This window comes from Panicum virgatum, chromosome 8N (assembly GCF_016808335.1).
Source record: "Panicum virgatum strain AP13 chromosome 8N, P.virgatum_v5, whole genome shotgun sequence".
In the NCBI taxonomy this organism is placed as follows: domain Eukaryota; kingdom Viridiplantae; phylum Streptophyta; class Magnoliopsida; order Poales; family Poaceae; genus Panicum; species Panicum virgatum.
Genome location: NC_053152.1, coordinates 33,695,809 through 33,767,897, shown reverse-complemented (window position 1 = coordinate 33,767,897; position 72,089 = coordinate 33,695,809). Strand labels below are relative to the sequence as shown.

The window sequence follows — 72,089 nt, the reverse complement described above, 5'->3', positions numbered from 1 at the left end:
AAGCACACAAATAACTAACGGGAGTGGCTCACCCATGAACGATCAACACCAAAAGATGAGCCCCGCACATATGGTTCCATTGAACTAGTTATAAGTACAAGAGCATTCATCATAATATCAGCAATCTCAGACACAACATCAACCATAACAAAAGATGGTCAATTCATGGGCAGGCAATAGCACCCAGACTTCGAGATTTGTTTCTCAAGCATTTGGTCTCTCAAAACAAATATCATGTCATATGCCAATATCCTAAATGAATTATAGATATTTATTAGTTCCAATGTTATCTTGTTATATGATGCCACATAAATTTTGGTGGTGTTTTGAATTACTATGTACAATGGAAATTATTATATATATAGTTAGTACATTTGTATTTGATTTGAATTGAGGTAAACACCTCTGTTCTAATTATTTTATTGTTTCCCACAAACTTTCTTGCACTGTCGGGCACTTGTCCTACAATCATCTGATTCTCATAAATTTTCTTCACCAATGTGTAGATTTAGTAGAGTTATCTTGTTATCTGTTTCATATAATGAAGTACCTATCACCTGCAATGACCTAATTTTCCATCACAACTAGCCAAGAGATACTTACTCACTAACAAGGCCACCATACCCCCTCAAGTGTATTTACCTAGTTCATCATCACTCCCTATGCCAATCCCCTCTCCGCTTTGCACACAACTCTCTTAACCATTGTGCCCACCAACTTTAAAGTGGCATCGCCCCCATGCGCCTTAGCTTACACAAGTACTTCCTTTCATAGGACAACTTGCTTGATTGAAAGATAGCGTCCGATGTCTTGCCTTAAGGTGTGTACACCTAGGTCGTGATCACTACTTATGCGTAGACTTTCAATGGAGCATTTACACATGAGTGTAAACATTGCTACATCACACGTCTTGTTTTCGTTGCTTTCTAACTCTAATCTATGCTGATTTTTGCACTAATAATAATACTTAAGTGAGTAATGACATGGGTATTTGTATCGACTAAATAAGCAGCAACCCTGTGGTCACCCGTAATTTACACACACACACACGTAAGCGCACGCGTGCACACACGCAGGGTTGCTATCCACATCGGTTGCTTGATAATGAAAGATGGTTGTGAACATGTTTGTGGTCCACTTTAGTATATTGATCGATAATAAAAATATGTTGTGCCTGTGTGGTCCACATTTACTATAGCAATATGTTAGGGGGTCAATTTATTTTGACAATACGGCTCGAGGCTTAATTTCAAGGAGGTATGCTATATCTATAATCTCTTAATGTATACTCATAATTAATTCCATGTTTCATCCGTGATTGTGGTGCCATTTTTCTCCTTCATTAATGTGACTCTAATTGTTTTGCATGCAGACTTGAGTGAAACACTCCAAGCTCAGGTCCAAGCACTGAACTATATCAAGCTCAATGCAGTGCAAATGAACTCCAAAAATATTGATGAAACCAATGTTTGGGATGCTCATGGTTTACTCCAACAAAAAAGCACACAAATAACTAACGGGAGTGGCTCACCCATGAACGATCAACACCAAAAGATGAGCCCCGCACATATGGTTCCATTGAACTAGTTATAAGTACAAGAGCATTCATCATAATATCAGCAATCTCAGACACAACATCAACCATAACAAAAGATGGTCAATTCATGGGCAGGCAATAGCACCCAGACTTCGAGATTTGTTTCTCAAGCATTTGGTCTCTCAAAACAAATATCATGTCATATGCCAATATCCTAAATGAATTATAGATATTTATTAGTTCCAATGTTATCTTGTTATATGATGCCACATAAATTTTGGTGGTGTTTTGAATTACTATGTACAATGGAAATTATTATATATATAGTTAGTACATTTGTATTTGATTTGAATTGAGGTAAACACCTCTGTTCTAATTATTTTATTGTTTCCCACAAACTTTCTTGCACTGTCGGGCACTTGTCCTACAATCATCTGATTCTCATAAATTTTCTTCACCAATGTGTAGATTTAGTAGAGTTATCTTGTTATCTGTTTCATATAATGAAGTACCTATCACCTGCAATGACCTAATTTTCCATCACAACTAGCCAAGAGATACTTACTCACTAACAAGGCCACCATACCCCCTCAAGTGTATTTACCTAGTTCATCATCACTCCCTATGCCAATCCCCTCTCCGCTTTGCACACAACTCTCTTAACCATTGTGCCCACCAACTTTAAAGTGGCATCGCCCCCATGCGCCTTAGCTTACACAAGTACTTCCTTTCATAGGACAACTTGCTTGATTGAAAGATAGCGTCCGATGTCTTGCCTTAAGGTGTGTACACCTAGGTCGTGATCACTACTTATGCGTAGACTTTCAATGGAGCATTTACACATGAGTGTAAACATTGCTACATCACACGTCTTGTTTTCGTTGCTTTCTAACTCTAATCTATGCTGATTTTTGCACTAATAATAATACTTAAGTGAGTAATGACATGGGTATTTGTATCGACTAAATAAGCAGCAACCCTGTGGTCACCCGTAATTTACACACACACACACGTAAGCGCACGCGTGCACACACGCAGGGTTGCTATCCACATCGGTTGCTTGATAATGAAAGATGGTTGTGAACATGTTTGTGGTCCACTTTAGTATATTGATCGATAATAAAAATATGTTGTGCCTGTGTAGTCCACATTTACTATAGCAATATGTTAGGGGGTCAATTTATTTTGACAATACGGCTCGAGGCTTAATTTCAAGGAGGTATGCTATATCTATAATCTCTTAATGTATACTCATAATTAATTCCATGTTTCATCCGTGATTGTGGTGCCATTTTTCTCCATTAATGTGACTCTAATTGTTTTGCATGCAGACTTGAGTGAAACACTCCAAGCTCAGGTCCAAGCACTGAACTATATCAAGCTCAATGCAGTGCAAATGAACTCCAAAAATATTGATGAAACCAATGTTTGGGATGATCATGGTTTACTCCAACAAAAAAGCACACAAATAACTAACGGGAGTGGCTCACCCATGAACGATCAACACCAAAAGATGAGCCCCGCACATATGGTTCCGTTGAACTAGTTATAAGTACAAGATTATTCATCATAATATCAACAATCTCAGACACAACATCAACCATAACAAAAGATGGTCAATTCATGGGCAGGCAATAGCACCCAGACTTCGAGATTTGTTTCTCAAGCATTTGGTCTCTCAAAACAAATATCATGTCATATGCCAATATCCTAAATGAATTATAGATATTTATTAGTTCCAATGTTATCTTGTTATATGATGCCACATAAATTTTGGTGGTGTTTTGAATTACTATGTACAATGGAAATTATTATATATATAGTTAGTACATTTGTATTTGATTTGAATTGAGGTAAACACCCCGTGTTCTAATTATTTTAATATTTCCCACAAGCTTTCTTGCAATGTCTGGCACTTGTCCTGCAATCATCTGATCCTCATAGATTTTCGTCACCAATGTCTAGAATTAGTAGAGTTATCTTGTTATCTGTTTCATAATGGAGTACCTATCACCTGCAATGACCTAATTTTCCACCACAACTAGCCAAGAGATACTTACTAACTAACAAGGCCACCATACTCCCTCAAGTGTATTTACCAAGTTCATCATCACGCCGTATGCCAATCCCCTCACCGCTTTGCACACAACTCTCTTAACCATTGTGCCCACCAAATTTAAAGTGGCATCGCCCTCATGTGCCTTAGCTTACACAAGTACTTCCTTTCATAGGACAACTTGCTTGATTGAAAGATAGCGTCCGATCTGCAAGGGAGCAATCCCTATGCTAAAATGGCCTGCCTTAAGGTGTGTAAACCTAGGTCTTGATCACTACTCATGCGTATACTTTCAATGGAGCATTTACACGCGAGTGTAAACATTGCTACATCACACGTCTTGTTTTCATTGCTTTCTAACTCTAATCTTAGCTGATTTTTGCACTAATAATAAAACTTAAATGAGTAATGACATGGGTATTTGTATCGACTAAATAAGCAGCATCCCTGTAGTCACCCGTAATTTACACACACACACACGTAAGCGCACGCGCGCACATACACAGGGATGCTATCCACATCGGTTGCTTGACAATGAAAGATGGTTGTGAACATGTTTCTGGTCCACTTTAGTATATAGATCGATAATGAAAATACGTGGTGCCTGTGTCGTCCACATTTACTATAACAATATGTTAGGGAGGTCAATTTGTTTTGACAATACGGCTCGAGGCTTAATTTCAAGGAGGTATACTATATCTATAGTCTCTTGATGTATACCCATAATTTATTCCATGTTTCATCCGTGATTGTAGTGCCATTTTTCTCCTTTATTAATGTGTCTCTAATTGTTTTGCATGCAGGTTTGAGTGAAACACTGCAAGCTCAGATCCAAGCACTGAACTATATCAAGCTCAATGCTATGCCAACGAACTCCAAAAATATTGATGAAACCAATGTCTGGGATGCTCATGGTTTACTCCAACAAAAAAGTACACAAATAACGAACGGGAGTGGCTCACCCATGAACGATTAACACCAATAGATGAGCCCCGCGCATATGGTTCTGTTGCACTAGAGACAAGTACAAGAGCAACTATCAGAATATCATCATTCTCAGACACAACATCAGCCATAACAGAAGATGGTCAATTCATGGGTAAGCAATAGCACCCAGACTTCTAGATTTGTTTCTCAAACATTAGGTCTCTGAAAACAAATATCATGTCATATACCAATATCCTAAATGAATTATAGATATTTATTAGTTCCAATTTTATATTTTTATATGATGCCTTTTAGTGGAGTTTTGAACTACTATGTACAATGGCAATTATTATATATATATAGTTAGTACATTTGTATTTGATTTGAAATGAGGTAAACATCCCATGTTTTAATTATTTTATTGTTTCCCACAAGCTTTCTTCAAATGTTTGGCACTTGTCCTGCAATCATCCGATTCTCATAGTTTTTCATCACCAATGTCTAGATTTAGTAGAGTTATCTTATTATCTATTTCATATAATGGAGTACCTATCACCTGTAATGACCTAATTTCCCACCACAACTAGCCAAGAGATACTTACTCACAAACAAGGCCACCATACCCCCTCAAGTGTATTTACCTAGTTCATCATCATGCCTATGCCAATCCCCTCTATACTTTGCACACAACTCTCTTAACCGTTGTGCCCACCAACTTTAAAGTGGCATCGCCCCCATGCGCCTTAGCTTACACAAGTACTTCCTTTCATAGGACAACTTGCTTGATTGAAAGACAGCTGTGCAGATCGGTCTGACCAGTATGCATAAACCGGTCAGACTGGTTTGGGTGACTTTGTCAAAATGCCCATTTAACTTCACTATTGCGTAGCTCTCATCGAGATGATCAAAATGCATTGATAGAACGTCCAATTTGGGTTTTGGATGAGAGAGTTATGACCTCGGAAAGACTTGACCCAGACTGGACTGGTCAGACCAGTTGGCTAGGGTGGTCAGATCGGTCTAGACAACCCAGCCCAAGTTAGGAATTGTATTTCAATAAGAAATGATTTAGGGTTTCGACTTCTAATGGGGCAAGACGTCCCCTCCCTATAAATATAAAGAGACACAGCCAATTGAGGACATCCAATCGATCAAACAACTTATCTTTACACCATTTTTACCTCTCAAACCCTAACTTTTCCAACCCTCATATTCTATTCTTCTTATGTCTCGATAGTGCTCGAATACGTTCTTAGTGGCCTGCCGATCTCAGAGTAACCCTAACTCCATTAGCTCCAACGATCCCTCCCGAGCTCGTGGTTTTAGGTTTTCACAATCTTCCTGAAGAATTGGTTTGACCGGTCTGTTCAACCTGTCTAACCGGTCAGTGCAGAGGAGCTGCAGGTGAGGATCGTTGTGATCCGCGTGTTCTAGCGCATTCAAGTGTGTTGGCCATATTCTGCGTCAACAGGTGAGAATTTCTTTTTTTTAAATGGAACGCTACGAGGGAGGCCCCTGCAGCAATCTTATTAGAAAAAACAAACAAAATAGCAGTCGAGAGGAAACTTACAGAGCTCGAGATGAGCGAAAGGAACAAGAGAGCAAAGGAACTATACAATCCTAGCTGAACAAAATCTTATGTACAGAGCTAAGTAACGCTATCTACCCAGGTAAGGAAGGGGGTCTTCAGGTCTTCTTTCATTCTATGTGCTTGGAGGAAAGACTCATCTCTGAAAGCTCTTTTCCATCTCTGCAAACTCGGCTGTTGCTGCTCAAAAAAAATTCATTTCTAGTCTTCCAGATTATCCATGCTGACTGCCTCCTTAAGAAGGGATGTGCAAAGTTTATTTTGGCTTCTTCCATCATTTGAAAGAAGGGCAGACTGTTATTCCAATGGATGCCCAGACGGTGCCAGCATTGCCTGGAGAAGATACAGTCAAAGAAAAGATGAAAAGTTGTTTCCTCTTGCTGTTGAGTGCAGATAGCGCAGCTGTAATTATTTCCCTGTATATTGTGCTTTTTCCTTCTTAGGATGTTTCTAATATTTAGTCTATCAACTAGCATTAACCAGGAGAAGACTTTCAATTTGTTAGCACACTTTGAGTCCCAGATCCAAATGAAAGGCTTATGGGGCTGAATAAATTTGTATGGGAGGTTGTACATCTTCTTTAAAGTGTATTTTGAAGAGCCCCAGATGTATGTCCATTGATCTGTTTGCTCATCATGAACTTGCAGTGAATGTATGATTTCCCTGAGCTGTTGGTATTCTTCATTAGCTTGTTGAGACAAAGGAAGATAGAAATTATTGTCCATATTTTCTTCACTTAGGAATTGGGCCACCGATATTTTCTGATTTTTCGTGAATGAAAACAGCCTTGGTAAGGAGTCTTTGAGGCAGTGGTCATTCCAGACATCCAGCCAAAAGAGTACTGAAGTTCCATTGCCGAGTGTGCACTTAGCTATTCCTCTAAACTTGTCACAAAGATGCAATAAATCTCTCCGCCAAAAGGGTCCTTTATCAGTTTCAGCATGAGGCACCAAATTGTGTTGATAATGAGAGTTCCAGATCAGATCCACTCATGGGATCTCTTTCCTGTTGTAGAATTTGTCAAGATACTTGAGGAGTAGGGCTTCATTCTGTGCCTCTAGGTCCACTACACCTAGGCCTCCTTTTCTTTTTGGTTTGACAACTTTTCTCCATGCAACCACCAATTTTGTTTTCCCACTCACTTCTGACTTTCTCCAAAGACAGTGTTTCCTGGCTCTATCAATCTGATCTAAGATTCCCTTAGGGACTTGATGCTGCACATGGTATATGTTGGTAGGGATGAGAGTACTGAATTTACCAATTGGAGCCTTGAAGCTTGATTTAGCATTGAAGATATAGAGGTTAGTCTTCTTTCTGTTTTGTCCACTAAAGGCATGAGACCAATGATTTTAGGCTTAGTGGTGCCTAAGGGTAAACCCAAATAGGTAAAAGGTAATCACCCCAATTTACATCCAAAGGTGCTTGCAAGATTTTGTGCTTGATCCTCACTTAGGTTCAGGGGTATCATGTTTGACTTGTTGTAATTAACTTTAAGGCCAGTGGACTTTGCAAAGGATTGCAGGATGCCTTTGAGACAGAACAGCTCTCTTTGGGAAGCTCTCATTACCAGAATTGTGTCATCAACATATTGTATGATTGGAAATTTGTTGCTGGGGTCAGCCTCTATAGGCAAGGTGAAAATGCCATTTTGAAGTCCTCTATTCATAATGCATTGCAGCAACTCAGCAGCTAAGACAAAGAGTAAGGGGATAAGGGATCTCCCTGTCTGACCACTCTTTTGCAGTAAAAGTTTTTCCCTAGAACCCCATTTGGTAGGATAGAGGCTGAGCCAGAACTGAAAATGTTTTTAACCCATCGTGTCCAAATATCTGGGAAACCCATAGCTTCCATCACCTCTATAATTGCAGAGTGTTCGACAGTGTCAAAAGCCTTCTCAAAGTCCAATTTCAGGATGACAAGTTCCCTTTTAGAGTGTTGACATTGGTGTATGTACTCAAAACTCCATGCTAGGCAGTCCTGTATTGTTCTGTCCTTTATAAATCCATATTGGTTCAGATGAAGTAAAGGGATGATTTTTTTTTGGAGTCTATTTTCCATTAGCTTTGTTAACAATTTGACAATGAGATTCAGCAATGAAATTGGCCTAAAATCACTCACAGTTGCTGGGTTATTTGATTTGGGCACTAGGGTTATGAATGAACTGTTGATGGCCTGAATGCTGACTCTTTCTTCAAAGAAATCATCACAGAGTTGGTAGATGTCCTCCTTTATTATGTGCCAGCATTTTTTTAGGAATATTCCATTAAACCCATCTGGGCCTGGTGCCTTGTCATTTGCCATTTTATTGATAACATTGTCTATTTCTTCTTTTGAGAAGGGCTACACAAATTCATCTAAGTCATTATGTCTGTTTACCAAATCTTCAAGATTAAAGAGCATTTGAGGATTTTCAGTGACTCCCATTCTATTTTTGTAGGTGTTCCAAAGGAGGGTAGCCTTTTCAAAGTGTTCAACTACAGCCCTGCCATCTTCATCTTTCAGACTTGTTATTGTGTTGAGCCTATACCTCTCAGTAGCAGCTGCACGAAGGAATTTTGTGCTTTCATCTCCAAACATAGTCCATCTGACATTTCCAATATTCTTTTCTATAGTGCAAGAGTTTGTTGATGTGTTCCTTTAGTATCTTCCTGAAGTTGTATTCCTGAATGAAAAGCTCTCTTAGATCCTCCAGTTTATCTAAGACAAGCAGAATGTCATCACAAGATTTTATAAGATTGTTAATCTTTGAGATGCTTTTACTCCACTTTTTCAGATTTATTCTCAGGATTTTGAATTTGGCTACCAGTTTTGTAGCACTGTTTGTAGCTGAAACTTCAGTTTGCCAAGATTCTTGAACTATCTCTAGGAAGCCAGGCTGCTCTACCCAAAAGTTTTCAAACCTAAATAAGTGTGCTTTTGGTATTGAGGTGCTGATTTGAGCAACACATGGTGTGTGATCAGATGTGGGTTTTGAGAGGGGCATTAAGAGGGTGTTTGGATAGGCAGAAATCCAATTTGCAGATGTGAAGCACCAATCCAGTTGCTCTAGTAGTGGATCATCCTGCATATTGCTCCAAGTGTATTTTCTCCTTTTTAGAGGAATTTCTTGTAAGCCCACATTGCTAATCACTTTATTAAATATGAAGATATCATTGATATTGCCTCCAGCTCTATTTCTATTTTCCAGAGACCTATAAAAATTGAAATCACCCATGATCATCCAGTTTTCTTCTTCTTCTATTTGGAGCTCATTTAGCCAATCCACAAACATTTGCCTTTCTTCCCCATCACAAGGTCCATAAACAGAGGAAAGCTTCCAAGGTTCATTGTTGTGTCTGGCTGTGAAAAGTATGGTTACTACAAAATTATTAATTTCCAAGACTTGTCCTGAGAAAATGGAGGAATTCCACCCTACCAATATGCCCCCTGAGGCACCTTGCGAGGGCGAGAAAGCAAACTTATCAAATCTCTTGGGAGCAAATTTCTTTATGTATGAGTGTTCAAAATGCTCCCTTTTGGTTTTTTGCAAGCAAAAGATAGAACAAGCACTTTCTTCTATTTTTGCTCTAACTGTGTTGTGTTTGCCTGGGTCATTAATTCTTCTAATGTTCCAATTCCTTGTGTTTGTTGTACCCATTGGAAACAGATTCATAAGCTTAGCAACCACAGCAAGCCAGCAAAGCAAAATCTAGAGAGGCCCAATAACTTTAAATACCATCAAACAAATATTGGCATTCAGAAAACCAGAAGCATCATCAATCAGTAGAAAGCCAAGCAAATTTAGATTTTCAATCTTGACCAGGCAATTCAGATAAAGTTGGACCAGCACAGGGCAGTTCAATAAGTTGATCAGAGTTATCAATATACCCAAAAGCAAAGGTTTAGGGTGGTCGCAGATCATTATCCCATTACAGCAAACTATTGGGCATTCCCCAGCCAGAATATATTTTGCGTAATTATCCATTGATCACAGTCTGCAGAGCCTTCTTGCTGCTCCTCTTCCCATTCTCAGTGCTTCCATCTTTACTTGTTCTTGCGAGGAGTAGCTCGGCTGTGACCTCCAAAGGAGACAAGCCGCACTTTTGCACAGCCACTTCTTGGAGCTGAATTATAGGTATTGCATGGAAGTCATCAACATTCTCAAGTTGCTTCAACCCAGGGAAATCAATGTGAGAAATAGATTGTGGTAAGAAGAGATTATCAGCTAGTTCTTTCTGGGCAGGAACTTTTTTCTTGGCACTTCTGGTGTTCTTGCTAACAGGGCCATCAATGACAGTTCTGTTTTTGAAACCCTGTGATTTGGCTTTTAGCCTTTCACTCCTTTTGATACTACTCTCCACATCAGGTTGGCCATCCTGAGTCCTTCTGCGCTTGGTGCCAACTTTGCTGCTAGTAGGTGGGGCCTGAAACACATTAATATGATTTGGTTGCTCCTGTTTCTTCTTCAATTTTCTGACATAGGTGTGCTTGATGGCAGGCCTGATAATAGCAGGGGCCTCAGCATTGGAGACAATCCTTGGTTGAGATTCTGTAGTACCTTGGTTGAGCAAAAAGGGACCAATCTAACTTGTGCCTTGATTTCCAGTTTCTCCCACTGTCTCTCTATCCATGTCAAAGGGTAAATTGTAGCCAATCAGCACGTTATGACCCCTAGAGTTGTTGCCTTCTTCATTAAGTCTGATTTGGACAGTCTGAATGTTGTTACCCTGCATCTGAACTCTGAAGGCAGGGAAGTTGAGCATTATGTTTTGGTTGTGCCCCATTCCACCTAGATTACCAGAGAGCCTAGTGAGGACACCCATTAATTCTCTTGCTATCTCTTGTAGAAGTTGAGCTCTGCTGCTCTGTCCATTATTAGTCATTACCTGAAGATTATTTTCTGGTTCATCCATGTGCAACTCAGCTACAGCCTGAGGAGCTTGGCCAAGAATGAAGCTAGCTTTAGAAGCAGATGGCTGGTTCACAGAGCTGGCATTGCTAACCTCATCTTGCTGCTGCTGTTGCTGCTGCACATTGCTACCCTAGTTGCCTTGTCCTGCTCCATTCCCTGCAACTTGTACTTGATCTACAAATTGCTTAGCAATTTGTGTCACTAACTCTTGCCGAGGATCGATGGCGAAATTCGCCATCTCTTGCGGAGCTCTCTCAGTCAACGCGCACTCAAGCGTCGTGCTCACAAGATGGGACTGTGAGTGAGGCTTTGTATGCGAGGGGGCTGAGAGCGCATTGCTAATAAGATGTGGGATGATCTCCAAGGGAGACTGAGGCGCTGACTGCTGGGCTGCATCAGCTACTGGGTCTGAGGGTGGAGTGGTTTCCTGGGCTGGTTCGGTTTCCTGGGCTGGTTCCTTGGGAGGCCCATCTTCAATTCGATGCTTCACAGCCCATTGCAATTTACCAGCGACCCTTTTTTTGAAGCAGAACTTTGCTTTATGGCCATAGTTAAAGCAGAACCAGCATCTAATAGAATTACTGCAGGTACTTAGCCCATGCCCATTACCGAGGCACTTGGAGCAAAAAAGCCTTGAGCCGCCTATGCATTGATTCGCTTGCTCATTGCCCGAAGCGCTGTGGGCTAGCTGCCTATGGTTATTCTTCTTTCTCTGTTGCACTTCTCGAAAAGACTGTTTCAGATTTTGAAACGCCTTTTAAATTCGAATTTCAGACTGACCTATGAAATGGCCGTTGTGCTTCTCTCTTCGATCTTCAGCACGATGAAACTCTTGATCTACTTGATGCATGGCTGTTGGATCGACGACTTCATGAGCAGGAATGGAGCTTGAGGAAGCAGAGTTTGTGTGTGGAGCTTGAGGAATGGAGCAAATTAATTCGTATAAAAATTGATATCTAGTTACAAAAGTTGATGTTAAGCTTGTCGTAGTCAGGCCCATATATTGTTGTAGACATAAAATCATTGCCACAACAATGTATTCTGCCACCCTTAGGGAATTAATTATTGTTTTTTGAAAATGAATAAAGAGCCAAAATAGCTTGAAATAAATAATAATTATTCTACTAAAATATTCTACTCATAATTGACTACAGATACACAATATTAAGACAACCTTAATGAACTATCTGATTTCGTTTACTTATTGAACTATAAATTGTAAAGTACAAAATCTAAATCAAACATGGTAGAATTCTTAGACCAAAGGTATATTTTAAATTAAGTAAAAAAACACTTTGTTTATACTTAAATTTATTGTATGAATAGGGATAAACGAGTCTTCTGATGTTCCCTAGAAATTATTTGTTATGTTAGATTTAGAAAAAACTAATTATATACAAAGAAACAAAATATCTCTCATTTTTTGCAGGTATTTTTTTGAACTTTGAAATAAAGGTTCTCATATCGACCAATTCTATCACCGTTGCGACACAAATATCAACATTCAAATAATGCTCGATTATTTGTTTTGCCGATAATATACCCTCCCCTTGCCATTCGGCATGTCCAAATACATCGCCGATGAAATGCTTGGACTGGAGATGCACCGATTTTATTAGAGAAAAATTACAATGATTGAAAAAAATAAGAGTCATCCATCTGATAAAATTCTACGATGATGAAGGTAGAAAGTACCTAGGATAAACTACCTGCTACTTTCAAAATGTGGGACCAAGTACCAAAAGTGGGATCAAATACTAATTTAATTTAGTTTTTATAAATACTTTTCTTAGATCAACGGCTAGAAAAAAGTTTAAGGTAAAAGTACCTGAAAGTACCCATTGGTACTTTACAATCATTGTAAAAGACCTCATTTTATTAAATTGTCATACTAAAGAGAGTATTTTACAAGTTGTTGGATCGATATGCACCCACCCGCGAAGTTATTGTTTTGTCGGCGTGATTTACTCTTAAATCTTTGCAGTGACAAACAATAATAGTAGAGTTGAAAAGTTCCTTTTATTTCTGAAATTAATCGTGGGGATATCTCGAATTTCTCATAACATGAAATTATATCACAAGATATTAATTCATTGCCAATGGATTTATTCATTTATTTCTAGCAAGTGCAAAGTCAATAACAAAGTCTTATTCAACTCAGGTTGCAGTCTTGAGCTTATCCTCGATAATCGTACTCAATGTTACCAAAAAAAAAAAAGCCATTTCCACCTCATACCCAACCAGCTCGATGAAATGCACCAACACTGCAGCCAGCCATGACAGGGCACCAAATTGACCTCTTCGCCGTCTCGGCCGGGTAGCATTTTTCTTGTCTAACTGTACAGCTGCAAACTGAGAAATCCTTCGCCGAATTCTGCTGTCCGAAAGCTACTGGTGGTTTAGTGAACTGAACAATCTGGGCATACTTTTATTGAGCCAGACCATTCAGTCTTCCTGATGTGCTTAAGCTTTTTGTCTTGTACTCAATGTATATTTTTGCTATACGATGCTGGGCACGGAATACAGGCGAATTGATGTACACTGAAGATGTAAATGTCTAGAGAAATGCCATCCCTTGTACTGGATTGAGTTGTTGTATAGTCAATGCTCATCTACACACTATAGACCACACCTTTACTTCTATTCGCTTAGTAAAATAAGAAGGTGAGGTTCGGATCACACGCAATAATTTTCTGGTGTGCAAAAGTCCAGAAAAAGAAAAGTTTTCCACAGAAGCTTCCAACCACACGTGCGGGCGTCTTCTTTGAGTCAAAATTTTTGAATGGTTGGAAGCAACTATTTGTTTGCTTTTCTTATTATTGCAGTGGTTAGTGGAACTTCTCTAGCCATTCATGACTTATAAGGAAGTAAAAGTAAAAGTGAAAGTTTGTTTATAAGGATTTAATTAAGCCCAGTTGTTTTGAATTCTCTTTCTGGCTTTATTTCCTCAGCTAGAATGCAAGATACACTGGAAATACCTTGCCAGATGTTTCTCTCATAAACTTAAGGACCTCTACAGTAGAAACCTTAAGAAGTGGGTTTTCCCAGAAATTAGGAGTACATGAACCATTCCATTGCTAGCATAATAGAAAAAAGTGTGGTTCTGTCAAAAATTTGACTTATATAGTTTTTAGAAATGCATTTGTTTATTTAAAGTGTCAAGTTATATCTGATCTATCTTAACATGGCATTGCACATACATATCTCTTAATGTGGGACGATGTATGTCGTAGCCAAATTCTTGGCTACGACAACGACCCTCCAACAGCAAAGTGAAGTATCCTTTTATCTAGCATTAGGGGAAGTTGTGTTTCTTTTTCAGTAAGATCAGTTTCTTTTAGAAAACTAGAGATTTCCCATCTCATCTCATTCATTCATTTTTTATAGATTATGGATAGTTCTGGCCTCAGCATTCACAAATTGCTCTCATTAATTCATGATGCTACAAGGGATAAAACCCCTGGCGAATAACAATTTATTCAGCAGAAGAATCCTACTACAAGATATTTTGATTAATCCAAGTCACTGGATTTATTTTTTTATTTCCAATGCACGCATGAAGAAAAACAATGTAATGACCCAGGGACACTCATCATGCAGTCTTCAGCTTGTCCTGGATAATCGCCGTCACTGTGATAATGCCAGTGTGTAATTCTTGTAAGCATCACTATGCATATTACATATGCATGTACAAAGGACAAACCAAAAGGTAAATTTATCAAAACTGCAGTTTACATTCACACATTAGTACCTCTGAATCCTGTTGATCTGACTGTACCAGCCAAGTCGTTCCTTGCAATATTTCTGAACGAAGATGAGTTTTCTCAATGAGTTCACGTAACGTAACATAGCAAGTAGAAGTGATGAAGATGTATTAATGTTAGTACTCACAGCTCAGTCAAATTCCCAGAAATGATAAGAGAGAGGATTTCCAATGGAACTGTACCGGACAGCAGGTTCTCGTTCAACTTCCTGTGCAAAGAAGAGTCAGAAGTCAAAACCATCCTCGAGAATTCTAGACCACACTCACATGCATTTTTTGACTGCCCAGAACATCATCTGTGAATTTGGGAAGTAGGATATACAGGAACTGCAACGTTTTGATGTTGCCAAAAGAGGATGGAATAGAGCCACTGAGTGCATTCTTCTGAAGTTTCAGTTCCCGAAGGTTCAATAGATTGCCTAAAGACGTTGGTATAGCCCCGGTCAGGTTGTTCTCATACAACCTCCTGAGAACAGCAGCACAATTAGCAGTTTAGCAAATTGCCAGGATTCACGAGAGCCTAATGAAAGGCGTATGATATTATTGTGAAATTGAATACAGATATGAAATTGCATACAGATATCTCAGGGTGCCGATGGCGCCAAGTGTAGCCGGTATCGGTCCCGTAAGCTGGTTTCCATAAAGATCCAAGCTGACAAGTTTACTCAGGTTACCCAGTGTTGCTGGTATTATACCGCTCAGGTTGTTGTTATACAACTCGCTGCAAAAATTGGTAAACCAAATTTCAGAAAACCATTCTGACGTCTGAGTGTAATCCTTGATGCTTGCAGTGGTTGCATCAAGTTATTCAATTCTTACAGGTACTGGAGGTTCTGCAGTCCTCCCAGATCTGGAATCAGAGGCCCTGAGATGCCTGCGTTCCCCAAATCCCTGCAAAAAGCAAGAAGAGGCATTTGCACTTCACTATAAACATTGTTTGCAGATAAGTTTACACCATCAGATACACTGTTGATGAATCATAAGAGATTCTGATTTCTTGAACAAAATGTACAAATAGAAGTCATTCAGATTCCATAAGAGCATGCACGACTTGGGAACAAATGACTGATACTTTCCAAGAAGAAAACTGATATTATCCAGATCTTGAACAGAGGTGCATAGTATCTAATTCGTTGGCCTATACTAAATGTTCTTCACAATATCGGTAAGGGAGAGAGAGTGACATACACACGGATGACAGCGTTATCATTGTTGCAGGTGACATGAAACCAGGTGCAAGGGTTGACAAGGGTTGGATCCCAGCTCTGCAGCACATTGTTTGTGTCCTTCCAAACCTGCCTTTGCTTGTACAGTATGTCACCTTCAAGTCTCAACAGCATGTTTCAGAAAAAAGACCAAACTTGACAACGATGCATGCAAAATGATAATTTCATATGCAATATACCTTCAGAGTTGCAGCTTGCAAGTGTTGCAAGAGCAATGAAGCAACTGATCAAGACCGCTGCTGCCGCTGCAAACTGAGTTGCCATTGCTGATCGAGAACCTAAGAACTTCTTGACACACTGAAATGTTGCGGGAGGCTCTTATAGGCACTTATTTGAATAAATAATGGGGTGGCTTTTGAATCTTCCATGGTATGGTCTGATTAGTCTACTCCCTATATTGACTGGATATTGTACTCATTTTATGAATGATATGCCAAACAAGTCCTGGACTAGATTTAATCTAGTATTATTCTGACCAAGTAAACTTTGACCTTGTAACCGTGTTCTATTCCTTACAATGGTGTGATACCAATAGCCTACATGGTGTCTGGATTGTAGTAATTGTCATGGAAAATGAGAATTTTTTCCTGCAATCATTAATGTGGATTTAGTACACTAGAAAAAATTTGTTGCATCAATTCCAAGTTATTAAATACAATTATTTTTTTAACCTAGATTCAAGATTCATTGATTCTCACAAATTGTAGGAGCGACAAGGCTCAACTTTGGGATCCCAAAAGAATTTCATTGAAAAATGTATACCTGTTAACTGAATTACCGCTTGTTTGTAAGTTGTAACTTTTCAATCTTAGAGTCTGAATGCGAGTAAGAACATTTGAATGGAGATCTTTATGATTTTGTTGTAATCCACCATCACCATGGAACGTCAAGGGGTACTATCATCTTAATTAGGGGCAAAACTGGAACTACATATGCAATGTTAATGTGGTCTCTTCGAAAGAGGCTGAGGCAGCAGGGGTCACCCGAGCGCTGGAACCAAGGCCTGGACTGTCTGTCATGTCGCTTGTGTGTGTTGGCAAGCTACGCCTGTAAAGTCTCGGTTGCATCGCTGACCACCTTGTTCCTACCGAAGGATGCGACTTCATAGGCGTTTTGTGTCTTTGTGATGTAAATGAGTTTATCAGATTTAGAAACAACTGAAATATGTGCCCATATTCATAAGCAAGATGAGCTTGATTTCACTATTCCATTTGGCAAAGTTATTGCCTACTCCACGCCATTAACGTAAGCTATGATGTTGGCAGGAGTGAGATCTGATCATAAATAAAACAAAGAGAGTTTAATCAGTAATAACAATAAAATAAATAAATTTAATCAGCGTTGGCCAGATTAAAAACATAAATAAAACAAGGCAGAAACAAATTAAGACAATTAAATTACTCAAGAATAAACTTTGCATCACCGTTGGGCAAAAGCAAAAATAACTTAGCATAATGAACGCAGCGAAAAACTTAATTTTCCATTACCATTGGGTAGAAGTAAAAAATAACTTAATTTAAACTAAGCATCTCACGGCAAGTAATTAAAATGAACATTGTTAGAAATTAATTAAATGCCTAAAATAAACTTAAACTATTCAGAATAAGATTCAAGTTGGTTTCATTTACTCAGAATAACAACTCATAATTTTCAGTACAGTTATGCTCAAAATAAATTCACTTAGTGAGTAAAAGAAGGAAATAATAGAGGGCCCAAAGCCCACTGAAAATCAACTCAGAAATGAGTAAAAGAAGGAAATAATAGAGGGCCCAAAGCTTAATGGGCACAAGGCCCAAAAACCAATGGACGGGCCGACCAATTGGCTCGACCGCACCCACCTCCTCCTCCCACTTGCATGGGCTTGGGGCCCAACAGCCGAGGGCTGGGCCGCCGATTCAGCCCAACCGGCATCCCCCTCCCCCGTCCGATTGCCCCGGCCAGATTTGAGCCGTTGAATCGAATCTGGTTGGGAGTGGATTTCGGTGTTATAAAGGGTTGCCCAGCAGCCAAGACCTAACCCTAATTCATCTTCTCCTCCTCTTGCCCAGCAGCCAAGGGCGCCGGCGGCACCTCTTATACGCATCGGTTGGATGGCTGGCCTCCAGCCGCCGCCCGCCACCTCAAGCCGCCAGGCGTGCCTCCACTAGCGTGCGCCGCTCCAGCCGAAGCGCCTCCTCCGCCGCGGCTGTGGAGCCGCGCGCGCGTATGGTGCATCCGGTCTGAGCTATGTCTTTGTCGTTTCTTATGCATGCGTGTAGGGTCGAGATGGCGGACTAGAGGGGGGTGAATAGTCCTTTCTAAAACTAATTGCGCCGGCTAACCGAAACTTATGCGGAATTGAAACTATTCGCTTAGCCAAGACTTCACCCCTCTAACAAAGACTCTAAGGCACCTCCAAAAAGATCCTACACAAAGCAAATGGAGTGCCAAGCTAGTAAGAGCTCTCCTAACAATTCTAATGCCAAGTCATACAAGCCTAAGCACTAGTACTTCACAAACCGGGGGAGCTCCTACACAATTCTAATGAGCAAAAGCACAAAGCCAAACCTAAGCTCACTAGATGCTCAAGGACAAGGATACACAATCCAAATCCAAGAGCTCAACTTGATTAGCTACACAATCTAAGCTAGAGCAACTAATTAAGCTACACAAGCTAACTAGTTACACTAGGATCTCTACTTCTAGCTACACAAGCAAGAAGATGATTAGCAAGCTACACAAGCTAACTAATTACTTAGAGAGCAACTACACAAGCACAAGATATATATGAAAGTAAATACAATGCTTGTGATTTGGAGAATGCAAACCACCGAGAAGAGTAGACAAGATTGACACGGTGATTTTTATCCCGAGGTTCACTTGGTTGCCACCAAGCTAATCCCCGTTGAGACAAGCTACAAGGTTGCCGCCGATCCTCTTGCTAGTGGTGACTCTCAAGTCACACTCTCCCACGTGGAGTGCTCACACCGAGCTCTAGCACATGATCCGGCCGGACCACTTGTTGCTCTTCACGTCTCGCTCAACTAGAGTTACTCTTCGCGGCACCCGCGGGGTGAGCACAATACCCCTCACAATCTCTTCTCCGGAGCACCGCACAATCTTCTTGCGGGCTTCAACGGAGCCTCTTGCCACCAAGCCGTCTAGGAGGTGGCAACCTCCAAGAGTAACAAGCACACTGGCTTGCAACACGATCACCTAGTGCCACTCGATGCAATCTCTCAAAGCAATCACACTAGAATCGCTCTCTCACTTGATCGGATGATTACTATCAAGTTAGAGTGAGTAGAGGGCTCTCAAGCACTCTCACACATGGACACCAAGTCCCCAAGGTGCTCAGCCACCTCAAATGGCCGGCCACACCCTCTATTTATAGAGGGAGGCCCCAAACTAGCCGTTACACTCCAATCTCGTAAAAACAGAGTTTTCGCGGACTGTCCACCTCACAAAAACCGGACTGTCCGCCTCACAAAAACCGGACTGTCCGCCATTCAAAACCAACGGCTAGAACTGCAATGATTATGTGTCAGAGTCGACCGTTAGAGCCTTCGCGGACTGTCCGCGTCCTATTGGCGGACCGTCCGCCCTTCATTCTTAAAACCCATCAGAGACCCAACACGTCTCTGGTCAATTTGTTAAGTGACCTGCAGACCGTCCGCACCCCTTGGTCGGACCGTCCGCAGTCCAACCTTTCAGCCCAAGCCAGAGAAACAACCTCTCTGGACGAAAAAGAATCAAACTGGCGGACCGTCCGCCCAACATGGCTGGACCGTCCGCCCGTCACTTCTTTTTCCCACAAGTTGATCAACATCGACTCCAACTTTTTCTCCTTTGCAAATGTGCCAACACAACCACGTGAACAACACCATGTGCATGTGTGTTAGCATTTCACAATCATTTTCAAAGGATTTCCACTTGAACTCACCACGCCACTCGATCCTAGCAATATCGCAATGTTAGATCGCTCAAGTGGCACTAGATGACCGATATGCAAACAAGTTTGCCCCTCTTGATAGAACGGCCATCTATCCTAAATCCGGTCATGCACTTCTCTGCACAACCTTTGACCGGTAAAATGAAATGCCCTACAAGTCATACCTTTGCCTTGCGCATTCCTTTTCATCTTCCCAAATGTTGATGCCACACAAGCACCAAACTCCATCAAGCCTTTTGATCATCATCATGAGTCAACACTTGGCTTGGTCTTTCTTAAATGATATGATCCACTCCATATCATTACATGACCTCTTTGGTCCATCGATCTTGACCTTGCTCGCTCTTCACCGTTGCCTTGGTCTATCGGCGCCAAATCTTGCCCAAGCTTCACCGCCTCGCGGTCCCTCGCTTCAAAGCCTTGACTTGCCCTTCTCCATTGCAACCAGTCCATCAAGCCAAGCCTTGTCTTGATCTTCTCCTTTTTGGTCACATAACTCCATGTCATGTCTCATATGCAATGAGCTCCTCGATCACACTATATGAGCACAGCTTCAACCCTTAGCCATTTCTCCTCCATGGCACATGTTGCTCATACTAGTGTCTTTGTGTGGACTAATCTCCTGTGTATCTCAATATAAACACTTATTAGTCCACCTAAGTTCTCACTCAATTACCAAAACCAAACAAGGGCTTTCAATGCGCCATGGCATGCTCCTCTGCAGTTACCGGGCAACAAGCTAACTGATGCGCGCGGTTGTCGAGGGCTGTAGCGGAGATGCCGTTTTCAGTGCCTTGATGACGGCCATGGAGCTGGCACGCCTCTGCAGCTCCCCTGGTCCGTCATGATCCCGTCAGTATGTTTTCCATTAGCGGAAAATTAGGCACCGCCATGGCCTTAGGGTGTCGCCTTTGGGTCACTTATCCCACGCAGCTCTTTCCATTTTTCATTCTAAATACCGGGGTTCCATAGCTGATGGGGTTTTGGCATTTCTCATGAGTGGGATTTATGGATCTGAGGCTTTCTACTCATTCCTCTTACTTTCTTCCTGATATGATTTTGTTCATGAGAGATCTACACTTTGAACTAATAGATCTACTCTAAATATGAAAGAAACTGAGAAATAAATAAGTTCAACCTAGAACTAAAACACTTAAAACCAACCAAGATCTAAAATTTGATATAGATATGGGGGTTCTAATGGTTCTTGAAGTAGGTGATTAGGCGAATGATACCAAATGTAGGGATAAAAACGTCATTTGGTTTTAATTTATCCACGATCTAGCATCTAAGGAACATGAGCACATGAAGTGCATCTAGGCCAATAGATGTAAATGGTAAGTTTCGGTGATTAATGACAACCATATGTGACTAACGTATGTTTTGAAGGAAAAATTATTGTTTAATTTAGTCTCATATGAAATGTGAAAAGAGACCCCTCAATTCGGAACAATCATGCGTGCCAAGGACTCAATTTCAAAGATTAAGGACCTTTCTAGTCTCAAGTGTCACAAGGAGATGAAGGACACTTGATTTAGATAGGGTTTATAGTCTTTAGTTCTTGATCGTACTATTAAGAGGGGCTCATGAGTTAGTAGCTTGATCAAAATTGAGTTGTCCTTAGAAATCTTGCACACTCGCTCAAAAACAGCTTAAGATGGTCAATAGAAGTTAACACAACACTTGGAAGAAGAAACAATCAAAGTTACATTGAAATCCAAGTCAATTCAGCTGAAAACCAGAAAAAACAGCAGCACCAGTTGAACCGGTGCCCTAGTGTCGGAGCATCCGATGCTTGGCGGAAGGACCGATGCCCTGTCGGTCTATCTTCTCTGGATGAAGGCAGAAATCAAGTCTAGCACCGGTTGAACCGATGGTCAAAAAAGTAAGCACCGGTGCAATGGAAGTTCTTTGTTCCAGAGAGCATGTTTTGGTGGACTTCAACTTCTCTTCAGCACCGGTTGAACTGACGCTTCGGAATCAAAGCACCGGTGCATTGAACGTCCTATGTTCCAGAGAGCTTGTTTAATTGATCAGTGAACCTCTTTCAGCACCGGTTGAACCGATGCCCCTACGGAGCATGCACCGGTGCATTGAAGCAAGCCTGGACACTGTGTCAGAACCCCAACGGCTACAATTTGGACACAGAGAGACCGGTTGAACCGACGCCTCAAAACTGACACCCATCGGTTCTTCCGGTGCTCACGGATTTTCTGCAGTGGACTTCCAACGGCTATGTAACTCCTTCCACTCTATATAAGGGCACCCCATGGCTCATTTCAGTTGCCTTTGACACCCTGAATACTTGAGGCCACCTAAGAGAAGAAGAGAAAGTGCTTTGGGCAAACAAGAGAAGATCTAGCACTTTGTTTGTGCTCCAACCTTGAAGAATCCATCCTTTGCAAGTGTAGCAAGTGTGCTTGAGCTAGGGCCAACTGAGTGTAGGTCAAGTGAAGGCTTAGGAGCTTGTTACTCTTGGTGTTTGACGGCACCTAGCCGGTCTTGGTGATCGGGAGGTTCTTGGTGAGCTCTTGGTGTTTGTGGGAGCCCCAAGACAAGAAGATTGTACACGGTGTGAAGCTCTCCATTCCAGAGATGGAGAAAGAGCATTCTTAGTGATCACTTGCTCCTTGGTGAAGCAAGGGAGCAATACCCTTGTGTGGGTGCTCCAACGTGGATTAGGGGGGAGCGTCAACTCCTCGATACCACGGGAAAAAATCCGGTTGTCTCGTGTCTCTTACTTTTATTTCAAGCAATTAAATCCTTTTGTTGTTACTCTTGTCTTTGATTGCTTGTAGTTTGACTAGGACAACTTGCATGGTAGTGTGATCTTTTTCATAGGTTTTGATCTTGCTAGTGTGATATCTTTTAGGAAATATGATCATGATAGTGTGTTTACCTACCTAAGGACTTTGTGCTAGCATGCTCTAGTGACTAGGTTTCAATTTTATAGTTTGGGCAATACTAGTCTAGGCTAAGGACTTGATAGAAATTTGAAAAAGTCACAATTCAACCCCCCCCCCTTCTTGGGCCACGATCCTTACAATTGGTATCAGAGCAAGGGCTCTCTTTTTAGGCTTAAAATCCTAGAGTATGGCCGGGGGAAGTGGTGGTCCACCCAAGCTCGATGGGAGAAACTATGCTTATTGGAAAGCTCGCATGGCGGGTTACCTTGAGGCTATTAATCCCATCGCTTGGGCGGTCACGGAGAAACCTATAGTTGGTCCTTGGAATGAAGACCAAGTTAAATATGGTGCTAGAGCAAAGAATGCTTTATTTGATGCTCTTAGTGAGGAGATCTTTGCTCGTGTTCATAGCAAAAAGACCTCTCATGAAATTTGGGAAGCACTTGAAGCTATTTATGTTGGTTCTAAAAAGCTTCGTGAAGAAAAATATCAAGTGCTTAAAGAAAAACTTAATGAATTCAAAATGCTTCCAAATGAGTTGGTTGAACAAATGTTTGCTCGTTTGAATGTGCTTATTGAGGACATTAACGCTCTTGAAATTTCTCCTTTGTCTAATAGTGACATCATCCGTAAGATCCTACATTGTCTACACAAGCCCAAGTACAACATCGTCACCTCATTGCTCTATGAGAAGGATCTTGAAATGCTTGAAGTGAGTGATGTTGTTGGGAAAATTCGGTCTCATGAGATGTTCCTCTTGGGAGAAGTTGATCCACCGCAAGACAAGAGAGATATTGCACTCAAAACTAAGAGTGATCATAAGTCCAAGAAAAAGAACAAGTGCAAAGTTCCATCACCAAGCTCAAGCGAAGATGAAGCTAATGAAGATTCAAGTGATGAAGATGGTGATGTTGAGCTAGCACTTCTCATAAGGAAGACCTCCAAAATGATGTCAAGTTTGAACAAGAAAGGGTACAACTATGACCCCAAGAAAAACAAGTTTCGTACCCGAAAGAGCAAGGACAATGTCAAGAAAGTTTGTTACAATTGTGACAAATATGGTCACCTCTCATATGATTGTCCGGAGCCTTCAAAGCTCAACAAGAAACAAGAAGATGGTGAAAATCAATACAAGACTTCAAAGAAAAATTATGAGAAGAAGGACCACAAGAAGAAAGGATTTTTCACAAGAAAAGAGAAGGTCAAGGCTTTCCTTGGAGAATGGATCACGGATGGTGAATCCTCAAATGATGACTCAAGTGATGAAGAATCCAAGAAAAAGATTGTGGGGATTGCCATGCATGATGATGAAGATGATGGTGATGAGGCACCTCTACCTCCACCACCCATGTGCTTCATGGCAAGAGGTAACTCCAAGGTGAGCGATAATGATGACTCCTCTAGTGATGAAAGTGAACATTGCTTATCTCCTATTGAAGTACAAAACATCCTAGATGAGTACCAACAAGTGATCAAGAAGTACAAATCAAAATGTAAAGTTCTTGAAATTGAATATGCCAAGCTTAAGGCCTCAAATAATGAGTTGATTGTTAGGCATAATGAGGTAGTAGAAACTCATGATTCAAGAATTGTTCCTAGCAACCAACTTAAAGAGGAGCATGACAAGCTACTTATTAAGCATGATGAATTAAATGTTAAATATGAGGAAGTAGTTGTGCTTAACAAGTCACTTACTTCATGCAACAAGAAGCTCAAGCTTGATTATGCTAACTTAAATATGAAATATCAAGAACTTGAACTTGCCTTTGATGCTTCGGATGAAGAACTAAAAGAATCTCAAAAGAAAGTCATCAAAGTCAATATAGCTACTTCTTGTGATGATCTTGTGGAGTTGCCTCACCCTATTACTTGTCATCATGCTTCTCCTTCTTGTTCAAAGACTAACCATGATAGGGAGAAACAACTTGAGAAGGAACTTGAAAGCATGACTAAATGCATGTTCAATGTGACAAGAGGAGAATACTTGCACAAGGAGATTCTCTTCCACAATGCAAGGCACTTTGGGACAAATGGACTTGGATCATTTCCCAACCCTCCAGAAAATTGTCCCAAGTCGCCGGAGCTCATGGCATGCTTCAACAAGGAAGTTGGCTCATATTGTCAACATTGTCAAGTCACCGGGCATCACACAAGGGAGTGTCCACCTCCTACCTTGCCTCCTAATTACAAGTCTCAATTCAATGAAAATCATTTCTTGTTAAGCAAGCTTAAAAGTGGCAAGGTTAAGGTAAAGTTTATTGGCACTCAAATTAAGGGAAAGCTACCATGCCAACTTTGGGTTCCTAAAGCTTTAGTAACTCATGTCAAAAGACCCAAACTTGCATGAGTTCCCAAACCTCAAAAGTGATTCATTTGTGTGTAGGTGAACTACAAAACCGGTGGCAAGCATTGGGTGCTTGATAGCGGATGTACACAATAAATGACCGGCTATGTAAAGATGTTCACCTCACTAGATGAAGATGTGGGCGATTATGAACATGTCACCTTTGGTGACAACTCAAAAGGAAAAGTGGTAGGTTTGGGTAAGGTAGCCATAACCAAGGATCTTTCTATCTCTAATGTGTTGCTTGTTGAGTCGGTTAGTTTCAATTTGTTATCTATTGCTCAACTTTGTGATTTAGGACTAATATGCACCTTTAGTGATAGTGAGGTTATAGTGACAAACAAGGAGGACAAGAGCTTAATATTCAAAGGATTTCGACATGGTAACATTTACCTTGTTGATTTCTCATCTAATGATGCAAGCTTGGCGACATGTCTCTTCTCCAAGAACTCCATGGGTTGGCTTTGGCATCGCCGAATTGCTCATATTGGCATGAGCCAACTCAAGAAGGCCTTCAAACGAGGTATGGTGGTTGGTGTTAAAGATGTTACATTTGACAAAAACAAATTGTGTAGTGCTTGTCAAGCCGGGAAGCAATTTGCATCATCACATCCCATGAAAGCTTATTTATCAACATCAAGAAGCTTGGAGCTACTACACATGGATCTCTTTGGGCCAACCACCTACAAAAGTCTTGGCGGTAATCTCTATTGTCTTGTAATTGTTGATGATTATTCTAGATATACTTGGACTTTCTTTTTAGAGGACAAGAGCAAGACTATGGGGATCTTCAAGATTTTTGTCAAGCAAGCTCAAAATGAATTTGAGTCAAGTGTTGTGAAGGTCCGGAGTGACAATGGCACAGAGTTTAGAAACACTCAAGTAGAAGAGCTTTGCAACGACTTGGGGATCAAGCATGAATTTTCATCAACATACACACCCCAACAAAATAGAGTGGTGGAGAGGAAGAACAAGACATTGATCACTCTTGCAAGAGCAATGTTAGATGACTATGGCATCTCACAAAGATTTTGGGCGGAAGCCATCAACACCGCATGCCATGCATCCAACCGAGTTTATCTTCACCGCTTCTTGGGAAAGACACCCTATGAGCTTCTCATTGGGAGGAAGCCCAACATCTCCTACTTCCGGGTGTTTGGTTGCAAATGCTACATCTTCAAGAAAAGGAAGCACCTAGGCAAGTTTGAAAGTAGATGTGATGTTGGTTTTCTTATAGGTTATTCATCAAACTCCAAAGCATATCGAGTATTCAATAGTGCTACAAGCAAGATTGAAGAAACTTGTGATGTGGAGTTTGATGAGACTAATGGCTCCCAAGGGGAAGTTTTCTCTTGTGATGATGTAGGTGATGAACCACTTCGAGAAGTCATGAAGAACATCATTATTGGGCAAGTCAAGCCAAAGGAGGAGGTAGAAGAGCTACAAGCCTCATCCACTCAAGTTGAAGTCACTTCCAAGGATGACTCAAAGGATGAAGACAAGTCTACATCATCACATCACCATGATGAGTCATCCGATGAAGAAGATGATGCCTCACCTCCTTTCCATGATGTCCAAGATGAACAAGTGGTTGAAGAACAACTTCCATTTGATGACACACACATCACAAGTGAACAAGCCCAAGCTCAAGATCAAGATGACGAATCACTAGAAGAATCAACGTCTCAAGCACAAGAGAGGCTTACAAGAACTTCAAGAAATCATCCCATTGACTTGGTCATGGGTAACCCCTCTAGTGGAGTAAGAACTCGAAGATGTCAGTATGCCTCTTTTTGTGAACACTACTCGTTTGTTTCTTGCTTGGAACCCACAAATATAGATGAAGCTCTTGAGGACCCGGATTGGGTGACAGCCATGCAAGAAGAGCTCAACAACTTCACCCGCAATGAAGTTTGGGTTCTTGAAGAACGTCCTCAAGACAAGAATATCATTGGTACCAAGTGGGTCTTCCGCAACAAACAAGATGAGCATGGTGTAGTGATTCGCAACAAGGCAAGACTTGTGGCAAAGGGCTTCGCACAAGTTGAAGGGTTGGATTTTGGTGAAACATTTGCCACCGTTGCAAGACTTGAAGCCATTCGTATCCTTTTAGCGTACGCTTCACATCATAACATGAAACTCTTTCAAATGGATGTGAAGAGTGCGTTCTTAAATGGCTTTATTAATGAGTTGGTGTTTGTTGAACAACCTCCCGGGTTTGAGGACCCTAGATATCCTAACCATGTTTATAGGTTGCACAAGGCACTCTACGGGCTCAAGCAAGCGCCAAGGGCTTGGTATGAACGCCTTCGTGACTTCCTTCTCAACAAGGGCTTCAAGATCGGGAGGGTGGATACAACTCTATTCACAAGAATCATTAATGAAGAGCTATTTGTATGTCAAATTTATGTTGATGATATCATTTTTGGTTCAACTAACCCCACTCTTTGCAAAGAATTTGGAGAAATAATGGCTAGGGAATTTGAGATGTCCATGATCGGTGAGCTCAATTTCTTCCTTGGGTTTCAAATCAAGCAATTGAAGGAAGGGACTTTCATCCATCAAGAAAAGTATACAAAGGATATTCTCAAGAAATTCAAGATGGATGATTGCAAGCCGATCAAAACTCCAATGCCAACTAATGGACATCTTGACTTGGATGAGGGAGGTAAATCGGTTGACCAAACTCTCTATCGTTCTATGATTGGGTCACTCCTTTATCTAACCGCATCTAGGCCCGATATCATGTTTAGCGTATGCATGTGTGCCCGTTTTCAAGCTAATCCTAAGGAATCACACATTAGTGCCGTTAAGAGGATCCTTAGATATCTCAAGCATACGCCTAGCATAGGCTTGTGGTACCCCAAAGGCGCTAGTTTTACACTTTTGGGATAGTCGAATTCGGACTTTGCCGGATGTCGTGTTGATCGCAAGAGTACATCGGGTGGGTGCCACTTGCTAGGGCGTTCCTTAGTCTCTTGGTCGTCAAAGAAACAAAATTCCGTGGCCTTGTCAACCGCGGAGGCGGAATATATTGCCGTCAGGGCTTGTTGTGCTCAAATCCTCTACATGAAGCAAAGCCTCTTAGACTATGGTGTAGTATTAGATAGGATCCCGCTCCTTTGTGATAACGAGAGTGCCGTTAAAATTGCAAATAACCCGGTTCAACACTCTCGTACCAAGCACATAGATATTCGCCATCACTTTCTAAGAGATCATGTGGCAAGGAATGATATACTACTTTGTGGTGTTCGTTCCGAAGATCAATTGGCGGATATCTTCACCAAACCTCTAGATGAGAGCACCTTTTGTAGGTTGCGAAGTGAGCTTAATGTTTTAGATGCTTCTAACGTCATATAATTGTCTTGTCATATAGATGCATTTCATATGTACATTTGCTAGGGGCTTGTCTAACCTTGTCAAGATAGTGATGAACATGGGTCTTGCATGAGCCGGTGGTCTTGGTTTTGCTCATGGCATGAAGAATGGTTCATCATGAAGAAGCTTGCCAAGGGTTCAAACTTGACAAGATAGATTTAAAATTTTTGCAATGCATGTGCTTGTCATATAGAATGCATCCATGTTTAATTTCTAGCTTTGCATTGGCATTGCATCACGTTAGTAGCATCACAAGGGAGCAAATCACACTTCGAGAAAGATATTCATGCTAAATATGATATATCCTCTCCACAAGAGTGATAAGATCAATTTTGCGCTTTCATGCCTATTGAGTCACGTCCTATCGAACTTAAAGTTTCTATCTCTAAGTTCATAGGCAAAGTGGCTCATACATTTGGTTTTTGTGTTTAAACCTCGCTTGATTCTTAATTTGTCTATGTTTATTTAAAAGCTTGCGAGCACTTAGTATGAGTGTTTGAGGGGTGAGGTTGTCTCTCGAAAATGGTCCAAATTGAGTGTTTATGGCTTTGGTTTTGCAAATTTGGATCAGAAGTAGAGTTTGTAGTTCAGCAGAAATTTTCCTTAAACACCGGTTAAACCGACGCCTGGTTTTTATCTGCATCGGTTCAACCGGTGCTTAAAGTCTTCGTGGCTCGGTTTCTGCATCGCCTCTAGAACAAACTCCGACCATTACACCGATGGCCACCGGTGCATCCGATGTTTGGCGGATGAACCGACGCCCTTGCATCGGTTCAACCGGTGCTACTGCGTGGAGTTTTGGCCATTGCAGCGTCTCTAGATCTTACTCCTGCCAATGCACCGACGCCCGTCGGATGTTCCGGTGCCTCAGTGGCGGATCTTCCGGTGCCTCTGTTGACCACGTTTTCATCTATATCAGATCTGGTCAAAGTTACACCGGTGGTTACACCGATGCTTTTTCTCTGAACCATCGGATCTTCCGGTGCTTAGGGTTGGCGGGCCCGCCCGTTTGTTTTCACTTAACCCTTCTGCGGGCCCCACGCGTCAGCTTCACACTATTTTTCTTCCTCCTCGCGAAACCGCCGCCCCTGTACCCGTGCCCGTAGGCCGCGCCGCCGCCGCCACTCCTGCGCCGCCCCTCCGCCTCAGCGCCCGAGCTCTTCACTGCGCCGCCGCCCGTGCTCGCCCACACTCCTCGCGCACGCTGCTCCTGTGCCGCTGCTCCGCAGCCGCTCGCGCGCCCAAGCCGCGCCTGTGCCACCCACGCGCCGCCGCTCATCGCCGCCGTCGGCCTCTCTCCAAGCGCCAGCAAGCCTCCTCCACTGTGCTGCTCCACTCCTTCCCCCTCGCACGAGTTTTCAAGCCCAATTTGAAGTTCTCTCCACCCTTGATTCGGTGCACACAAGGTGTTCGAGGAATTGCCTCTTAGGTTTTTCTTCGATTTCTTCCCTGATCTGCAAGGGTATGGCCTTTACACTCCTTGGCAAAGTGAAACTCCATTAATACATCATCCTTTGCACACATGTTTACATATATCCTTGCCTTGATCACTCACATAAGAATCTTGTCTCTTATCTTTGCACATGCTCACATAAATATTTGTTAAATCTTTTAGCATGTCATCGATATCAAGGCTGCTATCCACTAGTTTTCACGTCATAGGCTCAAATCAAATCTTTGTTTTGATTCTCTATGACAGATGGCCGGTGAGAAGAAGGGCAAGGGTAAGATGGTAGCGTAGAAGAAGAAGAAGCGCACCCGTGAGGACCGCGAGCGAGAGCAAGCAGAGACAGTTGCAGATGCAGCAGATAGGCAGGGATCGCTCAGGATCAGGGATCCTCAGATTTAGAGGGAGCCACAGTAGCAGTTACGTCGCTCAGGACGTACTCAGACAGCTCAGACCACACCTGAGTCCCGCTCACGTCCACGGACTGGAGGTGGTGGCACTCAGAGGGGAGCAGGTCATGCACAGCAGCACACCGACAGTCAGACTCAGACAGGAGGTCAGGACAGTGAGGAGCTGCCCGAGGTTGAGCTTTTTTATCTCAGGGGTATTTCGGGACCTAGGGTCAAGAGACTGAGATATGTCACCCCGGAGCAGTGGTTTCCCAAGCAGAGAGACGTTGGAGTTGATCGTCGCTTTTACACTCTGCTCCAGGAGTCTTTTTACCACACCTACTGCCAGTTGGATATCAAGATCAGTGAGCACAAGATGCTCCACTGGGTGGCTATGCGTGTAGCAGCATGTGGGACTCCAGTGCTTCCTCTCTTTGAGAGATATGTTGGATTGCCTGCTCTACTCAGTGAGAGGTCCAGGTACATTCGAGAGTGGGTTCGAGTCTTCTATGCCACTCTGTTTATTGAGGAGGACCGGCAGTTTATTGACTTCATGTTCCAGGAGAGGCACTATCGTTTGACCCGAGCACGACTGGCTACCTTTCTTGGAGTTCAGATTGCCGAGGAGCCACACTTCGTACACTATCAGGCTTATGGCAGCACGGTACCTCCTCGTCGTCCTCATGAGTCACACGTACCATCTGACGAGGAGATCAGTGTTCTCTTCCAGCAGCCCTTCCTGCCTGGCACACCGAGGACTCCGAACAGGCTGACTCACGTGGCACACTCTATCCACCTAGCTCTGAGGAAGAGTCTGCTGTTCCGGATTGGATACAACGAGGGGATTACAGCTCTGCAGCAGTGGCTCTTACTATATATCATGACAGGTCGTGACTTTGATCTAGTCGACTTCTTTATCTGCGAGCTGGAGGATGTGATTCTGGATGGGATGACAGTTCACCGTCGCCATCCGTTTGCTCATTGGATCTGCTGGATTCTGGCTCAGCTAAGTCAGAATGAGCATATGGATGAGCTGGACCACTCGAGGACACACTTCAGTTTTTACTCACCTGCTACTCCTCGAGACGGTCGTCGTGGCTCGAGAGGCCAGCGCAGGGCACAGCAAATTCTTGGTGAGCGTGTCTTGGCTGAGGGTAGAGTTGCAGACGATCCGACAGCAGCCGAGGACGCTTCACTAGCTGCAGCAGAGGTCCAGCTCCCACACTACCTGATCACATACTCGGAGAACTCGGAGGATGACGAGGATTTCATTCCTACTGTTACCGTCCCTCGAGGAGCTCATGATGATGAGGCAGGATCCTCTGGTGCAGCCCGCACCCCTGCTCCTCCGGTTACCACTGCTCAGGTCACTCAGCCCGATGCACTTGCTGCCATTTTTACTCGGCTATCAGACCAGCAGGACAGATTTGCTGCAGCTCAGCTAAGCATGCAAGCCGAGCAGGCTCGCCAGCAGGAGGCCCAGACACTTGTTCTTGAGGGCATTCGGCAGCAGCAGGAGGCCATGAGGCTACAGCTACAGCAGCAGTCCCAGATACAGCAGCAAATGTTCACATTCTTCTCGGGATGCTTCGGTCAGCTGTACCGTCACACTGGACTGCCTGAGCCTCAGCTCCCTACACCCCAGCAGGTCCAGTTCGACCCTACTGCTCCCGCTCCTCCTTTTGGCGGTTTTGTGCAGACACCCTTGTCATCCTTCCCGATGTCACCATTTCTTCAGACCGGGTTGTTTGCCAGTCCTGTACCTACTGCTGCTCCGGCTCCTGCTCCACAGCCTAGTGTTTGGACTGCCGAGCAGCGTGCAGAGTTTCTTAGACAGCAGTAGATCCTACACCAGCTCCAGCACCCCTCGGCTCAGTCACTCACATTCGAGTCACCTTCACAGCCTGAGGTGCTCCGTACGTCCGTCATGCGCCCCACTCAGCCAGACCTGACTCCCATCACGTCTGCTCCTCCGACGGACTCCACGATTGTCGCCGCGCTAGCTTCTACCGCTACTCCAGCTACTTCTGCTGCTCCGACGACTCCGGTCGAGCAGAAGTCTTCTTCGGTCGATGACGACTGGACGGACGACGACGCCGACAACTCCGCCGCTCAGTTTTCCACCGGACCCAGCAGGAAGACCCCGCCTTCTCCAGCTCAGGATTAGATCGCCTTCCTTTTTGGTGCTTTATTGCCAAAGGGGGAGATAGATAGGGGGAGTAGAGATAGGGGGAGCTTGGTGGTTTGTGGCGTGATTGGATCTTCATGGATTTTGTGTATGGACATGTTATTTGGATATTGTGTATGCTCTGTGTTGACATGTCCCTACATGTGCTTTATTTCGAGTAATGCATGCTTGTTTATCGCTTTCATTTTCATATCTTGTGTATCTCTACTTTGTGTTGTCATCAATCACCAAAAAGGGGGAGATTGAAGTGCATCTAGGCCAATAGATGTAAATGGTAAGTTTCGGTGATTAATGACAACCATATGTGACTAACGTATGTTTTGAAGGAAAAATTATTGTTTAATTTAGTCTCATATGAAATGTGAAAAGAGACCCCTCAATTCGGAACAATCATGCGTGCCAATGACTCAATTTCAAAGATTAAGGACCTTTCTAGTCTCAAGTGTCACAAGGAGATGAAGGACACTTGATTTAGATAGGGTTTATAGTTTTTAGTTCTTGATCGTACTATTAAGAGGGGCTCATGAGTTAGTAGCTTGATCAAAATTGAGTTGGCCTTAGAAATCTTGCACACTCGCTCAAAAACAGCTCAAGATGGTTAATAGAAGTTAACACAACACTTGGAAGAAGAAACAATCAAAGTTACATTGAAATCCAAGTCAATTCAGCTGAAAACCAGAAAAAACAGCAGCACCGGTTGAACCGGTGACCTAGTGTCGGAGCATCCGATGCTTGGCGGAAGGACCGATGCCCTGTCGGTCTATCTTCTCTGGATGAAGGCAGAAATCAAGTCTAGCACCGGTTGAACCGATGGTCAAAAAAGTAAGCACCGGTGCAATGGAAGTTCTTTGTTCCAGAGAGCATGTTTTGGTGGACTTCAACTTCTCTTCAGTACCGGTTGAACCGACGCTTCGGAATCAAAGCACCGGTGCATTGAACGTCCTATGTTCCAGAGAGCTTGTTTAATTGATCAGTGAACCTCTTTCAGCACCGGTTGAACCGATGCCCCTACGGAGCATGCACCGGTGCATTGAAGCAAGCCTGGACACTGTGTCAGAACCCCAACGGCTACAATTTGGACACAGAGAGACCGGTTGAACCGACGCCTCAAAACTGACACCCATCGGTTCTTCCGGTGCTCATGGATTTTCTGCAGTGGACTTCCAACGGCTATGTAACTCCTTCCACTCTATATAAGGGCACCCCATGGCTCATTTCAGTTGCCTTTGACACCCTGAATACTTGAGGCCACCTAAGAGAAGAAGAGAAAGTGCTTTGAGCAAACAAGAGAAGATCTAGCACTTTGTTTGCGCTCCAACCTTGAAGAATCCATCCTTTGCAAGTGTAGCAAGTGTGATTGAGCTAGGGCCAACTGAGTGTAGGTCAAGTGAAGGCTTAGGAGCTTGTTACTCTTGGTGTTTGACGGCACCTAGCCGGTCTTGGTGATCGGGAGGTTCTTGGTGAGCTCTTGGTGTTTGTGGGAGCCCCAAGACAAGAAGATTGTACACGGTGTGAAGCTCGCCATTCCAGAGATGGAGAAAGAGCATTCTTAGTGATCACTTGCTCCTTGGTGAAGCAAGGAAGCAATACCCTTGTGTGGGTGCTCCAACGTGGATTAGGGGGGAGCGTCAACTCCTCGATACCACGGGAAAAAATCCGGTTGTCTCGTGTCTCTTACTTTTATTTCAAGCAATTAAATCCTTTTGTTGTTACTCTTGTCTTTGATTGCTTGTAGTTTGACTAGGACAACTTGCATGGTAGTGTGATCTTTTTCTTAGGTTTTGATCTTGCTAGTGTGATATCTTTTAGGAAACATGATCATGATAGTATGTTTACCTACCTAAAGACTTTGTGCTAGCATGCTCTAGTGACTAGATTTCAATTTTATAGTTTGGGCAATACTAGTCTAGGCTAGGGACTTGATAGAAATTTGAAAAAGTCCCAATTCAACTCCCCTTCTTGGACCACGATCCTTACAGCACAACTCAAAATACATATAAAAGGTGTAGATCTAGACCAGCAGCGAGCGAAACAGCAACAGATCACAAAGGTCCAGCCATCTTGGTTGGAGCCGAGATCCACGTGGGAGCTGTAATTGTTCCTGTAGATGTTCCTGGCATAGTCGAAGGAGGTCGCCATGGGTACCCACCGGCCTTCGAGACACCACTGTCCATGGACGGCGGCGGGTTGGCGGACGAAGACCTGGGGCCACCACCACATCTCTTGTACCTCCGATCAAGGCACGGAATGGACTTCTCATGGCATCCTTATCCCTTTCCCGTTTTTCTCAATTGTCTCATTTTTTGGCGGTTTGACCACAAAAAATTCCAACATTGTCAACATCTGAAACTTTTTTATTCACAAGTCACATACAGTAATAGAAACCGCAGAATGCTGATAGCTTCTTGGACTCTCACAGTAGTCTATCGATTCGACTGAGCTAAACAATGGTTACAGACTTACCTCTACTGGAGCTTCTTCCGTCCTCCCAGCAGAGCAATAAAGACCCTGAGATGCAAGCATTTTCCATATATTTCCGAAGAAAAAAAAATTATTTCATTTTACAATATATCTTCAGAGAAGATATTACTGAGTAACCTAACTCCGCACGACAAATATCGGTTTTTTCAACAAACAAAAAATCTTAATCTTGTCGTACATGCTACAAAAAGGTTGAACCCAAAAAAACATATAACAAGGAACAAGCAGATTGAAAAGGGCTTGCACAAGGATGTCCGAGTTGTCATCATTACAGGTCATATGAAACCAGGTGCATGGATTGGAAAGAGTTGGATCCCAGCTCTGCATTTCGTTGTTGGGGTCCTCCCATGCACGTATACAGTATATCAACTTCAATTTCAGCATTGAAAAACTCAGCACCCACATTGCTGAAGAACAGCTGCTGTTTCAGCCGCACGTGGAGCCGCCATTGCTGAAGTTTCCCGAGTACTACTTGGCTTATAATAAGTTATCTAAACAATCAAGAAATGTTTTTTTTATACCGCTAAAATGGTCAATATGGCTGGGAATGAATTTTTTGACCTCGAGCGTGTTGAATCTTCATGAAATGGTTAAGCTTTCCTTTGGTCCACTATTCTAGTATATTTACTAGTCTTGTCTGTTGTCATCTTTTGAAAGGACATGTGGCAAAGTGCCAAACAAGCAAGTCCAGGTCTAGACTCACTTTCAAAGTAAACCATAGACTGTGAGTGTGTTACCTGCCCAATTATCTAGTGATGGTTGGCGTGTTGAATGTAGACAATATAGCGTTCTTGCATAGCAAGACTTATATTTAAATAAAATAAATTGGATATAGTTAATAAAGATTTTTTTCCAACACTCTTGTAATGAAGTGGTAAGCTTCCCAATTTATGAAGACACCAACCAGGGTTAAAATCATGGTGACAGCAAAAAAAAAAAACCCCTCCCTAGTGATCCAAAAAATAGTGGTAGGTCGCCAGCATGTGGCACCTGTGGGTCCTCCTACCAATGGCCACTAAACTAGTGGGTTGTGCTCGGTCCAGGTTACGATGCGGCTCTATAGTTTAAGATACGGCCCTATAGACTGGAGTCGGGGTTCAGAAGTTTTCTCGGCTGGCTTGACCGAGGTTTCTTCTTAGTGCAATATCATGGGGTGATCTTTCCCCCACAAGTTTTTTCTGAAGACTCCTTTTTTAATTTCATTGAGAGTGAGAACAAGCGATGTATTCAAACTACATGTATGCATGAAAATGTATGTGTGCACAAATGATAAAATGTAACCATATATTTTTCAACAAAATGTGATAAGCTGTTAAAACTGTTTTACATAGAATTGTCACAATGTTTTTTTTTATCTTACACTACTACCGTAGCACTAAAACCATTTATATCGGTTCATGAATACTAGTAAAAAGAAATAACTGCATCCACGCTTACCAAATATAATAAAATATATTTATCAACTTTTTAAATAAAAAACAAAACTCAAACGGAAAAATGCTGTCCCCCAGCTCTGCACCAGAAAGAAACCCTAACCCCGCCCCTCAAACCCAACCCAAAAAAAAAGATTTATCTTTTTGAGCAAGCCAGAATCACTACTACAAAAACGTTGATTTGTCCCGGTTGGGAAACCGCTGTTGTCCCGGTTTCCCAACCGGGAACGCCAGTCCGGGACAAAAGGGGGTGCCCTTTTGTCCCGGGTCTGGCAACCGGGACAGAAGAGGACCTTTTGTCCCGGTTGGTAACACCAACCGGGACAAAAGGTGCAGCCAGTGCCCACGTGGCTGGCGCACCCTTTTGTCCCGGTTGGTGTTACCAACCGGGACAAAAGATCTCTTTTTTTTCATGTTTTTCTTTTCTCAATTCTTTTTCTATTTCAATTATACTTTTGCATTTCAATTAAACTTATGTATTGGAATTCAGTGTGTATGATCTCCACTAATATATACATATATATATAGTTACTTATATAATATTTTTCCTAGATAGTTTTCATATATAAATTAATTCACTTATACATATATATATATATATGTATACACATATCTATACATGTGAATTCCTTTACATATGAAAATGTCTAGGACCAATATTATATAAATATATATACACATATATATTATTGGAGTGCTTATATATATAATACATACATACTCCATCATATTTGCATAGGTATATTCGTTCTTAATTACATAGTAGAATTCGCCTTTTGGAAATTTAATACATACATACATACTCATAAATAGAAATTTAATACATAGACACACATATATATTTACATAGTTATATTCGTTCTTAATTACATATATACGCGTATATTGTCATATTTGTTGTGATTGTCAATATTAGATATTCCATCGTAGTAGAATTCGCCATTTGGATCGAGGACTTGCTCAACAATAAATCCGGAGAATTGTTCTTGAATCGCCATAATCTTTTCCTCCGGTATGAGTTTATCGCGCATCTCCCCGACCTATGGAAAAAGGGGATAATTAATTTCAACTAATTAAAATACGAGTTCAAATATTAACAAATTTTTTACTTACTTCCTCCTCCCAATCTGTCCAGCCCTTTGGAGGACCTACCAGACCATGGATGTTCTCGCATACATAGTATGCGCACAATACAGTGCCTAGTTTCTGCCTCATACACTTTAAGAGAGAAGAAATTATCAGTTATTTACATGAATATATAATAAAACTAATGAATCGTGCAATGAATCATCCAAGTGCGTACCGGAAAATCTGTCTTGATCTTCAATTCCTTGTCAAATTTGCCTGGATGATTTTTAGCGAATTCTTTCCAAACCCTGTGCATGATTAGAACAATTATAGTCAAGTAACAAAGTGATTCAAATTATCGGTCACCGACGGAGTAGTGGTAGAATTACTTTTTCATCATGTTAAGAAGATTTTCGTATTGTTCTGGAGGTCTCCTCAATGAGTCCATAACCACGAGTAGGCTCTTCTCGGGAATTATGACAATTAGGACCCAGTGTTCACTGCAAGATTATACGGAGGCAGTTCTTGGTAGTTAAGGTTTAAACAATTCGATTACAGAATAGAAAGAGTTAGACGGAAGGAATCACTCACGCAAAGTTGTAAGGAAACAATATCATTTGCTTGTTGTGATAAATGCTTATGTACTTGAACAACATTTGGAATATCTCATCGGTATTGTCGCGTAGAAGCCTCCAATTACAAGTAATTGGGTCGATGAAGCCGAGGTGAGAGTATCCCTTTCTTCTGCAAGTATGTATCTCCATTCTACATGATACCGAATAAATCAAGAGATCAGTATGTTGAGATCATGCAAAACAATACGTAAGGAGAGTAAAATACTTACATAACCCACAAGGCGACCATAGAGATGTCGAGGGCCTCCTGATGGAATAGTTGGTAAATTTCTTCCCAGTTTATCCATAGAATGGCCTCCCCCGTAAGAAATCGTCATCTTTAATCTTTGCGCCCTGCATGAAGATGCAATCGGCCATCGCACGCATGTAGTGCTGGTGCAGCTTATACATTTGCGTTGGAAGCACATACACTACTTCGGGGGGTACAAGAGTTTTGCCGATCTCAAACATCCATTTGACGACCACATCGGCCTTTGGAATATCTTCTCCCCCTGCAATCTGAGCGGCCGTCAGGTTTGATTCTTTCAAAAATGTAACAAAGTCTTGTTCTTGCGTCGTCTGTCCCACTACGAGAGGCTCTATTGATTGTTTCTTTTGGGCTCCGAGCTGTGGAACGTCGGACGACGACGACTTTGATTGTCTCTTCTTTTTCTCAGTAGTTTTGATAATTGTGCGTTCGTAGTCTGAAGGGGGGTCTCTCGGAATGAATTTTCTCTTATTTGCTTCGCACATTCCCTTAAAAAATTTCAAATCTATTGGATTTATCACTTTCTCGGGCTCCGGCTTCGGCTTCGGCTTGAAGTGCTCTTTAACTCTTTCTTGAGTTATCCGATCGCATTCTTCAAGGCTCATGTCCCAGGGTTTAATAGGAGCCTCCTTGGTTTTCTTCTTCTTTTCCTTCTTCTTTGGAGGCTCCTTAGCCGGTGCAGCTACCTTCTTTGCCGGCGGCCGTTTCTGCTTCTTTGCCGGCGGCGGAGGGGGTGACCATGGAGGCGACGGTGACGAAATATTCTCTAAGTAATTCAAAAAATATACATGAAATATTCTATCTATAATTTTACTAAGTATCGACTGTGAAATATTCTAGACGGTTTTTTCACTAAGTAATTCAAGAAATATACATGAAATATTTAAAAGAAATTTAAACTCACTTTACACATACATACATACATTCATACATTTAAAAATTTGTAAATATACCTTTATTTACACAACAAATTATGATTTCACTCTTAACAACAAATTATGATTTCACTCTAAATAACATGAACTCTAAATTATGATTTAGAGTTACTGAAAATGAGCCATAATTGATAAAATTACATGAACACTCTGAAAACTCTGAAAATGAACTCATAATTTGTAAATAACATGAACACAACAAATTATGATTTCACTCTAAAGTTACATGAGTGTAGCTTCCTAGCTACTGAAAATGAGCCATAATTGGTCGACGATGTCGATCTCAGTGCTGCAAACACTCGACGGTGTTGAGGGGACTCAGGAGATCGAGCTCTACCTTTGGGTAGTCGCGGCATGGGCTGCTGGGATGGCCTGTAGCGGCGGGTCGACGGCGAGCAGGGGATGGCGTGGCGAGGGCGTTACGGCGGCGGCGGTGTTCCGGCGGGTCTCCGGTGGGTTGGTCGGGGCTCTGGGCGGCGGCGTGAGGTCGGGGCTCTGGGCGGCGGCGACGTCGATGGCGGCGGTGCTCGGCTCGCGCGGTGGGGGGAGCAGGACGGCGGCGGCACCAGGCGCAGATGAGAAACCAAGTGTTAGGGGAAGGGCGAAGGAGGAAGGAAATATATGGGGGGGCCTTTTGTCCCGGGTCGTGGATTCACCCGGGACAAAGGGGGTTTTTGGGCGGGCTGGGAAAATTCCCAGCCCGCGGCCCACCTTTAGTCCCGGGTGGATCTACCACCCGGGACAAAAGGGGCCCGTTTTCCCTCGTTCCCGCCTAATGTTATGTTTGTTTTTGTTTCTTTTTACTTCTCTTTTAAAATTGTCTTTCATTTGTTAATTCAGTTAATAAAATTATGATTCCAAAAATTATGGAACAAAATTTCTTATCTCTATATAAACTTGATACACGCAACAAAAATAATTAATTTTCATTCAAGTGATCGGGTCAATGAAATATCTAACTTTTTTGAAATCATATTTGTTATTTTGACCATGCAAAAATATATTAGGTGAAATTTTTTTTCAAACTGTTGTTTTTCGACAGAAAGTGGATTCTATCACGATATTAACGTTTAAAAATTGAATTTTAGATAAAATTAAGCAATTTCATGATATTAATGAGTAGTGTGTGAGTTTGAGAGATAGTGTGTGTTAGTGAGATTGTGTGTGGTAGTGAGAGAGTATAGTGTGTTAATGTGAATGTAATTTCATGAAATAAATAAAATTAGTTGAGTAATCCATTATTGAATGTAAATTATAATTGAGTCTAGTAATTAAGTGAAAAATATATAAAATAATATATATAACACATAAAGTATAATTGTACAGTACATATATAATAAAAGTATTCGAATTGCGATTATGTTTTTATACAATAATATAAAATGATTCAAGTACATGAAGGATTAGTGGTAACAGACTTTCTCTTCACAAATGTCCCTTGATTATGATCACGGCGCAAGTATGGAGCATCATCATTGGCTAGCAGGATGCATGGATCAGCATTTACTTCGAAAGGTGGAATGACAACAAAATTATTATATTCTTTTGAAAAGTCTGTCTTGTCCTCCACTCCAACGATGTTTCTCTTTCCTGATAGAACTATGTGTCGCATCAATTCTTCGTGAGGTGCATCACATCAATTGCATGACGAACATCTAAGACTTCCCAATATGGTAGCTCCCAAAATATAGATTTCTTCTTCCACATGGGCGCCATTTCGTTTTCGTTCGGAACAGGTTGGCTACCAGATCCCTTTCCAAAAATAACTTCTAGATCTTTTACCATGTTGAAGACGTCTTTACCACTACGGTGCATCGGTTTTGTTCGGTGGTCCGCTTGGCCTTTGAAATGCTTGCCCTTCTTTCGTACCGCATGCCTGATGGGAAGAAACCGACGATGACCCATGTATACAACCTTCTTACAGTGAGTCAACCATATATTATCGGTATCATCTAAACAGTGTGTGCATGCTTTGTATCCCTTGTTCGAATGTCCTGACAAGTTACTAAGAGCAGGCCAGTCATTGATCGTTACGAACAGCAATGCTCGTAGGTTGAAGTTTTCCTGTTTGTATTCATCCCACATCCGTACACCTTCATCGCCCCAGAGCAATAAGAGTTCTTCGACCAATGGTCTTAGGTACACGTCAATGTCATTTCCGGGCTGCTTTGGACCCGGGATAAGCACTGGCATCATGATGAACTTTCGTTTCATGCAGAGCCATGGTGGAAGATTGTACAGACAAGTGCTATGACCACTGCTCATCTCACCAAAAGGATTCATGCCATCCGTACTCAAACCGAACCTTATGTTTCTCGCATCCAAATCAAATTCAGGGTACGTTCTATCTATTTTTCTCCACTGCGACCCATCAGCGGGGTGTCTCAACATCGAGTCTTTCTTGCGTTCCTCTTTGTGCCATCGCATCAACTTAGCATTATCTTTATTTCTAAACAGATGCTTCAAACGTGGTATTATAGGCGAATACCACATGACCTTCGCAGGAACTCTCTTCCGGGGAGGCTCCCCCTCGACATCTCCAGGATCATCTTTTCTAATCTTGTAACGCAATGCACTGCATACGGGACATGCATCCAAATTCTCATACTCGCCTCGGTAGAGGATGCAGTCGTTGGGGCATGCATGTATTTTTTGCACTTCCAGTCCCAAAGGGCAAACAAGTTGTTTGGCTTCATACGTTGTGGCAGGCAATTCATTGTCCTTAGGAAGCATTTTTTTTAACAAGTTTGAGTAATTCACCAAATCCCTTGTCGGATACCCCATTTGTCGCCTTCCATTGCAGCAACTCCAAGGTGGTGCCAAGTTTCTTAAATCCATTTTGACAATCTGGGTACAACAACTTATGGTGGTCCTCTAACAACTTCTGGAACTTCAACCTCTCCATTTCACTCTCACAGTCTGCCTGCACATTGTGCAATGCCTGCCCTAGATCGTCGCTGGGATCATTTTTTGCTACATCTACTTCGGGCTCTTCCATGGGAATATCGTCATCGAATGCACCGATTCCAGCATTCCCGGGAAAGTGGTCGTCAAAATCTTCTTCTTCATTGTCTTCCATGGTAACCCCCTGTTCTCCGTGCTTTGTCCAACAAACATACTTCTTCATGAAACCATTTGCGAAAATGTGGCTGTGTAGGATTCTTGAAGATGAGTAATCCTTGTTATTGTTGCAATGAACACACGGGCAGCACATAAAACCATTCTGCTTGTTTGCCTCAGCCACAGACAAAAAATAATGCAGGCCATCAATGAATTCTTTCGAACGTCGGTCAGCATTGTACATCCATTGCCGGTCCATCTGCATTTTAAATAAATCTATTTGAATTCTTTACACGTATCGAATAAATAAAATATATCAAACCTAAATTAAATTAAATGTAACATAACATGAATGATTAAAAGATATGCAATATCCATCATACATCTTGATTAATTAAAAGGAGTACTTAATCCATTACAGAACTTAACAAAGGAGTACTATACATGAAATTTAAAAATTCGGTCAACAACACATAGGTTTTCAACCGTCCTTGCGTTGGAACGCAGAATGCTCTAACGGATTTCTTGCTGGCGCAGAAGAAGATGGCGGAGCTGAAACCTCTGATTTTGGTGGTGACGAACCGTAACGCCGCAATAAATCCTCAAGATCAAACGGAGGTTCCTCGCCCCTTGCCATGCATTCTCTATATTCTTTTTCCAAATAACGAAGCGCTGCCCTATGAAAAGCACTAGGTTTTTTGGACCGACGACCTACTCGAGTTGTGCCCTTCTCTCCAGAAGGATAACGATCACCCCACCGGCGCCACTCTCTCCAGATTAATAACTCTTGCAAATAACAATGAAATCATATAAAAAAGACAAAATGTATCATTAATCCTCAAGAAATCTCTAATTAATTGAAAGAATTCTCTATAACTTCTAATTACTTTGACACCCTTCAGTTCCAGGAGTACACTAGAGTACTGAATAAATACATTCATGAATAATTCATTCATATTACAAAAATTCTAATATACTCATTTCATTAATTCATTCATGAATACAAAAATCAAATATCCACAATATGGTTATGTATACAAGTACATCACATGAAGTGTCTACACTCATTCTAAAATTTTCTACTATCCACATACTCATCTAAATCCAAAAAAAAATCACACCTACATATGCAATCTAGCTAAATGTCCAAGAAATGAGCTAGCTACACATTTTCTCTATTTCTAAAGCATGAAATGAGCTATAAAAGCCAAGGAATAATAGAAAAACAAGCCACAAACCTTTAGCGCCGATGGATGGACGGGGAATCAAAGATCTTCACAAATGTGGTGAAGAAATGAGCAAGAACTCCTCCCTCCCGAGCCGAGAACAGCAAGAAACAAGTGAGCTGAATGGCTCGGGCGGGGGGAGAGGGAAGGGGATAAGGGGGCCAAGGCCTTTTGTCCCGATTGGAGACACCAACCGGGACAAAATGGGGGAATTTTGTCCCGGTTGGTGGATCCAACCGGGACAAAAGGCCCGCGTACCCTTTTGTCCCGGTTGTATCCACCAACCGGGACAAAATGCCCCCATTTTGTCCCGGTTGGTGGATACAACCGGGACAAAAGGCCTTGCCCCCCCCCCTTACCCGGCTAGCCGTTGGACCCGGGACAAAAGCCACCTATTGTCCCGGGCCCAAAGGCTGCCGGGACAAATGGCCTGGAACAAAGACCTGTTCTGTAGTAGTGAATTTAAAACCCGGCTGGTTGGTGCCATTACTCGTTGACCAACCACTATACTACTAGTGTGTTGGTGTTCTGTAACAATAATATTAACCAAAGCTCAAAAATTTGTATTATAAGTTATTTATAGATATTTAATAGAGTTAATATGATGCTGAGTTGGATGTGCTTTCATGCGAGACTGATCCTTAAACTGGAGGTAACTAACTGAACTGAGGAACTTGTACTTGTTAGCCTATTTCAGTTCAGTCAATATACTCAAGGAAGTGTAAATCATGGCCATTAAATTTGTCCGACTATGTCAATATGGTCATTGGCTCGTTAACGGTTAACCACACATATCTAGATGACGTAGAGTAGACCTTCGTGTCTTATAACGCAATGTGATAGGTCACAGCTCACATGTTTCTAATCTATTTCTTTCTTTTATACTACCCTCTTCCTTGCTTATTTTTAATTTCCTTCAGCAACATTTCTCTACAGCCCTTTGTAGTGATTGTGGAAGGAGGGCTAAAGCAGAGGCGGTTGTGTTTGGAAAGCGCACGAGTAGGTGAGCAAGATCTAACGCTTATTGTCGCACCCAAAATTTCAGTTTTAGGTTGTGAATATTTTTTCAAATAAAATTATCTGTTTTCTAGAGTTTGTCAAAAAAAATTCAGATTTTGCTGGTATTTATTCTAATTTTCTAGAGCTTCCTCTCTAGATAAAAAAAGTATCCTAATTTTTTCCTTAGTTCTTTTTACTTTCTTCATCGGACCGGCCCATCAATCTTTTCAATAAGATCAGACCGGCCCATCTCTTTTCTTATCTTTCCCTTGCGCGCGAGCGACCCAAAATATGTTCGGCTCGATCGCTTGGCCAAACGCGCAAGCCAAGGCGCAGGCCCCACCTATCTATATCTTCGTCTTCGCCCGCCGCCCGCCGCCCCCCGCACACCGCCAATCCTTAGCTGCAGCCCACTGCCTTCCCGTCGCTCGCCCAACATGAATCGCTGCAGCGCCCCTCGAGGCCTCCAACCCCTCCTGCATCGCCACTTCCCAACGCGCACGCCCAGCCCGCGGTCCCGCGCCCCTGCTGCTGCCGCGCCTCGCGACCTCCCCTCCCCTCCCCTCCCCACCAACGGAGCAGTGCGCACCGCCCCGTTCGCTGGTCGATTCGCCGCGGCTGTCGCCCGCGCGGCCAAGCCCAGGCCGTGATGAAGATCTCCACACCGGTTCGTCGAAAAAAAAGATCTCCGCGCCGAACTGCACCTGCCCGCTGCCCAGGGAGCATAACGAGAACAGACCGCCGCTGCCACTCCCCGGCCAAGTTTCCGGCCCCCACGGTACATCCGCACCGCGAGTAAGGTATAAAATGGATTCCTCTAGTCGTCCTGTTTCACTACCGCCGCTTCCCAAAGCTTATCGTGTTTAAGTCCCTAAACAGATTGCACGTTTTAGTTCCGTTCCTTCTTGTTGCGCTAGTTTTTGTTTTAGTGTGATCATTTTAGCGGCATGTTGTACCGTACTTTTTGATTTTATAATTTAATTTAGTTTAAATTTGATTAATGCCCTATCTAAACTAGTTTTTCTAATTAAAAACAAATTAGAGCTCTACCCTAATTTTCATACTTTTTGGTAGCTTCAATAATATCAATTTGAATATCATTTTAATATAATTTGTTCAGTTTAACGTGAAGCATAAAGTTCTGCGTTTAGATACTTTCACCAGTTCTCTTCTAATTAATTGTTGAATTAGTATAATATATATAGATAACAGTTCTCTTCTAATTAATTGTTGAATTAGTATAATATATATAGATAACTAATATAAAATTTAACTAAATTTCCCTAGTCTTTACAACTATAAATTAATATAAGTTAATTATAATGTTGGATACCATTTGCTTAATTGCATGTGTTTTTTGTTAAAATAACTTCAGCTTATAGTTTCTTTTATATTATAATATAAAATCTTCCGAACCATAACTCTGTTTTAAGCATTTCTTATGCTCTCACGAACATAGTTTCAAGCCCTACTCATTAGTCTGCACTTTTGTAGTTTTTTTTTTTTAGTTCTGCTTCTTTGCTTGTATATTTATGCCTAATGCTTGCCGCAAGTAGAAGGAATACATTTCGAGAACTTCCAAGAGCAAGAGTTTGAAGAATCTGAGCAGTACGAAGCTCAACGGATCTCAAAAATAAGCATTCTTCAGTGAATTAATCATGTCTAACAGTCAAAGCAAATGAATGGGGGTGATACAAGGCCATATACGTGTAACGTGGGCATGAAATCTCTGCTGAAATGCTTTCTAGCTGAGCAACTAAATTAAAAATGGCTAATAATTTTAGCCAAAACAAATGACAAAGTCTGATACATTCCTTCGAATGGAATGTCAGGAACAGCTGGTTCCGATTTATTTGTCGCTCACAAGGGGGCTGTAAATAGGGTACCACATTTTGCGAGCAACGTAGTCCACCGTTTCCGACTGTCAACAACGCGATAAACTTAGTTCAGACACTGCCATAGCCTTGAACTATAGAATGTGACATTAATTTCTGTGTAGATGGTACCTCTGACATGCTCCCAAGCTCCCTAGGACCCACATCGCAGCACCCCTCAGCAAGGTCTTCAGCGACAGCGGCACGGACGACTGCTGCGCCGACCTGTGCAGTGATGTGCCTGATACTGCAGTGTTTGATGGATACGCCAGTCAACCGTTAGTCGAAAATGGACATGGAGTTCATATTACAATGAGTATAGTAAGAAATGGGATGGATGTGCCAGCATGCCGTAGCTGATGAAGCTAACCTGGAGACTGAAGGGAAGAGGATTCCTTTTCGAATTTCATCATCTGTGATGTATGATGCCAGGCTGCATTGCAAAAATAAGCAGATGCTTATCTAGGTTATTGATCCACAAGAAAAAGAAAAGAATGGTTCGAATCAGATTAGACGTTTGTGGAACCAGTGTAATTGATATCTTATGCCAATGGAACTTCAGCAAAGCTAAATGCGGGGGCACCTAATCTGGTGGGCCAACTATATATTTTTTTTTACTCCCTCCATTCCAAATTATAGGTCGTTTGACTTTTTTGACATCAAATTTGACCACTCGTCTTATTCAAAAAATTTATGCAAACATAGTCAAATTTAAACCATTCTTCGAGAACTTATATTAATAAAGCAAGCCACAACAAAAGAAATGATGTTTTGTACAAATTTTTGAATAAGACGAGTGGTCAAACTTGAGGTTGAAAAAGTCAAACGACCTATAATTTGGAACGGAGGGAGTATCAAGCAAGACTTACCACTCAGCTGCTGCTTGAAGCATGCCATCCGAAATATGCCGAGCACCTGAAAGGAGAGCTCCTAAACCAATCCTGAATATGACCAAACTTCCATCAGTAAAATAAAAAAAAATTCTTGTGTAGGAGAGGTGAGAGTTTATCGTACCCAGGAAACAGATACATGTTGTTTGCTTGATTAGCATAACCTGTCTTACCATTTCCTATGAAATCAAAACTTCAGCACCAGTGATCGTCTACTGGGAATTATTGATATAGAACAATGCAAAAGAGAGTAGGCAGGAATTACCTAAAGAAATGTTACTGAAAGGGCTTCCACTAGCAAATATTGCATTCTCTCCAACATGCTTGAATACATCATCAGGAGTACACTCAGCTGTAATGTAACGAGAGAGGACCGAAATTAGCACTTCATCTTTGGGTTCCTTTAAAAAGAAAAGCATTTCATCCTTGGGTTTCCTCAAATTATCTGTGGGTGGCTGAGCACAAACCTTTAGTAGTTGGGTTGGACATTGCAAAAACTGCAGGGCGAGGGGAATCAGATTCTTTCATAGCCTTGAGAACCTGATTACATATGGAGTACTCAATTGTAAAAATATGATCACTTGGAGTACAATTTGGCATTTCCCAATATGGTCTTATACACAAAAGAGAATGAGTGGAGCTTTGATGCTCAACATTCATCAGCAATTACAGATGAACAATTTAGCTAGGAATATTCTGAATGATGAAAGTTCATCAACATCAACATCAACAACAACAACATAGCCTTTTTTCCCAAGGAAGTTGGGGTAGGCTAGAGATGAAACCCAAAAAAAACAAAGGTCAAATGATAAAAAGTTCATAAGAAAAAAAATCCAGCATTTCACTTGAGTGGTGATGGTGCCCAACACTTTGATCAAGCAACATTATCAAACAATGGTAGACTAGATTAGGCAAGTAAACAGCTCACAACAGCTAAACCACAATTTCTGTTCTGCTGCTGTGGAATTGTCAACAAAGTTCAGATATATTGGCCAAAATGAAGTCCCTTCACTAGTTAGGCCTAACAAATCTTCCTATATGAGAAAGGTATACACTTGAAACTGTTTTTGTCCATGAGATCATTCATGAATCATATTCGATCAGTCTAAAACGGGAACCTTCAAAACGAAAAGTCTATAAGATTGACTGGATCTTTTTTTTTAAGCATATGTTCACCCATAAGGTGTTAACTCACGCAGTCATTGCGTTCGAGAAAAAACTCACGCAGTCATTCACTGGCATAATAAGAATGCAGGCTATTGGTACTGGGAATATTTTCTAGATTCATAAAACATCTAAGATCACAGTCCTTAACCAAAAGTAAATGGATAATCTAGTGTTAATAATAAGAACCTAGACTGAGGACTGCTAAATCAGTGGTAAGATAAAAAAGGCATGCCTTAACTTGTTGCAGAATCCTGAAAGAAGTAGGTCATCGGATACTTAAGCTTACCTCCTCATTAAATATGCCCCCAACTCCAGATAGTCCTAAAAGCACATGAGGTTTAACTTTCTTGACCTGACGATCAGTATCAAACTGAATTAGTCCAAGCACACAAGCATTGGAAATTATCTAATATATTATTCTAAGCTCCAGTAGCTGAAAATGTAACCGTAAGAATCAAATTATCATACCACTTCAACAAGACTGGCTCCTTCATGGAGATCTGGGACCTCATCTGGACCATAGCCTCTGGCAAAACGTGCTACAGCAGGATCCAGACCCTTCCTAGTTTTCGTAATAAGGCCCTACAAGGCACAACACAACAGGAGCACATAAGTTGACAGCCTTTATATTTCACATATAATGGACCTTAATTAAAAAACAGAGAAAATATTTGCTTGCCTAACTTACATCTTTGTCCAGAACCCAGAATTGATTATGTCCTTCACCAGTTCTATGGATCCCAGGCATCCTCAACATTGACTGTTTAGCCATGCTTAGCACACCTATCCCAGCACTGGATTCTAAAGAGGAATTAGAATGGACGAACCACACTTTTGACAACATACCATATAAAATAAACTGGAGAAATTCTACAATACCTTCCAGCTCCCACAACGACTATCTTTTGATTTGGAAAATCCTGCAGAGGCCGGCCTTGTGCTCTAACAGCACCAAGTAGGCCAGCTAGGGCAACTCCGGCTGTCCCCTATTTTAGATAGGATGAGCCCATATAAGATATAAATTTGAACGAACACAATCTTGCCAAATAAATCACGTAATAACAAATAGGGAATCAAAGTACCTGTACGTCATCATTGAACATGCAAAATCTGTTCCGATACCTCTGAAGAGTCTCAAAGGCCCATTTCATTTGGAAGTCTTCAAACTGTGATTTTCTCACTTCAGAAAAGGAGCAACATTGAACAAGTAGGATGACCTTAAACTTAAAGAGCACATACCTGCACAACTGCTTTAGGCCAACGTGCATGGACAGCCTCCATGAATTCATCTACAACGGCCAAGTATTCTTCTCCTTCCAACCGAGGTTGCCTTAGTCCTAAATCTAAGTAAATACCATTGAATAAGGTAGCGACAATGGATTTAGTTACTAAAACATACATCTTTTCTAAGCAAAGAATATTCAGGTTTCGATTTAATCAAAGAAAACATTATAAATAGGTTGTAAAATCATGTCCTGACGAAAAAATGTTTAAGAAATTAGGTTTAATGTATCCTACGTACATAGCTTGTCTTCCAGAAGCTTTTCATTATTTGTCCCCACATCAAGCATTATTGGAAGAACCTGCAAGTATTGGTGTATTTCCAAAGAGCAGGAAAATAAGAAAAAAGGAATGGCATAAAGGGCAAGCTAGTGAATATAATTGATTTGTTCTAGTTGGCCGTGTTATAAAAGTAGATGTAAAAAGCAATTTATTTGTAGCTGATGCATATTCATTCCAGAAAGACAGGTAGTAGGATGTTTCAAACCTTTTGTGGGTTAATACCGGCAGCTGCAACATAGACATCAAGTTTACCAATAGGTATGCCTATCCCCTGAACACCAAGGTCACCTAAGCCTAGAATGCGACTCCCATCAGTCACAACTATCATGTCAACCTGAAAAGGTGCCAACCAATTGCGTGAAGGCAGGTCATAAAGGCAGAAATAGAAGAAGTAATGCTGAATATTGTTTATATGGTCTCTAAGCAGAAAGGTGTTAAGCGATCAAGAGTTTATCATGAAAGTAACGATAATGCAAATTATTGTACAATTACTTCTAAGCATTGGCTCATGGCATATTGAAAGGTCCAGGAAACCACTAGCATCAATCAAATCTTATGATTCGGTTTCATATTTTTTTTAATTGAATTGGTACTCTAATAAACTCAACTTCCATTGACACCACACTAGAAGCAAATACTTCAAAAATAGTGCATTTAGACAGCAGTTTCAATTATACCTTCTCTGCTGGCCAGTTGTAAATCATCGACATCATCTCCCCCTTATCCTTTGCACTGAAATACATCCCGCGGGGTCGTCTGAACAGACCACTGTAATTCTCACAGACCAAGCCGACAGTGGGAGTGTATATTATCGGTGCAAAATCCTTGATGTTGTCGATTAGCACCTGGCAAAAACAGAGCATATTACCACCGTGCAAGCACTCCAAATTCAGGGCGATCACCATTGCATCAGTTTTTTTTTCTTATCCAAACACGATTCTGTAACACCGGGAGCTCACCCTGTAGTACAATGTCTCGTTCCGGTCGTGCAGCCTGTTGAGGATCCTCCACTTGGCCAGCGCGACGATGGAATCCGGTGCGCCCCGCGTGTTGTTCTCCAGCGACCGGAACGAGTTTACTGCAACAAAAAAAAAAGCAAGCGGGCGAGCACGCATTCGCATCAGCAACGGCGGATTCCGACGCGAGCGGCAGCGGCGGGACGGGGGTGGGTGGGGGGCGACTCACTGAATCGCTCGTACTGCTGCTCGAAGGACATGACCCGCGGCGGGAGCAGGCCCCGGAGGCCGAGGCGGTCGCGCTCCGTCATGGGGAACGCCGTGTCCTGCGCCCAAATGGAAGGGAAGCCCCCGCGCCCCCCGGTAAGATGGAACCGCATCAGAGCCCCGCGCGCAATCGCCGCGGGATCGGGGACGGCGGGGAGCGCCGCGCGTGCGGATGGGATGGGATGGGATGGCGGCCTACCTTGTTGTACCATGGGTCGTGGAGGATGTCGTTGCCGCGCTTGTGCACGATGCAGGGCCCCGGGACGGCGGCGCCGGCGCCCGCCGGGGGCGCGGACGACGACAGGAGCCGCCGGATCTGCGCCGACCGCCGCGCCGCCGAGCGCCACATCGCCGCCCAGCGAGAGATTTCAGCCGACGCGCCGCTCGGCCGTGGGGACACGCCCGGGCGCAACCAATGCTCGGCAGCCGCGTCCGGAGACGGTGGTGCGGTGGTGGGTCCCACTACTGGAAAAACATGATCGATCCGCTAGCTCGTGGGAGGAGGCCAGGAGGGATTTTGAAGGGGGCGCGACGCCGTGCGTGCGGGCACCCGCGGTGAGGGTAGGACAGGCAGGAGAGGAGCCCCCGGTCACGCGCGGGGGCGGGGCCGCGGGGTGTGCAGCGTGGGTGATGCGACGCGGGGCGCGGACGCGGGCGGGGGCGCGGAGGAGCGGACGCGGGCGGGGGCGCGGCGCTACTAGTGGAGGCGTGTTTGTCCGGGGGCGGGGTCAACCGCGGGCCGCGGCCCGCGGACCGCAGGTCGCAGCGCGAGCATAAATTCGAAAGCATAGAGGAGGATTTGCTTGGCGCACCCAGAGGCACACACCACTCATGACTTTTTTTTTTAAGACCTGGACATTATAGTCCAGCATTCATTAATAAGAAGAGAAAGCAGAGTTTACATAGGCGCCAGAGGCGCCAAGATCAACTTCCGGTCCAGACAGGGTGCTGAGCCGGCCAAAAAGAGAAAAAATGACTACTCGCGGAAGATGTGTCTGACTAAATAGTCAAGCGATTTTGCGCCCGCAAAGATCCAGAGCCTGACGTCGTCCCTTAGGTTGGAGATGAACCTTGAAATTGTCAGCTCCTGTTTCCTGAAGATCCTGTTATTGCATTCCTTCCACAGGGACCAAATGATCAACAGAACCAGTGAACCCATTCCTTTATTCAGCTGGTTTTGTGCCGCGAAGAATTGACAGAACCAGGGTTGGAGGTCCTGAGTGTTGGTCCAGCAAGCAGGTGAGAGAGATTGACAGTTTGCCCAAGCAGCAGCGGACAACCAAACCTGCTTAGAAAAAGGGCATTCAGCCACAAGGTGGAAGGCCGTCTCCAGGTTCCGTTCACAGAGTGGGCAGAAGTAGCAGTTCGGCCATTCACGCAGTAGCAGTCGATCGGCTGTCCAGATCCTATTCTGTAGTAGCAGCCAAACAAAGAACTTGCACTTGGACGGGCCCCAAGGTTTCCAAGTGTTGAAGGCAACCGGTGATCTCGTGTGACCTTCCAATTGAAAGTCGTACGCAGAATTCGTGGAGTATAAACCTGATGCAGTCAACTTCCAAGTGAGCTGGTCTTCTTCGTTGCCATCCAAAGTTAACTGTTGTGCCTCGATGCGCTCCCAGAGAACGAAGAATTTTGTTAGCAGGTCAGGCGTTAAGTTATAGCAAATATCCTTTACCCACCGATTGCCCGTCATGGCGGCATAACCGTTCTGTTCTTCCGTTTGCTGTGCTTGTAGAGGAGGGGGAACAGAATTGCAGGCGCTTGACCATCCAGCCAGCTAGAATTCCAGAACAGAGCTTTTCTCCCATTGTGCACCTGAACTCGGGTTGCTGCCGCAAACAGTGCCCGATCCGTATCATCCACCGGCAATTCAGAGCCTGCCCAAGGTTTCTCCGGGTTCGTCCAGGCGTACCAAAGCCAAACCAAGCGCAAGGCGCGACCAAAACGTTCGAGGTCCAGTATGCCCAGATCTCCAAGCTCAGTCGGGAGGCAAGTTTTCAGCCAGTTTACCTTGCATTTGCCACCATGGTACTCTTGGTTGCCAGCCCAAAGAAAACGCCTCCTTGTATTGTCCACCACTCATGACTTGCAAAGGGAACTTGCGCGCCTAGGCATACAATACAATTTTTGTTTGAAAAATTGGCTGTGTACTATTAAAAGATGCAAATATTAAAAAAAATCAATTGAAAGATTCAGCTTTGAGAAATAGCATTGAAAGGTTGCTCGATTATTGATTTCTACCATTCTCGGGAACTCAACATCAACATGGGTCTTCCTAATTTAGGGTCGACCGTAGGGAGGGGCTCCCTACGGTCGATCTCCCTACCGTTTTTTCTTTTTTTAGAAACTTTTTTGTCGTTTTCCGATTTTAGAAAAAATTTCTAAGAGAAATTTTGGAGAGAGAAAAAATTTTGACGACAAAAAAATTAGAAAAAAAATTTGAGATACAAAAATTGGGAAATTTTGAAAAGAAAAATTTTGCATCCAGAACTAAAAAAATTTAGTAAAACAATTTTGCATCCGAAAACAAAAAAAGGTTAGAATAAAAAAATTGCATCAATATCAAAAGAAAAAAAGTTTGGGTAAAAATTTTGGTCGGTAAAAAAAATTGATATATCAAAAAAAGAAAAAAACATATCTCCCCCGCCGACGCCGCCGGCCTGCGGCACCACCTCCCCGTCGGCGGCCTGCCGCACCGCGCATCCCCGCCGCACAACCCAGGAAGGCGGATCCGGGCGGCGGCGGCGGGCGAGTGCGCGGCGGCCCAGCGAGGCAGATCTCGCGGGGACGCCGGCGGGGGAGCGCGCGGCGGCCCAGGGAGGCGGATCCGCGGCGGCGGGAGAGCCCGTGGCGGTCCGGAGGCGGCGGGGGAGGTGCGGCGGCTTCAGGGAGGGGAAGGAGCTGACTCAGGGAGGGAAGGGAAACGCGGCTTGAGGGAGGAAGGGGAGGCGGCGGCGGTGGCGCGCCGGTCCGGATCCCACCTGGATCCATCGAGAGGAAAGGGGCGCCGCTGGTCGGATCTGTCGAGAGGAAAGGGAAGGAAATGGTGAGGGGGAATGGGGAAGGGGAAGGCTGCGGGGCACGGGAAGGAAATGGAATCGACCGTGAGTTGCTGAGTTTACGGTTAACTGTAAACTCAGCATTGGGCATCAACATGAGAGCTTCAGGCCTTACCAGCCACCTCCCTCTCCCTATGACACCAGACCCCCTCGTCATCCTAACCACTAGCCACCTCAGAAACACGGATACGGCAGGGAGGGTGCGTATCCCGTGTCGGATACGTATCCGACACGGATACGCCTGGGATACGGCCGGGATACGTATCCACGGCGTGTCCGCGTATCCCTGCAACAGTGACGCTGGAAACTCACGAACGGATACGTATCCACGTATCCAACGGCGACGAGCCGGCCGCGCGCGCCGCTCGGTCCGCCCGCGCTGCTCCGCTCGCCCACGGTCGCGTGCTCCGCTCCTCCCATGGCCGCGTGCCACCCGTGCCGCTCCTCCCGCCTCCGCCGCTCCGCCCGCGGCCGTCCGCGCCGAGCGGAGAGGAGGAGGGTAGGCAGCGGGGGAGGGGGAGCTTGCAAGCCCCCGCTGTCGCCTTGCACCCTCCGCGCACGGAGAAGGAGCTCCGCCGCTGCTTCGTGCCTCCCCGTCATGTCTCTTGCGCAGACTCGGAATCTAGATCGAGAGAGGAGAGGAAATGAGAAAGAGAAGGCAATAGAATGGTGGAAGAAAAATGGACAGAGGGAGGAGATGACTGCTGCGTAGGCGATAAGGTTGGTAGGACCCACCATGTGCTGGGTCTGGGAACACGGAGAGACTTTGACCGGTAGGATAAAAATCAGCATTGGGTCTTTAGATGGGCTAGTGGGCCGCTAGCGCTAGGATAGTAGGTAATTTACTGCTTTTACAAATTTAATATATGCCATTATTTATTTATTTAAAAAAATAGTAAAACATATCCGCGTATCGGGTTTTTTAGAAAATTGTCGTATCTGCGTATCCGTATCCTTCCGATACCGATACGCGTATCCGTATCCGTGCTGCGTTGCTAGCCACCCCTACTGCAGCAGCCTCACTAGATGATTTTCTTTGGCGGCAGCCGCCAGCAGCAGCCCCCGCGGCAATTCGAGACGACGGTGACCCCTTTGCTCCGGTCACAGCTTGTGGTGCGGTAGGGGCAGAAGCAAATGCCGCTGCGGATGGGGGCGCAACATGGAGGAGAGGCTTGCGGAGCTGCCGCTGCTAGAGGGCTCGCCGCCTGGAGGCCGCCGCCGTCCTAGTAATAGTCAACACAGTCACACAGATCGCGGTAGGTAGCTACGAGCTGCATCCTGGGATCGTTCGTTCCACATCAAGATCGGGATCACTGCGGTACGGTACGCCGGGTCAATGCCTGGGATGATACTTGGGATGTCGTTTCGTTCCCCTGACACCGCGAGGGGCCGCCTGCTAGTGTTGAGATAGGAAGGCGCGAGGGCGCTAGCGGCAGTGGTGCAAAGGTTGAGGCATGAACAGCGGTGGGCTCGGAGGTGTGAGCGTGCGGCGGCAGCAGCAGCATGGAGGTTGGGGCGGCGTGGATGCATGGGCGCGCACGGCGGGGGCGGCAGAGGGGAACGACGGAGGCTGCCCCGAATGCTGGACTGGGGAAGAAGATAAGGATGGGAGAGAATAAAGGAAAGAAAAATGAGTAGAAAAATATAGGAGGAAAAGCAACAAAAATAGAAGAGTAAAATGCATCAGAGGTCCATCAACTTGTAGGAAAATATCACTTAGGTCCATCAACTTCAAAATTGCATTTCTGGGTCCATAAACTTATAATTTGTGTCACTTAGGTCCACGAACTTTGAAAGTTTATTCCTAGGTCCATAAATTTGTAATTTGTGTCACCTAGGTCCATACCCCTCCACCTAGGCTTCATGCACTGATATCGCACCAATATGAATATACACGGTTCCCACATATTATTGGAGTTTTGTCAGAATAGTGAATTTTGAGCCCCAATTTCAAATCAAGTGCATAGAGAGGGGAGGGGGATGAAAGACTTATTTTGGAGGTTATTGATATATATTGGGATTCAAAGGGGGCTTTCGGACCGCCATTGATGAGTTCTGGAGCTTCCGGAGTTTATAGACCTAAGTGACACAAATTACAAGTTTAAGGACCTAAAAATGCACTTTCATAGTTTATGGACCTAAGTGACACAAATCTCAAGTTGATGGATCTAAAAATATACTTTTGTAGTTCATGGACCTAAATGACACACCCTTGCAAGTTGGTGGACCTGTGGTGCAATTTACTCAAAATAGAACAAGGGTATTATGGGTATTTAATAGTTAGAAGGAGCTGTTTTGCCAATTGTACTAGGATCGATCCTCGTTCTATATTTATATTTCAGGTATTCAATTAACTAGGAATCATGATCCCAATCTCGAATCAAATGTCTCAAAAGGACATATCTCTGAGAGCATCTCCAACAGCTTCTTCAAATTCCATCCAAAGAGGGGGAATCCAACAGCTTGTCCAACTCTCATCTATCCTCCCTTCCCTCCTACTCACTGGCATGCAGGGCCACCCACTGACTCAGCGCGGGGGACGAGTTTGGAGGACGGGAGCGGTCCTCCATCTTTGGAGGACGGAGGCAGCAATTTACAAAACGGAATACAGAAGCGGTGCGGATGGAGTAGCTGTTGGAAGGAGGGTTTTGTCGTTCCTTCTCTATTTTTTACAGATAGAAGATGGGATAAAGGAGCTGTTGGAGATGGCCTGAGAACCAGAAACTTAAAACTTTCTATGCATATCCCACGTACCACATTCCTGGTGCGTGCGTGTGGCCCTGGGTGCGTGGGTGTGTATGCTTTTTGGCATGGGGGTGTGTCCTGCCTGCGTGCGGGAGTTGGTCGGGTGAGTTTTTCTTGTTGTGTTGACCTTTACTAGTGGGGAAAAAAGAAACTGAAAACATGGCAGGGTGTATGCAGCCGTGGACTAGACGATCGATGATTCTTGAATAGTTGAATGTGTAGGGAAATTGGTAGGCTACGCTAGCATCACTACCACATATGCCCAAGTCATTTGCGAGTAGAAGATCATAGATCGTTACCACTAGACGCGCAGTACAGCGGAAGAAGTCGCGCGTCGATGTAGAGGAAGTAGTCGATCACGTCCCACGAACCAAGCTCCTCGTATTTGATCCCAGCAGCCGATCAACGCAACAGTCGTAGCAGCGCCTCCACGGAGTCCACACGTACGGGGATGAAACACCGGACGTCGGTGTGCTAGCACCGCACGCACGGCAAGGGCGGCGGCGGAGAGAGGGGGGCGGCGGTTAGGGAGGTGGTGCGGCTCACAGGGTTGTGTCGCCCCCTAGCTCCTCCCTCGTATATATAGGGCGTACTAATGGGCTTCTATCTCATAAGTCCATTAGTAACCCTAATCCCTTTTGGATCAATATCCTCATGGGCCTTTAAACCGTATTGTGATGATGGGCTCTTGGGCATATCACCAACAATCTCCCCCTTGCACTAGAGACAATCATACAGGCAAGATTTCCAACATTCCAAACCCCTTAAGTGTGTGACCCGTTAGGTTCATGTGTAGGTAGTCGTGATCGGAAATCATTTCCGAATCACAAGTCAATAGCGGCACCTAGCAGGGCATAGTGACTCACAAATACACATAAAGATCATATCGGCCGAACCTTAGATATATTCATACACTGATCCCTTTGCCACACGATACCAGTCACGCTCAAGGCGAGATGCGTGCCACCTTTGTGATAGCTCGACCATTCTCTCGATCTAATAATGGATTCTATTAATAACTAACCTTTAGTCATAATGATTAACTCTTTAATCACTTTGGCATGGCCATGCACTTTCAAATCCAACTATCTCGAGGGGCCCAGAGATATCTCTCCCGTTATCTAGGAGGGGCAAATTCCATCTTGATCCGCTCACATCCCATTCCATGTTTCATGACACACCTGTAAGCTACTTTTGTAACTACCCAGTTACGGAGTAGCGTTTAGCAGCCCCAAGATGCATCACTACACACAGTGAGAAACAATGGCGATCTCAGGTCTAAGGATCCAGTAGGTATAACACTTAAGAACAACTGATGGCACATACAAAATAACAATCCCAACATTGTCTTGGAGTGGGTCAATCCAACACCATGTTCACCAACATGTGTCCACATCATTAATCCGATATCTCCATATCCATGATTCGTGAAACATGATCATCAATTAATGCATGTGCTAGTCTCAACGTCGTTGATGTCCCACATAACGACATAAACTAGGGATAATTTAGAATCATATCATTGTCAACAAAGAGTTTCACGAACAAGTCATGTACTTGATAATCAATGTAAAATGATCATCCATGGAACAAATAATAATTATTCATCATTACATAAACATACTCATGACACAAAAATCTCCCATGCACACTAGAATTACTGATGTAAGTATCTTATACCCATAGATCTCATGTGCGCCTCATGCTTTGGTTGTGGGAGAGGCTTCGTCAACGGATCAGCAACGTTTGAATCCGTGTGCACCTTGCATCCCTTCACATCACCTCTCTCAACAAAGTTACGGATGAGGTGATATTTCCGCAGTATATGTCTGGACTTCTTAATTGTTCTAGACTCCTTTGCTAGTGCAACGGCACCACTATTATCACAATAGAGGTCCACTGGACTGGACGCACTAGGAACAACACTAAGTCAGAAACAAACTTTCTGATCCAAACAGCTTCTTTTGCAGCTTCGGAAGCTGCAATATACTCGGCCTCTGTCGTCGAATCAGCCACCGTATCTTGCTTGGAACTCTTCCAGCTCACTGCCCCGCCATTGAGGCAGAAAACAAAACTGGATTGCGATTTGGAGTCATCTTTGTCTGTTTGAAAACTAGCATCGGTGTAACCCTTTACAAGGAGCTCATCTTCGCCTCCAAATATTAGGAACATATCCTTAGTTCTTCTAAAGTACTTAAGGATACTCTTTACAATTGTCCAGTGAGCTTCACCAAAATCTGACTGATATCTGCTCGTAACACTTAGAGCAAAGGAAACATCTGGGCGCGTGCAAAGCATAGCATACATGATCGACCCTATGGTTGAAGCATAAGGAATCGTACCCATCCTCTTTTGCTCATCAGGTGTCGTAGCACACTGACTCTTGCTTAGAGTAATGCCATGTGACATTGGTAAGAAACCTTTCTTGGAATCTTGCATATTGAACCGATTCAATATCTTGTCAATGTACGTGTTTTGACTTAATCCAATTAGCCTTTTTGATCTATCTCTATAGATCCTAATACCCAGAATGTAAGCCGCCTCTCCTAAACCCTTCATCGAAAAACTCTTTTTCAATGAGGTTTTAATGGCTTCAAGCATTGGAATATCATTTCCGATCAGTAATATGTCATCCACATAGGACCAGAAACACTAGTGCGCTCCCACTAGCCTTTTTTAAACACAAGGCTCATCTTCATTCTTGATGAAGCCAAACCCTTTGACTACTTCATCAAAACGAATATTCCAACTACGAGATGCTTGCTTCAATCCATAGATGGACCTCTGAAGCTTACATATTTTCCCAGCATTTTTAGGATCGACAAAACCTTCAGGCTGTGTCATATACACATCCTCACTTAGATGTCCATTAAGGAAAGCGGTTTTGACATCCATTTGCCATATCTCATAGTCATAATATGCGGCAATTGCTAGGAGAATCCGAATAGACTTTAGCATTGCGACGGGCGAAAAGATTTCCTCATAGTCAACACCTTGAATTTGTCGGAAACCTTTCACCACCAATCGTGCCTTATAGATGTGAACATTTCCATCCATGTCTAATTTTTTCTTAAAAATCCACTTACAGTCGACAGTTCTTACACTGTCAATTTGATCGACCAAGTTCCAAACTTGATTATCATGCATGGATTTTAACTCGGATTCCATGGCTTCAAGCCATTTGTCGGAGTCGGGTCCCATCATTGCTTCTTTGTATGTCAAGGGCTCATCATTTTCCATCAATAATACGTGGCGCTCCTCCGTAATAAGGAGGTTGAGCTTGTCAGTAGCGCGACGTGCCCTTATAGACCTTCGTGGGGCTAGTGCCTCAACTACGGGTTGTGCAACATCTTGCACATCCCGTGGATCTTCAGTGGGTGCTGAAGCAGTTTCGGGTGTTTCCTGAATTTCTTCAAGTTTCACCTTGCTCCCACTAAATCCTTTTGAGAGAAACTCCTTTTCTAAGAAAACACCATTGCGAGCGACAAACACTTTGCCTTCCGCCTTATTGTAAAAATAATATCTTTTGGTTTCTCTAGGATACCCCACAAAGAAGCATTTGTCTGACTTTGGAGTGAGCTTATCTGACATCAAACGTTTGACATAAGCCTCACATCCCCAAACATTGAGAAAAGATAATCCGGGATGCTTCCCAGTCCATATCTCATATGGTGTCTTCTCAACAGACTTACTTGGAACCCTATTCAGTGTGAACGCAGCAGTTTCAAGAGCATAACCCCAAAATGACAATGGAAGATCAGCTTGGCTCATCATGGACCTAACCATGTCCAACAAGGTTCGGTTCCTCCGTTCGGATACCCCATTCCATTGAGGCGTTCCGGGAGGAGTTAGCTGCGGAATAATTCCACATTGCTTAAAATGATCACCAAATTCAAGGCTCAAATATTCTCCTCCACGATCAGATCGCAGAAATTTAATTTTTTTGCCTAATTGATTTTGTACTTCATTCTGAAATTCTTTGAACTTTTCAAACGATTCAGACTTGTGCCTCATTAAGTAGATATAGCCATATCTACTAAAATCATCAGTGAAAGTAATGAAGTACTGAAAACCACCTCTGGCTATTGAGCTCATTGGTCCACATACATCGGTATGTACAAGTCCCAACAAGTCACTCGTCCTCTCACTATGACCAGTGAAAGGCGATTTGGTCATCTTTCCAAACAAACAAGACTCACATGTGTCTAATGATTCAAAATCAAATGAGCTTAACAATACATCTTTATGGAGTTGTTCAATGCGCTTCTCATTTATATGACCTAAGTGACAATGCCAAATAAAAGTGGGATTCAAATCATTTGGTCTAAGCCTCTTAGTATTAATATTACATACAGATTTATCCTCAAGATCAAGAACATATAATCCATTCACCAATGGACAATGAGCATAAAAAATACCATTGCAAAAAATAGAACAACGTTTGTTCTCTATTACAATCTTAAAATCATCAACTTCTTCCAAACATGAAGAAGAAATAATGTTCTTGCTCAAAGTAGGAATGCAATAACAATTATTTAATTCCAAAACTAATCCGAAGGATAGAGACAAGTGGTTGGTGCCGACCGCCAACACCGCAACCTTTATGCAATTGCCGACACGAACGTCCAACTCGCCTCTTGCAAATCTTCTAGTCTCACTTAGACCCTGCAATGATTTGCAAGTGTGAATCATCGATCCAGTATCAAATACTCATGATTCAATAGAAGATAATGCAATATTAATTTCTATAACATTTATACCTGAAGTGGAAGTCTAACTTCCCTTCTTCTTCTTCTTTTCTTCCAGGTACTTCTTGCAGTTCCTAGACCAATATCCCTTTTCATGACAGTGGAAGCATTCATCCTCAGAAGTAGGGCCAGATTTGGCCTTAGGTGCTGGCTTTAGCTTAGAGCCCGAGGACTCACCACTGGAACTCTTTTCCTTGCCTTTACCTTTGGGATTAGGAGGCGTCCAACGCTTCCTCTTTTTGTTCCCCTTCTGAATCATCATCACATGATTGTGATTCTTCTTAATGCTCTCCTCTGCTGTCTTTAGCATCTCATGCAACTCACTCAATGTTTTATCCAAGCCATTCATCTGAAAGTTCATGATAAAAGGCTCATAGCTCGCCGGGAGCGACTGGAGAATAACATCAGTAGCCAAGTTTTGGTGAAGTTCAGAACCAAGTCTGTCCAAAGTCTCAATGTAACCAATCATTTTGATCACATGAGGACTGACAGGGCTACCTTCTGGCAGCTTGCACGCAAACAAGGACTTTGAGATATTGAACCTCTCAGTCCTGGCTTGGTTCTGAAACATCCCACGCAGCCCCTCGACCATGGTGTGAGCATCTGCATGCTCATACTGCTTCTGCAGATAAGGGGACATGGTGGCGAGCATCAGACAGCTGACATCAAGTGAGTCATTGCAGTGCTTCTCATAAGCTCTGCGATTAGCAGCAGTTCCATTGTCGGAGAGATCATCAGGATATGGATGCTCAAGAACATACTCCTTTTTCTCTTGCCTGAGAACAATTCTCAGGTTGCGGTACCAATCAATAAAGTTTGTTCCATTCAACTTTTCTTTCTCAAGAACAGAACGCAAATTGAAAGCGGAATTGTTACTGGCAGACATGATCTACAATATTAAAGTAAAGGAAGATTTCAGCACTAAGTTTATGTAAAGACTTTCATTAACTGATTTAACAAAAGACAACCTACTATATCAAAGTCATCTTCCCTCTAATGACATATAGTGGTTCAAGATCCATAATCACTAAAATCCTAGTGAGCTTTAGTATCACGGCTAGAAAATTAGTGATACAGGTAAGCAACAAATTACTAATCTCATCTCTATGCGACTCTTGTTTGTTGGGTGGCATCCAATGCCCCGGCCCCAACTCTATGCCTTAAAGCCCAAAACTATTTTGATAGCTTTGTTGAGTAAATCAATACTATGCTTGTGAATGTCCGACATCCACCCTATACAAAAGTGATAGCTAAGGGTACTCTACTTTGGTAAACCTACCACACAACGATCAAAATTTATAGGTGCAGCTATTGGTAAAAGGCATAAAAAACTCAACCGTTTCTGAGGGAAGCTATTCTATCATGATTAAAACATCCATCATATGTAAAAGCATGAAAGAATAGTATGACAGGAAAATAAACATCACAGGCATATAATCATATTATATTGTGATTAGTATGGCCTCTTGATCACAATGGGCTCCATCGCCATGGCTCCAAGGTGACCTCCATTGCCATCCGTCCTGTCTTGTCTTGTGGTGATCATCATCGCCATCATGATTGAAGCATCCATGAAAAAATACTAAGCTACTACATCTAATAGCTAGTGAAATAATTACATGAGGATTCAAACATCACAAGTCGACACGCAGGTCGTTATACAATAATGGTGCAACATCAACCCGGTTGTATTAACTTGTGACACGCAGGCCGCACAAATCATCACATACATCATCACATGACATTGAGGCCATACCATTCACATCACACCCTGCAAAAACAAGTTAGGCGTACGACGTGTTCTACCAAAGTAGCGCTTAGGAAGCCGCTATAGCGAGAAAACCTCACGGAATTACACAGATCGCATCTATGGAATCCCTATGAAAATCTCATCAGAGTGATCGCATCACCTCAAATCCGAGCCATTCACAATGCCTCATTTTTCACTAGGTCAATCACATTGACTGCAAACTTTGCACTTGAGAAGACTGCATCTACACATGACCTCGATCTGTTGGTTCAATCTGCTGACTATGCACACAGTTAGTCCCTGATGGTGATTCCAGCCGGTAGGGACATGTCGTATGCATAACAGAGAAAGAACACGAACTAATCTTTTGTCACATGCCGCGCAATCAACTCGCTCCAGTTTTAACCCCTTATGACCAATTGATCTATTCAAACCGTGCAAAAGTAATAGATCCAATCTACTACAACAACATATCACATATATGCTAATGATCCAAACAAAAAACTACACAAGATGGCTCTGGTACCACTGTAGGGAAACGGGTAGGCTACGCTAGCATCACTACCACATATGCCCAAGTCACTTGCGAGTAGAAGATCATAGATCGTTACCACTAGACGCGCAGCGCAGCGGAAGAAGTCGCGCGTCGATATAGAGGAAGTAGTCGATCACGTCACACGAACCGAGCTCCTCGTACTTGATCCCAGCAGCCGATCAGTGCAGCAGTCGCAACAGCGTCTCCACGGAGTCCACACGTACGGGGAAGAAACGCCGGGCGTCGGTGTGCTAGCACCGCACGCACGGCAAGGGCGGCGGCCGAGAGAGGGGGGGCGGCGGTTAGGGAGGTGGTGCGGCTCACAGGGTTGTGTCGGCCCCTAGCCCCTCCTCGTATATATAGGGCGTATTAATGGTCTTCTATCTCATAGGCTCATTAGTAACCTTAATCTCTCTTAGATCAATATCCTCTTGGACTTTTAAACCGTATTGTGATGATATGTTCTTTGGCGTATCACCAACAATGTCCACGGCCGGCCGCACGGGCATGGTCGGTGTCACCCAGCAGTACGCATCGATTTCCAATGGACGGAAGACATTATTCGTGGCATCTTGAGCATCGGGTAGATATGATATTTTTGATGCCGCACCAAGCAGCAGCATTGGTCGTCACGCTTCGTTGACGCAGGAAAGCGAGGCATATGCCCGCCCCCTTCCATTTCCATAGAGCTGCCGCCGCCGCCGCCCAAACGACCGCCGAGGAGAATCGCAGCGTCTCGGCTGAAATCTCACGTTTACCCAAGAACCCCGACCAAGATCTGGGCTAGCGGCGCCGTTCGTGCACGTAGCCAGGTGCGGCAGATCTTCCGCCATGCTTTTCTCTGCCGAGCTTTTCGGCTATATTCGGTTCCATCCGGCCGGAAAGCAGATGATGCCGACCTCGGAGCTGAAAAATGTATACACCACATACTATAATTACAAATCTTTTTCAACACTGTACCTATCGTATCTGGTTGTAAGTTCCATCAACATAATTACTAATACTACAGTACGATCAGCTGCATATTTGGAAAAAAAAAAGAGAGAGAAGAGTACACCACATGCTATGAATTATAAACCTTTTCTACACTATACTTATTGTAACATGAGGTTCTAAGTTCCATCAACATAATTACTAATACTACAGTACGTTCAGCTGCATATTTGGAGAGAAAAAAAAGAAATGTACACCACATGCTATAAATTATAAACCTTTTCTACACTATACTTATTGTAACATGAGGTTCTAAGTTCCATCAACGTATAAATTAATGGTCACATTTTGTAAACAGAGAATATGCTAAAGGTTTATACAAGCATCAATTCTGATGCCAATGAGGACTGCCACTCCAACGCCTCCCCCTCCGTACCCTTCCCTCTGCCTCCCTCCCTGTCTGCCTCCACCGCTCGCCTTCGCCACCAACCCTGCCCACCGAGAGTCCACCACCCGGCCGGCACCCCGCCGGCGTCGGCGCCCACACCCCACCTCCTCTACCAGGCCAGCCGCCACCCACGACCATCCCGCTAAGGCTGCTGGCCATGGAGACTCTCCAACCACAAACCCCAAAATCCGAACCCTAAGGCTGCTGACCTCCGCTGCCGCCTGCACCCGCCGGCGACCCGTCGTCGGTCGCACCGCCCACAACCCTCTGACGAACCACCACGGGTCGCTCCGCCCAGAACCCGTCGGCGATGGGGTGCTCGTCAGTGATTTTATTACTTTCCTCCTTTTCTCGTTACTTTCTTCTATTTGTGAAGTGGAGATGATAAATTCACAATAGAGCTCTCCAGTTAGTACTAAATGGAGAGGGCTCTCCATGTAGCATTTAGGTTATGAGAAATATCCGAAGATGGACGGGAGCACCTCCAACCGCAGGGGGGCATGCCACCTGGTTTTACATCCACGACGACTAGTACAACCATGCGAGGGTGCCGGTCAAGATGAGAATGGGCCGGGTCAACCCATTGGGTTGCTGACCCGACCCACAATAGCAAGGTCAATGGGCCATCGGGTCGGCCTCAAATGAGAAACGGTCCATTTAGAGTCGACACCTGTTGACCCGATGGGTCGATAGGGTCGACCCGTGGCATGACACTTCCCCCACACGACCCCATCCACAAGTGCGCCGCAGGCTCCTCCGCTTTGGCACGGAGGCGACTGAGTAGGCGGCGGCGGGCGCGTCGTCCTCCCCTCGGCAGAGGCGATTCGGCCGCTCGCCCTCCCCTTCGGCGGATCTCTCCTTCGATAAGCTTATCGTCTCTCCTTCATCCCACACGATGTCTCTTCGTCAGATCTCCATGCTTGCTTGAACACGAGAGCTCGTCCGCCGTTCCAAGCCTGAATCTCAAGAGCCCATACTGGCCTTATGAAGCCAACGCCTGATTGTTCTTTTTCTGTAGCTAGAATTTCTTGTTTCTTCTTCTCAGATCTGCTGTGATTTATTTTAATCCAACAGAAAAAACTTCTTGATATTTTCTTTAACTGTAATAACATAGCAACAACAATGCCGTAACATCCAGTGCGGTTGTATAGCAGAAAAGTCTACAGAGGAAAAAAAGAATTGATCTTTATTGTTTCTGCAATGAGCTTTAACTTTGGAAATTTATAACTATAATAATATTTTCCAACTGTGAAAATATCCTATTGCATAATGATGCCTGAAATGATTGCATATGCATATGTTTAATTGGGCCGACCCATGATTATGGGTGGGCAAAATACCCGAAACCCGAAAACCGAACCCGAAAAACCCGAGCCCGAACCCGAAAAACCCGAACTCGAAAAACCCGAACCTTAATTCGGGTTCTAACCCACGGTACCCGAAATTATTACGGGTAATTCGGGTATTGGGCCACGGTACCCGAACTACCCGAACTACCCGAAAAACAGCCCAACTCAAATATGTTTGTTCATTTTTGCAGGCAGCCCAGCCCCAACAGGCCACCAGCCCACCACGGCCACGGCACCAGCCCACCAGGCTACTAACCCTAGCGCCCCAAGCCCAAGACCCCGGCCCCCGCACCGCACGCACACAGCACGACACCCCCCGACCCCAGTGCCCCGCCGCCGCCCCCACACCACGGCGCGTCGCCCAGCTGGCCCCGCGCCACCGCCTGCCACCGAGCGACCGAGCGTGCAGGTGCAGCCGTGCAGGCCCCCGAGCTCGAGGCGGCGAGGTCCTTTCTCCCCGGCGTCGCCCAGGGCCCGCCGGCCGCTGCCACCGCCCAGGGCCCGCCGGCCGCCGCCACCGCCCAGGGCCCGCCGGCCGCCGCCACCGCGCCCCAGCCCAAGCGCCTGCCGGCCGCCTCCATCACGCCCCCCGCCCGGGCGCACGCCGGCCGCCGCCACCGCGCCCACCGCCCAGGCGCATCTTGAAGCTCCTCCGCCTCTCCAATCTCCTCCTCCTCGCCCTCGCGTCCTTCTCCGATTCCCTCGCCAGATCTGCCTCCTCCACGCCCCCTCAGCTTTTGCTCCTGCAGTCCCGCGAGCTGGTGGGGCTTCGGCGGCGGCAACAGCCCGAGTACGCGCCCCCCCTCCGCGAGCGCCAATCGGCCGCAACGCACGCAGGGAGGGACGGCGTCGAGCCGGCCGCGCGGGCTACCTGCCTGCTTGGTCAACCGCGAGCGAGGAGCCGCGGTGTATTGCAGAGTCTAGGATAGTTCGGGTTGTTCGGGTAAAACCCGAACCCGAACCCGAATTATCGGGTACCCGAAATGTCGGGTTTCTATTATTTTTAGCAAATTTCGGGTTGTAGTTTTCAAAACCCGAAATTTTTCAAACCCGAAAAACCCGACCCGAATTTTTCGGGTAACCCGAACGCCCAGCCATACCCATGATGCCCATTGAGCCATCAAGGTCATAGGCAAAATGTTGATTTGGGTCGACCCATGGCCTCAGAAGTTGGCCTTGAGGCCATGGGGGCCAGGTCCAAGGTCAGATCCGGTCCGGCCCATTCTCATCCTGAGGTGTCGGCAAGCTGCCGGCTTTCACCAGCGTGCGTCTGGTGTGGCAGGAGTCCTGGGGTTGGGATAATCTCATGAAGTCAGATTTGGTAGCTAATTGCGAAGGAAATTTGTTTAAGAAAATGTGCTCGTGGCCTTCTCTTTACATAGAGGTACTAGTCAATACTCTGTACAGAACCTTCAATCGAGGCGTCAGCACGTGGTTAGCAGCCTAGAGGATAGATCTCCAACTTTTCTCATTTTCATGGAACACGCATGGAATGGAAAAGTTATTTATGTTTCAGAAACTACAGACATGGATTTGCTCATCCATCTGAAACATGTGAAAAAATAAACCTTGATCTTGGACTCAGCTTGCAGCCTTGCACACATGATATCATGATAATGGTAGTCACTGATTTGTTAAAAAAAACTAACCACTGCTTAGCGAAGGGGGGAAAAAAGGACAATAGCCATCCGAGTTGTCGGGCCAGATCCATCTTTTCTTTCGTAAAAGCCCAGCATGACCCAAGAAAGTTGGGCAAATTTTGCATACAACAAATTAACTCATATAAAAATTCCTAAAAATTGATGTCTAGTTACAAAAGTTGATGTTAATGTTATCGTCGTCAGGCCCATATATTGTTGTATACATGCCACAACGATGTATTTCGTAACACCGGATCAGAAGGGGTGTATATGGCTTGTATTCTGACACCATTAGGGAATTAATTATTGCTTTTTGAAAATTGAGAAAGAGCCAAAATAGCTTGAAATAAATAAAATTGTTCTACTAAAATATTCTACTCATAATTGACTATTGATACACAATATAAAGTCAACCTTAATGAATTAACTGATTTCATTTACTTATTGAACTATAAATTGTGAAGTACAAAATCTAAATCAAACATGGTAGAATTCTTAGATCAAAGGTATATTTTAAACTAAAGTAAAAAACCAGTTTGTTTACGCTTAAATCTATTGTATAAATAGGGGTGAGCGAGTCTTCTGATGTTCCATAGAAATTATTTGTTATGTTAGATTAGAAAAACTAATTATATATAAAGAAACAAAATGTCTCTCATTTTTTGTGGATATAAAGAAACTAATTATGTTAGCATGCACGAGCACCAATGCCAAGCGTCAGGGGCAGAGCAACACCCTTTCGCCAATCAGCCTAATCTCCCTCTTCTGCTTCCCTCCAATAGTTCAATTCCGGCAGCTTTAGCACCACCTTTGCTCTCTCTTTCCCTCTCGCCTCTTTGATTCGCATGGCCATTGACCACCTCATACCCAATCTGCTCGATGAAATGCACCAACGCCGCAGCCGGCCATGGCAGTGCACCACATTGACCTCTTCGCCGCCACGGCCGGCACTGGCTTGTGAAGAGGACAAGAGAGACAGGGGGTAGCATTTTTCTTGTCTAATTGTACAGTTTCTCCAGCCTTTGTGAAGAATGATGCAGTAGCTGCAAACTGAGTGATGCGTGGCCGAATTCTGCTGTCCGAGTTCCGAAACCTACTGGTGGTTTAGTGAACTGAACAATCGATCTGGGCATGCTTTTGTTGACCCAGAGCATTATTCAGTCTTCCTGAATCCTGATCGATGTCCTTAAGCTTTTGGCATGTACTCAGTATATATTTTGCTATATGATGCCGGGCTATGATGCACCGATACTGCACCAAACTAGAGTATCAGTATCTCGATACGTATCCGATACTTCGATACACCGATACTCCTCCGATACCGTATCGGAAAAGTATCAGAAAATAATGGCAGAAAAATAAATAAAATTAATCTTGATACTTATTCGATACACGTCGATACCTCTTCGATACTTACGGCCCATAACCATTCATTTTGCAGCCCGTAGACTCAACAGCCCAATTCTACAGCCCGTTTCTGTTGTTGGCCAATGGCCACCCATTACGCAGTTAAATAGGGAGGGCTGCCGGTGTGTAACCTTAACCCTAAACCTAAACGATTCATATCCCGTAGAAGCAGGAGCTGAACAGTCGGAGTCTCGGATAGACGGAGCGTCACGGTCTTGTGGAGACTCCCGGCCGGCAGTTCCATTCTGCGATCGTTGCATCTTTTGTTAAAGGAATAAAAGGTACGTCAACTCAAAATCTCGTCTCTTAGTCTCCTAGTCCTAGGCATGCATCCTTTTGCGACTCTGACTCCATCTTAGATCAGAAATCTTTTTTTATTTTTTTCAATCTGCTACTGCTATAGGTCAATTTGCCTTTTAGAGATGGCAAGTGCTGGTGGAAACTCTTGTGTTAACGTTGGTTCTGCTCCTGCTGATCCTGTCGGTGAGAATGATCCTACTGATCCTAGGTATCCACTTTGGAGGCATGTTAAAATAATTCAGAGCAATGGTCCTAGTGGAGGAAATACAAAGTCAGAGTGCTTGTTTTGTGAGAAAATAATAAGTGGAAGCTATACTAGAGTGAGGGCACATTTGCTGAAGATACCAAGGCAATGTGTTAGTATTTGCAGAAAAGTGACAGTACCCATACTTGAGCAACTTCACAGAGAGGTAGCTGAAGCCGAAGCACTTGTTAATGGTCAACCCAACAATATTCCATTGCCAACGCAAACAGGGAGTGCAGGAACCACTAGCAATAAGGGAAAGAGAAGGAAGCAAACAGGGATTGAAGTCTCATTTAGTCTAACCATGTAGCTAAATGTTACTTGCTATCTTATATTATTAGTCATTTCTCTTTAGAACTTTATTGCAAGAACAAAGTACTATTCTGTCTGGAAAGTGTTATTGAACCATGCTTTTTTTAATTATCTTCATTGTTATTTTTATTTATTAATTTTTTATATACTTGGAGTATCGGAGAATCCTTATTTTTCTCAGCTGCCGTATCGCCGTATCGGAGTATCAGTATCGGAGTATCAGTATCCAGTATCGGTGCATCATAGATGCCGGGCACAGAATACAGGCCAACGCACCTGGACCAGATGGGTTTAATGGTTTATTTCTGAAAAAGTGCTGGCCCATAATCAAGGAGGATTTCTATGCCCTGTTTAATGACTTCTTTCATGGATCGGTAAGCTTGGAAGGAATTAACAGATCTTATATAACTCTTATACCAAAGACTGCAAATCCTGAGACTGTCAGTGATTACAGACCCATTTCCTTGATGAACAGCTGCCCAAAGTTGGTTTCTAAGCTACTTGTTGACAGACTGCAAAGTGTAATTATTCAGCTAATTCATCAGAATCAGTATGGGTTCATCAATACAAGAAGTATTCAGGTCTGTCTTGCTTGGAGTTTTGAACACATATACCAGTGCCATCAATCTAAAAAAGAAGTCATCATCCTGAAATTAGATTTTGAGAAGACTTTTGATACAATTGAGCACAGAGCTATCCTAGAAGTAATGAAGCATTTGGGCTTCCTGAGGGACCGAAACCGGCGACCAGAGGGGGGTGAATGGGAGCCGATCAAAATTTCTTCCAAAATTCAAATCGTCGGCTTATATCCCAAAAATCATCTAAGCCCTCAAACGTTCTGACCAAAGTTTGGAGTAGCTATGGAAAAGCTAAACCAACACAAAAAGCCTCGAACGTGCGAGCGAAACCACGAAGCAAATCGGAAGCGAGTCGGAAAAACAGCAGATCTCTGTCTGCCTGGACCGGTCTGACCGGTCGCCACCCAGAAAAACTCGTGAACAAGTCTTCAAACCACGAATCTCGAGCAAATCACGTCCAAATCTGATGAAACTTGGAGGAAAGCTTCGTACCTACCCCGTGAACATATCCACAAGGGATCTCACCCTAAAGATCTTCATAGCAAGAGAATTTCGGGATGAGATTAAAAGGGGTGGGGTTTTCTCAAGACCTCAAGAAATCCAAATTCGAAAGAGCTCGTGATTCCAGAGGGTTTGGGATAGAACTAGAAGCACGGGAAACACAACAAA

General features: G+C 43.6%; 3 protein-coding genes and 2 long non-coding RNA genes across 5 annotated transcripts in view; 3 read left to right on the top strand and 2 right to left on the bottom strand.

Moving 5' to 3' along the window:
- Window positions 1–14,411: 14,411 nt before the first annotated feature.
- LOC120686942 (leucine-rich repeat protein 1-like) lies at window positions 14,412–16,319 on the bottom strand. Its single transcript, XM_039969138.1, has 8 exons — window positions 16,168–16,319; window positions 15,951–16,083; window positions 15,582–15,653; window positions 15,340–15,483; window positions 15,085–15,228; window positions 14,891–14,971; window positions 14,751–14,803; window positions 14,412–14,629 (listed from the first exon to the last, which is right to left on the bottom strand). Exons 1-8 carry the CDS (start codon window positions 16,250–16,252, stop codon window positions 14,592–14,594), a joined length of 750 nt encoding a protein of 249 aa, XP_039825072.1. The 5' UTR covers window positions 16,253–16,319; the 3' UTR covers window positions 14,412–14,591.
- Window positions 16,320–45,051: 28,732 nt separating this feature from the next.
- LOC120685344 lies at window positions 45,052–47,134 on the top strand. The gene is made up of 2 exons (XR_005679517.1): window positions 45,052–45,455; window positions 46,212–47,134. It is a non-coding gene; the product is annotated as an uncharacterized LOC120685344 (long non-coding RNA).
- LOC120685343 (NAD-dependent malic enzyme 59 kDa isoform, mitochondrial-like) lies at window positions 46,250–51,897 on the bottom strand. Its single transcript, XM_039967197.1, has 19 exons — window positions 51,572–51,897; window positions 51,335–51,431; window positions 51,109–51,227; window positions 50,827–50,994; window positions 50,355–50,483; window positions 50,109–50,169; window positions 49,826–49,929; window positions 49,669–49,752; window positions 49,466–49,572; window positions 49,275–49,380; window positions 49,055–49,168; window positions 48,873–48,938; window positions 47,887–47,959; window positions 47,685–47,771; window positions 47,544–47,598; window positions 47,399–47,470; window positions 46,900–46,962; window positions 46,662–46,776; window positions 46,250–46,576 (listed from the first exon to the last, which is right to left on the bottom strand). The coding sequence occupies exons 1-19, from the start codon at window positions 51,719–51,721 to the stop codon at window positions 46,505–46,507; spliced, it is 1,842 nt and encodes a 613-aa protein (XP_039823131.1). The 5' UTR covers window positions 51,722–51,897; the 3' UTR covers window positions 46,250–46,504.
- A 150-nt stretch (window positions 51,898–52,047) lies between these two features.
- Window positions 52,048–53,578, top strand: LOC120685345. Its single transcript, XR_005679518.1, has 2 exons — window positions 52,048–53,014; window positions 53,108–53,578. It is a non-coding gene; the product is annotated as an uncharacterized LOC120685345 (long non-coding RNA).
- A 16,830-nt stretch (window positions 53,579–70,408) lies between these two features.
- The window catches only part of LOC120684970 (leucine-rich repeat protein 1-like), a 9,108-nt gene continuing 7,427 nt past the window's right edge, over window positions 70,409–72,089 (top strand). Inside the window, exon 1 of the mRNA XM_039966822.1 lies at window positions 70,409–70,494. Within this exon, the coding sequence (XP_039822756.1) occupies window positions 70,409–70,494 (86 nt within the window). The remainder of the gene's footprint in view (window positions 70,495–72,089) is intronic.

Excerpts from the sequence above, each read along its gene's own strand:
- LOC120686942 (XM_039969138.1), bottom strand. The coding sequence starts at position 16,252 with ATGGCAACTCAGTTTGCAGCGGCAGCAGCGGTCTTGATCAGTTGCTTC. Across the intron at positions 15,654-15,950 it reads GATAACGCTGTCATCCGTGT|GGATTTGGGGAACGCAGGCA; the intron begins GTATGTCACTCT and ends TGCTTTTTGCAG. Across the intron at positions 15,484-15,581 it reads CTGCAGAACCTCCAGTACCT|CGAGTTGTATAACAACAACC; the intron begins GTAAGAATTGAA and ends CAATTTTTGCAG.
- LOC120685343 (XM_039967197.1), bottom strand. The coding sequence starts at position 51,721 with ATGTGGCGCTCGGCGGCGCGGCGGTCGGCGCAGATCCGGCGGCTCCTG. Across the intron at positions 51,228-51,334 it reads GCAGCAGTACGAGCGATTCA|TAAACTCGTTCCGGTCGCTG; the intron begins GTGAGTCGCCCC and ends TTTTTGTTGCAG. Across the intron at positions 46,777-46,899 it reads CTCTTCCCTTCAGTCTCCAG|TATCAGGCACATCACTGCAC; the intron begins GTTAGCTTCATC and ends CAAACACTGCAG.